General features: G+C 35.8%; 3 protein-coding genes across 8 annotated transcripts; 1 reads left to right on the forward strand and 2 right to left on the reverse strand.

Annotated features, from left to right (window-relative positions):
* Positions 1-22535: 22535 nt before the first annotated feature.
* On the reverse strand, positions 22536-34526 carry LOC143304706 (omega-amidase NIT2-like). Of its 4 annotated transcripts, none has more exons than XM_076627227.1 (7): positions 34396-34526; positions 29552-29736; positions 29051-29159; positions 28583-28716; positions 26236-26485; positions 25953-26081; positions 22536-25703 (listed from the first exon to the last, which is right to left on the reverse strand). In XM_076627227.1, the coding sequence occupies exons 2-4, from the start codon at positions 29633-29635 to the stop codon at positions 28583-28585; spliced, it is 327 nt and encodes a 108-aa protein (XP_076483342.1). In that variant the 5' UTR covers positions 29636-29736; positions 34396-34526; the 3' UTR covers positions 22536-25703; positions 25953-26081; positions 26236-26485. The 4 variants fall into 4 exon arrangements, with proteins under 4 accessions (XP_076483342.1, XP_076483341.1, XP_076483343.1 ...); XM_076627226.1 differs by having other exon boundaries at positions 26236-28330; positions 28443-28716; XM_076627228.1 differs by lacking the exon at positions 28583-28716.
* On the forward strand, positions 31741-34402 carry LOC143304707 (venom protease-like). 3 transcript variants are annotated; one of them, XM_076627230.1, is made up of 5 exons: positions 31741-32120; positions 32505-32556; positions 32628-33091; positions 33163-33317; positions 33646-34402. In XM_076627230.1, exons 4-5 carry the CDS (start codon positions 33186-33188, stop codon positions 33682-33684), a joined length of 171 nt encoding a protein of 56 aa, XP_076483345.1. In that variant the 5' UTR covers positions 31741-32120; positions 32505-32556; positions 32628-33091; positions 33163-33185; the 3' UTR covers positions 33685-34402. The 3 variants fall into 3 exon arrangements, 2 of the variants coding, with proteins under 2 accessions (XP_076483345.1, XP_076483344.1); XR_013061365.1 differs by lacking the exon at positions 33646-34402 and having other exon boundaries at positions 33163-33261; XM_076627229.1 differs by lacking the exon at positions 33646-34402 and having other exon boundaries at positions 32628-33261.
* A 20047-nt stretch (positions 34527-54573) lies between the features above and the next one.
* Positions 54574-56985, reverse strand: LOC143304709 (uncharacterized). The gene is made up of 4 exons (XM_076627235.1): positions 56300-56985; positions 55280-56086; positions 55094-55196; positions 54574-55020 (listed from the first exon to the last, which is right to left on the reverse strand). Exons 1-3 carry the CDS (start codon positions 56744-56746, stop codon positions 55101-55103), a joined length of 1350 nt encoding a protein of 449 aa, XP_076483350.1. The 5' UTR covers positions 56747-56985; the 3' UTR covers positions 54574-55020; positions 55094-55100.
* Positions 56986-72089: the final 15104 nt, after the last annotated feature.

Below are 72089 nucleotides of genomic sequence, written 5' to 3' on the forward strand. Positions count from 1 at the left end.
ACAATGCAATATTCGCAAGGATACCGTTATTGCCTTACGTGTATCGATCGTTTTTCGCGTTGGCCTGAAGCCATACCTATCGCCGATATGGAAGCGTCAACCGTGGCTTCGGCCCTCCTTTCTACCTGGATATCTCGTTTCGGCGTACCCTTGAAAATTACGACTGATCAAGGACGTCAATTCGAATCGCGTTTATTCGAGGAATTATGCCGGTTGCTCGGCGTCAAACATTTGCGTACAACGGCCTACCATCCAGCGTCTAACGGGATGGTAGAACGCCTACACAGACAATTAAAGGCGGCGATCAAATGCCACGACACGAGCAACTGGGTCGGAATTCTCCCGATCGTCTTATTAGGTATAAGAACCGCGATAAAGGAGGACCTAAACGCAACGGCGGCCGAAATGATTTACGGCATCGGCATACGTCTGCCGTCGGAATACTTTTTGCCAACTAGTCAACGGGCCAACTTGGAATACGCGAACCGGCTGAGAGAACGCATGGAGAGGGTCAGACCACACCCGATTACTCGCCACGGCGAAAAGAAAATTTTCGTCTTCAAGGAATTAGAGACGTCGCCATACGTATTCGTGCGCCACGACGCGATTGGAGGACCATTACAGCCACCGTACGATGGACCGTATAAAGTCATACAGAGAGGTGATAAGACATATACGGTAAAAATAAATAAACGCGACGTAACGGTTTCCATAGATCGCTTGAAGCCTGCGTTTGTCATTCCCGAAGACCTCGAACAAAGGTCCGCCGAGACTCGCAACGTGCTAATTCCGGTAGACCAAACGAATGTCCGCGACGAAAGCAGGGCGAACGCCAATAACCAAACGACAAACGGAGAAAATACCCGGAATAGATACGTTACGCGGTCTGGGCGATAAGTCCGATTTCCCGATCGGTTTCAGGCAGGTTTCGGATAAGTGTTAAGAACCGGCCAATGCGCACACTACTTCGTAATATCCATATATTCTTTTATTTACGTAGCGTTATCACTGGTAAGGGGGTACTGTGGCGACAAGGACTATGGAACTTTCCAACGGCTCCGCGATACAAAGCGCTACGCTACGCCGTCGAAACGCGACACGACGCACTCAATCTGTCATCGATATCTTCACGCTCCTTCAGCCGAATTTCTCTGAAGGGCATACAGGCGCCAGCCACGAGGGCACTTATAACGAACGCACGTCAGTGGGGATATCGATGGGCAACGGAAAAAGAATCAGTTCGGTCCAAAAAATAAGCACATTCGACCACGAGCCGTGAGACGCGAAAGACGAAAAGAAACGGGTACGCTTTTATCGAGAAATCAACCGAACGACGCTATTGTTTATCGACGTTAAGAATCAGCCGATGTTATTTGCATTATTGGTTAAATATCACCTAGTGTACTTCAGTACCTATTACACCATTCCACCTCATATTCAAGAGATAAAAACAAAACACCATTAAAAGCTGTAACAGTTATACTTTCAGACCAGAAGAATAAGATGAGAGTATAAGTAAATGAAAAGATATGGAACATTTAAGGACACTAGATATAGCATTGCAAAGAAAGGACAAGATCATACATGATCTATCACAAACGCTATCATACTTTGAGAAAAATATATTTTTCATCTTTCTTAAAAACCTTTTTAAGAAGGAAAAATGATTTGAAACAAGAACAAAAGAAACTTTCAATCATTTTTCTTGCCTTAAATCGCAGTGTAAAAATAAAGATGAAAAAAATGTTATAGCGGATTGTAAAGAAAATACAATGAACGAACATACCTTGTTGTCGCGAATTGAAACGTTGCTTGTCACCGTGCGTGTCTGATTTGACGTGCAAGACATTTCCTTGCGGAAGTTGACCCTCTAGTTGTTGGCGCGAGATTCGCCGCTAACGGTTGCTGCGATGCTGATGATGATGTGATCATGTGGCACTGTATGATTTACTGCTGTATCTCTGTTCACTTGATCGTCCAATGCTCGTGATCCGGCTCGAAGGACCAAATCGAGAACGACCGTTCGCGTAGAGACGCGATCGCGAGGGAAACGTGTGAGCGGGAGACGAAAATTTTTGCTACGATTATGATAATCGACGCCGCGAATTAGTCGTTCCCCTGTTTCGTTTAGAATAACAGAGATAGTTCAAATGATTTTAACTTTGAATTAACACGGTTAATATAAACGTGTATATTTAACGATATTTAAAGTTATAATGAATACGTCACAAATGATTTAACGATGATACAATTAGTTTGTTACAGTAATTTGACCCGATTTTATGATATTTCTCGATGTACTCGTTAGACTAAGCGACTTTGATTTTATTCGTCTGAACCTTTCGATGCATCCCGTTTGAATTCTCATTTGCCACTGACTGCCCTTCCATTTTGTCCTTTGTCTTCTCTGAGATACGACCCCCACTACGCTCGGATCACGCCACCGTTCGCGCCTATGATCACGTATACCAGCTTCTTTCTTTATGCGGATAAAATAACGCACCGAAGGCGAATAGATGTTTCTGGAACTCGCTGCTTGACGACAACTATGCGTTTATCGCTACTTTGTGTATATCTCGACGGTCATGTAAGACGATCTGTTTGCGACGGTTAGGAACACGGCCTACAGTAAGCCTTGGGGCGTAATAAACGGAGAGAATAAAATTTTAATTAAAATTAAATTTTTTATAAATAAAATATATATAATAATATTGTTAATAAGTTTTAAATTAGAATAAAAAATAGATAAAAATAGGATAAAAAATATATAAATATGAATATAAATATATATATATATATATAAATTTTATTAAAAAATTTTAGTTTAAATAAAAATATTTTATTTACAATAGAAAGATTAATTATTAATTAAAATTTTAATAAAGAAAAAATAATTTAATATAAATTAATTATATTTAAATAAATATATATATATGAGTGTGTGTGTATGTATGTATATATATATATATATAAAACACCATTAAAAGCTGTAACAGTTATACTTTCAGACCAGAAGAATAAGATGAGAGTATAAGTAAATGAAAAGATATGGAACATTTAAGGACACTAGATATAGCATTGCAAAGAAAGGACAAGATCATACATGATCTATCACAAACGCTATCATACTTTGAGAAAAATATATTTTTCATCTTTCTTAAAAACCTTTTTAAGAAGGAAAAATGATTTGAAACAAGAACAAAAGAAACTTTCAATCATTTTTCTTGCCTTAAATCGCAGTGTAAAAATAAAGATGAAAAAAATGTTATAGCGGATTGTAAAGAAAATACAATGAACGAACATACCTTGTTGTCGCGAATTGAAACGTTGCTTGTCACCGTGCGTGTCTGATTTGACGTGCAAGACATTTCCTTGCGGAAGTTGACCCTCTAGTTGTTGGCGCGAGATTCGCCGCTAACGGTTGCTGCGATGCTGATGATGATGTGATCATGTGGCACTGTATGATTTACTGCTGTATCTCTGTTCACTTGATCGTCCAATGCTCGTGATCCGGCTCGAAGGACCAAATCGAGAACGACCGTTCGCGTAGAGACGCGATCGCGAGGGAAACGTGTGAGCGGGAGACGTAAATTTTTGCTACGATTATGATAATCGACGCCGCGAATTAGTCGTTCCCCTGTTTCGTTTAGAATAACAGAGATAGTTCAAATGATTTTAACTTTGAATTAACACGGTTAATATAAACGTGTATATTTAACGATATTTAAAGTTATAATGAATACGTCACAAATGATTTAACGATGACACAATTAGTTTGTTACACTAATTTGACCCGACTTTATGATATTTCTCGATGTATTCGTTAGACTAAGCGACTTTGATTTTATTCGTCTGAACCTTTCGATGCATCCCGTTTGAATTCTCATTTGCCACTGACTGCCCTTCCATTTTGTCCTTTGTCTTCTCTGAGATACGACCCCCACTACGCTCGGATCACGCCACCGTTCGCGCCTATGATCACGTATACCAGCTTCTTTCTTTATGCGGATAAAATAACGAACCGAAGGCGAATAGATGTTTCTGGAACTCGCTGCTTGACGACAACTATGCGTTTATCGCTACTTTGTGTATATCTCGACGGTCATGTAAGGACGATCTGTTTGCGACGGTTAGGAACACGGCCTACAGTAAGCCTTGGGGCGTAATAAACGGAGAGAATAAAATTTTAATTAAAATTAAATTTTTTATAAATAAAATATATATAATAATATTGTTAATAAGTTTTAAATTAGAATAAAAAATAGATAAAAATAGGATAAAAAATATATAAATATGAATATAAATATATATATATATATAAATTTTATTAAAAAATTTTAGTTTAAATAAAAATATTTTATTTACAATAGAAAGATTAATTATTAATTAAAATTTTAATAAAGAAAAAATAATTTAATATAAATTAATTATATTTAAATAAATATATATATATGAGTGTGTGTGTATGTATGTATATATATATATATATAAAACACCATTAAAAGCTGTAACAGTTATACTTTCAGACCAGAAGAATAAGATGAGAGTATAAGTAAATGAAAAGATATGGAACATTTAAGGACACTAGATATAGCATTGCAAAGAAAGGACAAGATCATACATGATCTATCACAAACGCTATCATACTTTGAGAAAAATATATTTTTCATCTTTCTTAAAAACCTTTTTAAGAAGGAAAAATGATTTGAAACAAGAACAAAAGAAACTTTCAATCATTTTTCTTGTCTTAAATCGCAGTGTAAAAATAAAGATGAAAAAAATGTTATAGCGGATTGTAAAGAAAATACAATGAACGAACATACCTTGTTGTCGCGAATTGAAACGTTGCTCGTCACCGTGTGTGTCTGATTTGACGTGCAAGACATTTCCTTGCGGAAGTTGACCCTCTAGTTGTTGGCGCGAGGTTCGCCGCTAACGGTTGCTGCGATGCTGATGATGATGTGATCATGTGGCACTGTATGATTTACTGCTGTATCTCTGTTCACTTGATCGTCCAATGCTCGTGATCCGGCTCGAAGGACCAAATCGAGAACGACCGTTCGCGTAGAGACGCGATCGCGAGGGAAACGTGTGAGCGGGAGACGTAAATTTTTGCTACGATTATGATAATCGACGCCGCGAATTAGTCGTTCCCCTGTTCCGTTTAGAATAACAGAGATAGTTCAAATGATTTTAACTTTGAATTAACACGGTTAATATAAACGTGTATATTTAACGATATTTAAAGTTATAATGAATACGTCACAAATGATTTAACGATGATACAATTAGTTTGTTACATTAATTTGACCCAATTTTATGATATTTCTCGATGTGTTCGTTAGACTAAGCGACTTTGATTTTATTCGTCTGAACCTTTCGATGCATCCCGTTTGAATTCTCATTTGCCACTGACTGCCCTTCCATTTTGTCCTTTGTCTTCTCTGAGATACGACCCCCACTACGCTCGGATCACGCCACCGTTCGCGCCTTAATCACGTATACCAGCTTCTTTCTTTATGCGGATAAAATAACGCACCGAAGGCGAATAGATGTTTCTGGAACTCGCTGCTTGACGACAACTATGCGTTTATCGCTACTTTGTGTATATCTCGACGGTCATGTAAGACGATCTGTTTGCGACGGTTAGGAACAGGGCCTACAGTAAGCCTTGGGTCGCAATAAACGGAGAGAATAGAATAATCTATAGGATTATCAACGGTGAAGTATATAAATATACTAACGACTCAGAAAACATAATTGAAGTGAGTTGCTTAGATATGAAATTATTGTTAATAACTAAAAGAATAATAGTACAAGTTAGATTAGCAGAGAGACAAACGTGATTGTGCAGTGTGTCTAGGAAACAGGATAAAATATAAAACAAATAAAAATGGAATATGCAATACGTCCTATCCAAGAAGATTGGATACCAACTAATGCATAATAAAAGAATGTCCGCAATATTTGGAATTAAGAACAAAATTCTTAAAATAAACAACCACCATCTTTATGAACAGAGAAAATTGATTATTGAGACTAAAGAATTTTATTAAGAAACAACATGACGCTCAGAGCATAATAACTGAAGTTATAATAACCTGAGCACAACTCAAAAACTTAGCTATGACCCTTTTGTAATAACTAACAAACAAACATTTCAAACTTAATTAATTATAAACAAGCTACAGATAATTTGAAGTTGGATATGAAGAAGCTTAATAACAAAATTAAATAAATAGAATTTTTCTTATTTAAATGCGACAGTTCGTAGTACAGAACAAATTTTGTTCAGGAATAAGGTTTTCTGAAAATTTCCAGCGAAAATTTTTGCAAAAATTTCCTAAAGGAATTATAACCTATGAGATAAATGAAATAAAAATACAAAAACCAACTGATATTAAAAGAAGAATGATTATTTTACAAGATAATATGAAACTGTGTAAGGGATTACATATGTAACATATTGTCCCGATGTACACATATCTGCGAGGCGACTTATTACCCTGTATATTCCAGAAACTTCTTAGTTTGCCCCAGCCTTAGCAATTTGAGACTATTTTATTAAAATTAAGAATTTTCCACATTAGATCGAACGCACTTCTAATAGGTACCAAACAGTATATATATATATATATATATATATATATATATATATATATATATAGCAAGATTTCACATATCTCTAAATTATTCACAGAAAATTAATACGGCACATAAATTAGACTTCGGATTGTAAATATTAAGAATAAATAACCGATACAGTCTCACAAAAATAGAAGGATAAAGATAGAGATAAGGGATCAAAAACAACAGTTATTTTTCAAATTTGTATGAAAAGCCCTTAAGAAAATAAGTTCCTCCTTAAATTGAAAACAGTTATATGTATAGAAATCAAACTTGCGATAAAAGTAAAAAAGATAGAAAATAAGAAAATTGTATTTGTTTTTATGACTCACTTTTACATGTAGTATAATTTCCACCGCTATTTTAGCATAGAACGCTATTTTCAAACACGAATTGTTCCAACTCGATAGTCCCTTGCTTTACTGTAAACGGAAAATTCTTTCGTGTTCTCAACCAAATTTATCAAATTCCAGCAATGACACATGCTATGTGATTGTCAGTAGAACATGGAGAAATGTTTCCAGTAAAGTTTCGAGCGACTTATCGGCGATTTTCAGGAAACACGACGCGACGATATCGCGTGTACAGTGCTTCTATCGGTGTTGATGCGCTTTAATACATAGTGCAAGAGAACACTAATAAGATTTCCCAGTGGGCCTGTAAATCCTTATAGATCACTCAAAAATATATCATATTGTTTGTTTCAACTACTAGCAATTTAAAACGTCGTCTACATATATTTAGAAAGTTAGCAAAGACATATATTTGTTCCTGAGCATGATTTCTATCAGTTGAGCGTTGTAGCAAAATGTCCGATACAATTTAATGTTGAATTTGTCTTTTTTTTAGGCTAGCTTGATTGGATTACAGGTAGATTTAAACGATCCGTGTGTTGCATCTCCAAGGCATCTTCGACTCATCGATACGCAGTGATACCCGGCAAACTTCTAGTGGACAAGCGACGTTGCTTGCAGGCAGTTTATATACATGTTTTGGCATGTGTTGTCGGCAGGCAATGTCTACAGACGCCTGTAGTCTGCCCGTGCGCGCCTTAAGTTTCACTGACAGACATTGTCCGCCGATTACTACGACATCTGTCTGTGGACAATAGGCCGTCAGTGTGGAGTTATCTTTACCCGAATAATTTAAGAAATATAAAATAAACTTCAACGAAAAGTTGCTAGCTTCGATATCTTACTAATACAATGTTATCGAAATTGAATAACTGTATTTAAAATTGTAATTGTTACTGTATTTAAAAGGAAATTGCATTTATATTTCAAGTTTATAGAGACAACAACAACAACCAAATAAAGAATCGCAACGAAGAAATAAACGGATACAACAAACAGAACACTGGATCGAAGATAGAACAATAAACAAGATAGAACCAAGAAAACAACAGTAACGAAGAACCGGGGCGCAGAAAAAAGCACGAAGCGTGCGAGCTGGAGAGGAAACCTGTGACCGTCGGTGCAAGCGGTAAGCCTACAAAATGGTTGCCGAGCAGGAATAATCGGCTGGAGAGCCAATCTGCTGGGACCGAGCTATATGGTGGCAGGTATCGCGTGGCGCCAGCTAAGCGAGCTGCCGCCCGAAAGGGTAGGTTTAACTTGTCCAATGATCCGCAAGGAGAGGGCAAGTAGCGCGCCGACCATCTATGCGCGCCATTCCCAAGTCGAACGCGAACGTCTAAATGCGAAGCCAGTATGCGTTTTTACTGCAGGTATGGCGCGGTCGACCAAAAGGTCGGGCCCTCAAACGCACACATTACTTGTACAATTCGAGTGCTGCAGATACGGAAAAGCAATTTATAATTTATCGTAATTTATCGTAATGCGAATTTTGGCGCGTCGTCATAAATAGATTTTTATTTAAAACGAAATTGTTAAATATCCTTTTGTATCAATTCACATAACGTTAATAAATCAATATTAGACATATTACTCATAAATTGTACATATCTTTGTGCATATACGCATAGTTTTCGTGCATATATCAATATTTGTATATTTTATGTGTATAACTTTCATATGCTTTTCGCAAATTTTACATTCATAAACATCTGCAATCTACACGTTACGTTTTTCGTTGTATTTACAAGTACGGACATTAGATATTCTATTACATTCTTTTATTATAATCTTTTGATATATTTATAGTTGTTTAATTATTAGGTCATCCCATAAGTTCGTGCCGTTTTTCGAGAGGTTATATATGTTAAGATCGTTTACATACCTTTCAGTTTCATGAAAAAATGTAATCCCCCTCTCGTTGTACAACTTCTTCCCATTTTTCTGGTAGGTTCCGTCTCGATAAAAGTTCTCTTGTTTTTCTTTAAAATAATTTTCTATGCTATTTTTGAGAGTGTCAATATTTTCAAATTTTTTAGCTACTAAAAAGTGTTGTAATGCTCTGAACAGGTGGTAATCAGATGAGGCAATGTCTGGGGAATATGGGGGATGTGGTAAAATTTTTCAATTAAATTCAGACAATTTTTTTGTAACGCTTTTCGCGACATGCGGTTTAGCATTGTCGTGATGGAAGATAACGTTGTTCCTATTCACTAAACCTGGCCGTTTTTCAGCTAGTGCTTCCCTTAATTTTTCTAACTGAGCGCAATATTTGTCTGAATTAATGGTATTACCACTAGATAAAAGTTCAAAATAGAGTATTCCTTTATAATCCCACCATACACACAAAAGAACTTTACGTGGATGTAACCCTGGTTTTGCACAGCGTTCAGGTGGCTGATTTCGTTGGGATCGACTACGTTTCCGTTCAGGGTTTTCGAAAAGTATCCACTTTTCATCACCAGTTACCAGGGGCGTTTAAGGAATGGTTCACGTTTATTACGTGCAATTAATGACATGCACGCTGTCGTTCGTTCAAGACGGTTCCGTTCCGTAAGTTCATGGGGCACCCAAACGTTCAACTTTGACACCATCCCCATTTCTTTTAAACACCTATGAATCGTTGTCTTAGGTATTTTCAGGACATTTGACATCTCTTGAACTGTCAAACTTGGTGATTTTTCAACAAGATCCCGAATTTTATCTCCGTCTGTCTGAGGAGGACGCCCGGAGCGTACCTCCTCTTCTAAACAGAAATTCCCAGCTCTAAAACGTTGGAACCACTTCCTACAGGTGCGAGATGAAAGCGTATTTTCTCCGTAAACAGCACATATGTTTTTCCTGGCAATTGTTACCGAACTTTCTTTCCGAAATTCATATAACATGAGATGTCGAAAATGGATACGCATTTCACTCGTGATTTTTTACTGTTAGAAGTCACTGTGTTCACTATATTACGATCTTATGCCCACGAAGATCTACTCTAGCCTGTTCTCGATCAGCTAAGCTCAAGTGCATTGGTCCCGTATGGCCGTATGTTTAGAAATCGACACATGAAATATATACACAAAAGTGTATAAATATATACACAAAAACTTATGGGATCACCTAATATGTAAACGATTTTGAACTATTTAATTTAATAAAGACCTTAGATCGATGGATTTTAATTGCTGTCACATAATCGTTAATTCATTACTTTTCCTCCAACTGTCACGAATTTTCACAAAGTGTGTATTTCGGATCGTTAATCTCATACGGATGTAAACTTCATTTTCTTAATAATCTTGGTCAATCATGTATCACATTTTCTATAAAATCTATAAGATCAGCAAGTGCTCTAATACTTGTGAACAATCATATATCTTAATTCGTGCCTTTTGTATTAATACAGAAGCTTCATGCGAGAAAGAATTTTCGATATAAATGTTCTCAATGTTGTAAATCGAGTTCTGCCAGAGCAACCGAGCCAAACGGACGTGTAAAACAGTGCTTCAGAAAAAGTGCGGCAAGTGGGGAAGAGAAAGTTACGAACGGCAACGCCCATAGCTAAATGGTGGAAACTCGTGTCTTCTACTAAGAAGACTACAAGCAAAACTAAAATGAAAAAGCACATCCCACCGATAAAAATAATTAACAAAGACGAACAATACTACATAAATAAAACAACAAACATATCAAAACCAAGCCAACCAATAAACGAAGAACAGGAATGCTCAGCTACAAACGAAGTTGATATGGAAACAATACCAAACAATGAAGAGAATATTACCAATAACGAATTAACCCAACAGGATGAAAGCTGGAAGGTGGCAAGTTATAACAAGAAACGAAAAATAACAGGAAATTCAGATACAGAAAAGCAGCGATGGCTGCAAGAATTACCATTAAGAAACTCCTTCAGCTCACTTACGGAAGAAATAGACGACCCAACAACCAAAAACACAACTAAATCAACGCAAACTACAAAACCACCACCAATATTTGTCGACGCCCAGATAATAGGCCCGCTTATTGATCGACTAAACGATATAGTTGGGAAGGAAAACTACACAATAAAACAAACAAAATTAGAACAAGTAAAAATTCAAATAAACACCCCAGAAAATTATAGGAAAGTGATAAAAGAATTAAAAGAAAAAACGCTGTGTACCCCACATACCAGCTGAAAACGGAAAGGAACTACGAAATAGTTATAAGAGGACTACATTCAAAAACTACACAAAAAAAATTAAGTGACGAATTAGTAAAAATTGGTCATCAAACAAGAGCAATAAACAATATGACAAGATACGATACGAAGCATTTAACAACACAGTGTCCATACGTAGGGAAAATAAATGAAGTAAAATGTTACAACTGTAATGGAAACCACCCAGCCAGCTATAAAGGATGCGAAATCAGAAAACAATCACAACGTAAACAGTTTCCACCACTTGGCAATAGATCAATCAACAACTACCAACCACAACAAAGTATAACGGATAATTAAGCAACATTGAAAGCACAAAATGAACCAAAAGCTATAAACGGAAACACCGATCCCCAAGGAAACCGCAGCTACGCGCAAGTAACCCAAAACATTAGACAAACAACGCCCACAAACAAACAGAATCAAAGCAACAACACCGAAGACGATACAGAAATCAAAGAAATGCTCAGACAATCCATTAAAGGTACAGAGATATTAAGAAAAATGGTAAGTGAGAAAAACACAATACTAAGGCAACAAGTACAACAAACAGTCATGTTACAACTACTCACAAACTTGCTAAGTAAAAAATAAAAATGGACATGCTTAAAATAGCAGCTTGGAACTCTAACGTACTACAACAAAGGGCCCTAGAAACTAAAACATTCCTGTATAATAATAATATCGACATACTACTCGTATCGGAAACACACTTCACTATAAAAAGTTACATAAAAATACCGTACTACATAATATATGATACCAAGCATCCCTCAGGAAAATCACACGGAGGGACCGCAGTAATAATAAGAAACGACATTAAACACCACTAAACACAGCCAAGCTAGTAAGGAATATATACAAGCAACCACCGTTACTGTACAAACTAGCAGCAACCATTTACAGTTGTCAGCAGTATATGTACCACCGCGACACAAAATGACATCACAAACGTGGGAAGAGTACTTTCAACACTTAGGTGACAAGTATATCGCAACGGGAGACTACAATGCAAACCACACGCTATGGGGATCAAGAATTACCACACCTCGAGGTAGAACCCTGGAAAAATACATTAACAACAATCTCAATATATTATCCACAGGAAGACATACTGGCCGACAGACCTGAGCAAAATACCTGGCCTACTCGATTTTGCAGTTACAAAGGGACTAAACGCAAATAAACTAAAAATAACACCCAGCCTCATTGCATACAGCCCAATTGCTTACAGAAACAAATTAATACTTTATAGCAATCCAGGGACACTATGCAACAGAACAACCAAATGGCAAATTTTTAAAGAAATAATCGAGAGCAAAACCAGTTGCAGCATCCCATTGGAAACACCCGAACACGTCGAACAGGCAGTAACACCATTGACAGAAACTATCCTAGAAGCATCATGGACAACCACTATACCTGAACCAACCAACAGACAAACAAAAATAATTCCATCAGACATACTTGAAAAAATTAGAGAAAAAAGAAAAGCGAAAGCAAAATGGCAAAAACATAGAACACGAGAAAACAAAAAACACCTAAACAAACTTGCAAAGGAAATAAAAAACAAAATAAAAGTGCACAACAATAACGAATTCACAAAATTCATAGAGTCACTCTCTGCTCACGAGAACTCCAACTACTCCCTATGGAAAGCCACGAAAAAAAAGAAACCAATAAAACTAGTCCCAGCAATCAGGACGGCAGACAACACATGGGCAAGAAGCAACGAAGAGCAAGCTGAAGAATTTTCCAACCACCTTTGAAACACATTTATACCACATAATATCAACAACAGCAACCCCAAATGTCATACGGACGAGGATGCGTTTACCACTAGTACCTCAACTGACAACCACTATACCATACCTAAAACAACAGCACAAGAAATTAGAAACATAATCGAGAAAACAAAAAACAATAAAGCACCACGAATCGACCTAATAAATGGTAAAATCTTGAAAAACCTTTCGCCAAAAGCGATAACACTAATGACAATAATATTCAATGCAATACTAAGAATCCAATACTTTCCTAAACTGTGGAAACTAGCACAGGACATAATGTTACCTAAACCAGGCAAAGAACCACACCAAACTGCATCTTACAGACCAATATCACTACTTCCTGTGTTTTCCAAAATACTAGAGGAAATAATATGCAACCGCATAAAACCAATAATATAGAAGGAAAAATTAATACCAGATCACCAATTTCGATTCAGAAACATACACTCCACTATAGAGCAAATGCACAGGCTCATTAAAGAAATAATACTAGCATTAGAAAACAAACAATACTGTACAGCCCTCTCTATGGACATAGATAAAGCATTTGACAAAATAAACCACGAAAGCCTACTACAAACAATCAGGAAACAATTTCCGGAGCAAATATACCAATTAATAAAATCTTACTTAAGCAGCAGAACCTTCGTAATAAAAATCAAGGACACATACTCTGAAGTTAAAGACATAAAGGCAGGGGTTCCGCGAGGAAGCGTCTTAGGATCAATACTATACACAAAACATACCAACAACTACCAATAGCAAAATACTGACACTCACGGACGACACAGCTGTACTAGTCAGGCACACTAACCCAGAAACAGCAGTCAAATTACTACAAGAACATATCACAAAAATAGAAAAGTGGCTGCAAGATAAACAAATAAAAGCAAACCCCGATAAATGCAACCATATTACACTCACACTGCGAAAACAGACACCATCAAACATCCTACTGAACGGCACGCACATACCGCAAACAAGGCAAGTCAAATACCTAGGACTAGACCACCTAGAAACACAACTCACATAGAAACAGCATACTAAATCAATAATAGACAAAATACAGACAACAAGGAGACAAATGCATTGGCTAACAAGTCGAAAATCCAAATTAAGCATAGAAAATAAATTAAAAATATACAAAACGATCATAAAACCAATCTGGACGTACGGAATACCACTATGGGGGGCAGCGGCAATGAGCCATATAAACAAAATAGAGACAGTACAAGCTAAAATTCTTAGAACAATAGTAAACGCCCCATGGTACGTTAGAAGCGAAGGCATACGGAAGGACCTGGGAATACCAATGGTCAAAGAGAAAATTAGCAGACACGCAGAAAAATACAAAGAAAGAATAGGAACACAGCCAAACTGGCTAGCTGCGGAAACGATCAACACCTCAAACATGGATAGAAGGCTGAAAGGGAAATACCCAGCAGACCTCACAAAGGACACAACCAAACAAACACGAAGATGGTATCCCACTGGGGGTAGCTACCCACATAATAATCTAACAGCTAAAAAATTCTACCAAATGTCCAAACTGGACAAATTGTGAATCTAATCTATAAAATAAAAAAAAACCTGTGATATGAGTTTAGATCTCAGTTTAGAGTGATACATCTCCTAAAAGGATTAAGAGATTTTTTAACAAATTCCCAAAATAACAGTGAATTTTAAAACAAAGATAATGAAAATACATAAACATCTTGTTAATAACGACGTGGGTATACTGATAGGAACTAATATCTGCAGAATATATGAATGTCTTAAACATAAGGTAATGCTAAAAAACGTTCTCTTTGTCCAACGACCTCTTGATTCCTATACAACCTCTCCTGGTTATCTTGCGCACGCGTAACATTCACGTACCGTTACATGCATTGCCATTCCATACTTTTCGTATCCTTTTTATACTGTTACTTGAATATAGAATTATATAAAAAATACAAGAGCACAAAGATATAGAAAATATAAAAATATAAAAATAAAAGATTACAAAACTGTCAAAATTACAGAAAATCAGATTAAACATTAGTACCTATATTCTACATTCTTTTTGTATTACATATACATTTTTTACATTATAAATGTCGGGTTTACATTAGAATTAGGGTTAGGGGCGTGAAACGAATCTTCATTTGGATTACACATTGTCGTTGTGCAATAGGGAAGACATTGACTAGTGCAACTGCGATTATTATAGAATCGGACAAGTAACCGTGGTAATTAGATACTCAAGAAACTAATGACAATGATCCTAAGTGCAATAACGAATCCGCGGTCAACGGGATAGTAGATGTACGGGCCCACAAAATCTAAGTCGGACTCTTTGTTAATAAAACGCGTAATATTCACTGGTCGTATGGGGTTACTCTTTTCGTCGATGAGATCGCAAGAAAGAATGAATTTCCGTCCCGATGATGCCACAGAGAAAAACTATGATGGGGTGTGTCTAAGGACACGAGATCATCGGATTCGTCGAGAAAAGCCTTTGTTCAGAAAGTAAGGGAAATTGGCGTTGCTGCTAATTGGTCAATCTCCATATCGGTGGTTAGAAAAAGATGATAGCCGCCCTCGAGGGAAAGTTGCTAGTGGGAGACGCCGCTCGTTGAAAAATAGGTCTCTCCTATCTTCCCGTAGCTGGGACAAAGACTGTTTGTTTGAAGGACTTTAGTTAACTAAATCCTAAGATTTATAGCGGCTCCTCAGGCTAGCTGAACATGTACTGCGGAGACGCATCGACATCTGGCAATCATCTTACTCGAAGAATAGGGTCTGCGTGTGACGAGCCAGGGGACAGAAACCGTTGGAATGTTTACTGTCGCGTGCCGCCACAAATATTTCTTTTAAGGAGAGCTATAGAATTACTCCATACCTTTGTTAGACAAAGCGTTCATCCCGTGATCGCAGCTACGTTCGGCGACTGGCTGTCGCCTCGAGCCCAAGCTCATTATTACAAATCTCGAACAAATACAATCGGATTAAAAGACGACAATTGTTTAATTATGCCTATGATAGAATCTAGATTACGGTGTTAAGGGATTTCTCCTGAAGTTCCAAAGGGTATGCACCGATGTTCTTTTATCTCCGACATATATATGAACCAAAATAGAACATATAAGATATATTTTATATAACATGTTTCATGCCCCACTCTTTTCTTAATCATCACATTTTATGTCAGACATTTTCCTTTCATAATTTCCTCAGACGTTTCTTCTGAACCTCTACCAAGCTACATATCACTTTTTACTTTCCTCTTTTTCTCTCCCCCCCCCCCCCCGACGTACTGCTTAACCTCGTTCTTGTCTAACACTTTTACCGACACGCGCATTTCCTTTTGTTGTAAGCTTCCTCTAAGAACGGGTATTTCGAAAACGCTCGTTTATTATTTGTAACATTTTCCTCTCAAGCAAACGGCGATTCGAAAATCGTTTCCCATACAGACTCTGATTCAGTGAATGTAGCTTGTATGTTAATGGCTCTATCTATAACACAATGTTTACATGATACTCAAACAACGTAAAAAATTACATGCTACAACAAAAAATAAGCTGCCATTCGAAACCCCAGTTATATTGGGCATATGTTTATATAAACCATTCTCCTCGTTTTATTGTGGTGAATCGGCTTACGTACTTCCCATATCATCTGAATCACTTTATATGTCTATATAGGATGATTTTTAATATATACATCAACGTCAATGATTTCAATATATACGTAAAAGATTTTGATACAGTTTTTTGATACAGATATACATAAAGTCAATGATTTAAATATATTGTAGTATCGTAGACTATTATAATTAGTTTATTAATAATAAATGGATTAAACAGATGTTAATTAACACACACACACACACACGCTCACGCACACGCTCTCCGTTTCTCTATCGCTGTCGTGGAGATATTGTTCTTGCTGTTGAGAAAGCTAAAGACTGCCCGCAGTGCCGAGATAAAATGGGACGACCGTACGCTGCTGAAGCTTAGCGCCGCCCGCCCTCATCTTCCGGGACGCTAACTTCAATCTACGCATACAGCTGCCTTTAAGACTTTTCAAGATGGAGGCAATCCTCCCGACCTCCTCCATCTCTCTGGTAATTTCAGTTCCAATGTCGGCGGTCGTCATATCGATCGTACCAAGTTTGATTTGCGCCATCGACTCCAGCGATCCCGAGCCGGTAGTAGTGACGGTGAATGCGGCATTAGTATTGGTATTGGTATTGATATTGCTGTTGATGCCGACGCCCCTCTTCCTTTTTCCAGGAACTTCCACCATCTGTCCGATACCGCCGCCACCGCTCGTCGTCGCAATATCGTAGTAACCATCAGTGCAAGTAGCAACTTGTGCAAGAGAATAAATATGAACCTAGCGCGGAACGTGATGCGAAGAGTAGCGGTGAGTCGAACGAAGCTCACGGTGCTAATTATTAAAGTTAAAGTAGTGTCGACTATAAAAGGATGAAGAACACGCACTCAGCTTATTTATTATTCATATTAACTCTTCCGAATTTTTCTGTCCCGTGGCTCGCCACACGCAGACCCTATTCTTCAAGCAAGATGATTGCCAGATGTCGATGCGTCTCCGTCTCTTGTCCTTTCTTTGCAATGCTATATCTTAGATATAAAGATATCTCAGATATATATAGTCCTCAAATGTTCCATATCTTTTCATTTACTTATACTCTCATCTTATTCTTCTGGTCTGAAAGTATAACTGTTACAACTTTTAATGGTATTTTGTTTTTATCTTTTGAATATATCCCGCTTCATTTATCACTTTTAATTTATCGTCATCCCTTTGAGTTCATCTACCTTATCTTGTACTTCCAAGTTTTCTTCTTTTTCTATCCATCTTGTTTCCTTATCTCTTGTTATTTTTCTCTAGCTTAACATCTTGTATTAGGTGTAACTAAATATATTATTTGCCTTTCTTATCTTCTTTAATTTGTCTTTCATATTTCTCATTTCCCTAAACATATCTATCTTTTTCAGGATTTCAAATTTCATGCCTTATTCCCTGTGTTCACAACTATATTTCCTTTGTTTATACTTGTTGTTATCTATTCTTTGTCTTTTGTTGCCATTTTGCTGTTTATGATGTGTTTTCTAATTTTCCTCTTGTGTTTCTTTCCTCTGCCATTTTAGTTGTAACTGTCTACTTTCTTGAGCTTTCTTTGTTCCGTTGTAGTTTCCTATTATCTGTTTTATCTTTTTCTGTTTTTTTATTTATTTCACTGTCAGAATTTCTTGTTTCTTACTGTTCGGGAAGTGATACATTTACACTGTACATGAGAGTGTGTGTGTAAGGGTCAGAGGGCGTCAAGGTCTTAGTGGAGACAAAAGACTGTTGCCAGATGTTAGAAGAATCTAGGATAGTCGGTTGGCGACAAGCGTGCGTGCAAGACGTTCTTCAGAGTGTAATATAGATGTATAGCTGTTGTGTGTGAAATATAGTCAATTATTTGTATTTCCAAATCCTCGAATTTCCTTAACACATATATGTGAGTATGAGTGTGTGTGCAAGTATGTGCGTGCGCAGCGTCTCGTAGAACAAAAGAACGGAGAAAATGATTGTGAGACAAAAAGAGTGCTGAGACACGTTTAGTGTGTATCTACGAATATCTTGTAAATCACATATTAAATAAATATGAAACTATTTTAATATCATTTCTATGTGTAATGTGAGTGTTGCTATATGCTTATTTCGGCAACTAAGATCCACAACCCTCAACAATAATAAGACTATTAAACTGTTATAAAAGTAATATAGAAACACGGCTTATTTAAAAATTATTTACAATGTAATGTTTTGTCTATGATGAAGTATTTACTTCTAGAAAAACTCTACTTCTTTTTCTTCTGTATACTCGTGACCTGGACACAGCTGTTACTGTGAAAATAGAACTTAGTGAAGCAAAAAAATTAACGAAAAGGAGAGGTCCATATTATTGTGTCCTTGAATATAAATGTTGTTTTTGGGTCACAAGGTCTAGAAACAAAAGAGCTATAAGTAGATTTTTATTGCTGTTTCTTGTAACTTACAACTAGAGTTACATACCAAGATTAATGTTTTGGTAACGCCCATTGCTGTCAATGTATCAACGTGCTCCCTATTATATTCTATTGTAATGTAACACTGCTAAATTCATCATCTGGATCAGCATATACTATACCTGTACTTAAGCTTACTTCAATATATATTTCTATTAGAAATTTATCCACGCGTTCCTCTATCAGATAACCTCAACAGTCCAGAAGCACTTTTTCGGATGACAATATTATGATATCTACGTTAAACAGAAGATTTCATTACATTATCAATCAGCCCTAATATTTTCATAACTAATAATTCCCTAAATTTTCTATTTGTATTCTTCTTTATCGTAATCTTGTAAACTATTAAAGCGTTTTTCTGTAATTCCCAGAAGAAACTGAATGTCAAGTTTCCAGTATCGTTTGAGCCCTTTTCTAATTGTAGTGGCATAAGAAAACATTTGATCCGCTATACTTTATTGTATGCAAGAGCAGCTAGTAGTTTCAATCTTCCAGATGACTGTTGCCTCGTAAAAGCAGCAACGAATATTTCTTGTACTTGGTACCATGATGGGAGTGAGCTTTGCTGATAAATCTCACGAATCTCTCCATTTGAGTGCGACAATATCATTCTTTAATACATATATTAACTTATAAATTAATATATACATTAAATTCTAAAAAAAAGGCAATAATTTCTTTGGATAATATCTCTCCTGTTTTTTTAATAAATCAGTGTATAGTGTACCTCACAGATTGATAGAAGCAATAAAAAATAAAGGAAAATCCACTAAATATTAAATAAAAGGATAACAAAATTATCATTGAATTGTTTCACAGCCAAGAACACAATTTTAAGAGGAAATTTAAGTTTTTCCAGAGTTCGAAAGGAAACAATTTTTGTTTGTTCTATCTTCAGTTTTGTTTTATATTGTAATACGAAATTATACAAACGATTCTTTCAATTTTTGTTTTAGTATCATAAAAAAACTGAAAATAGGGTTGAGTTTATAATTATTCGCAGCAGTATATGTGGTAATTAATACAAGTGTTAAAAGATGTATAAAGGCGAGAAAAATATAACTAGCAGGAGAGTTTGAAAACGTGTCAACAAGTATCTATGAATCAGAGTTATTTTGTTATGAAATATATTGGCGCACGATAACTCACTTATTATTAGCTTTCCTTATGTTTTGAAATATTAATTTATGCTTAAATATAACAAAATATGCAAAAATATCTACATTACGTACGCTTTGAATATATTTCATGTGTGTTTTACATTCTTGAATACATAAAAATTTAGCTCAATCTAGTCATGCGGAATCGTTGAATTAATTTTTATGTGCAGTACAATGCAGATTCATGATTAGGGTCAGGGGCGTGTAACGAATCTTCACCTGGATTAGACATTGTTGTTATGCAATAGAGAAGATATTTACTAGTACAAATATGATTATTACAGAATTTGACAAGTAATCGTGGTAATTAGATACTCGAGGTGCTAATGACAATGAAATGCGGTAGATGATGCTTGCCTTAGCAGAAATATTTGTTGCATCGCGTATTGTGGTTAGGTTTTCTCCTAGACCTTTAGCTTTTTCAATAAACTAAGAAATGTAAGAAGAAATGTTGCGTTTGAGATACCTTTTCGCTCTAATTATTATTTAGACTTGTTTAAATGTTCACAATGCAATAACAATACGTATCATTTTATTCGGGAGAGTCCACAGAATTTTTTCGTCTCAGCCCTAACTCAATAGCTGCTACTATAATAACGTAAAATATTTCCAAAGTTGAAAATTTGCAATTCTCTTCAAAATTGATTTTTTCGAAAATTGTGAGTTATAAAGAAAAAACGGTTTACAAATTCGAGTGTAGCTTGCAAAAATCTACAAGAATCGCCTATCGAAGGTTGCAAAATTAGATACGTGTCGAACAGTGAACAGATTTTATTCCCATTTTTCACTTATTTTTGCATGTAAAGTAACTTCCGTCTGCCTAGTCGGTAACTAACCGAATTTACATGTTTCAAACATATTTCCAAGATCAATTTTCTTGAAAACAAAGCCTGTTATTCTTTATATTTTTCTTGTTTTTCTTCGTGTAAAATTGTTTATCGTTTGTTGACCGTATTTCACAGGACCTTATGTTTCATATATTCTAACATAACGTATTCATATAAATATTCGCAGTATAATAATCGCTATTTTCGATATTAAAATCATTGTACAAGCGGAAAGGGGGTGATTCTACGCGAAAAAAGAAGTCGAAAAATAGAATAAAAATTTTTCGTTTGAGGCTTTGTTTTCGAGAAAATCGACTTTGAATTTTCGCTCGGTACGCGTGCACTTTATCACGTCTCGTTATAACGAATCTCACTGTAGATCGTTGTCTCGATGGAAAAATTAAAAAAAAAATTAAAAAAGAAAATTTTTATTCTACATTTTCGACTCCTTTTTTCGCGTAGAATCACCACCCTTAAGCTTGTACCACCAGTTACCAACTACCTCGTATATGTCGGAGATGAAAGAACATCGGGGCCTTTCTTTTGGAATTTTTGGGAAGATCCCCAATACTTTAGTCTAAATTATTTATTATAGCTATACTTAAATAATAAAACTTAGAGGTAGTTGTTATGATTCAATCTGTAGCGGCACACGAGTCAGAGGACAATTCAAATCCTGTTGTTGTTTTGCCTCGGAGTATCAAGACCGTTAGGTTACAAGTAATGTAAGAACAAATAAACTCCGGGCAAAATAACGTCGCCGCTACATGCAACCGTCAAACGTAGACGAATTCGAATTTTCCGGTTCTTTCCCGACCAGTATAAATGAACGGACGCGATCGCGAGCGAGAGAGTATCGAACAGTATCGAAGAGCATCAACGAGTATAAACGAGTATCGAAGTGTATCTGCAGAGTTTCTCCGAGTATTTATCGAGTATTTATTCCGCGACTTGTATTTGTACCAACGATTCGCGAATTAGGCTGTAAATAATTTAGTTATTTATTTATTTATTTACTCACAATATTGTATTATCGTAAAGTAATTTGAATTAGAGGTCGGTTGAAATTAGAAAAAACCGTGTACGTCGTCTTTCTGTGGTTCGTTTACATTTAAGAGCGCTTATGTGACTAAAGTCACGTAGTTCTTACAGTGATGTGAGAAAAACAATAAACAACGAGAGGTCAGAGTATGCGAGTTGAAAAGTGAGTGGATTGCGAGAGTCAGAGTTGATCGAGACGTCGGAGAGTAGAGTTGAGAGAATTGATCGAGTTGTCAGAGTTGCTAAAGAGGGAGGGAGGGAGAGAGAGAGAGAGAGAGAGAGAGAGAGAGAGTGTGTGTGTGCGTGTTAGATTCGTTGTGACGAGAGTTGCCAAGTAACTGTAAAGTTATTTGAGATAGATACGAGCATCGCATTTAGTTTCAGTTAAACAAACATCGTTCTCTGTCCAATTAATACCTGTATATTCAATTCATTATTAATAAATTGTAAGTAATCAGGAAAAAATTTATATCTTAATTTCCACGATACTACAATATATTTGACGGACTGAGACAGCAATATTTCGCTCTCGTTATTTCACTCAACCATTCATCGACCAATCCTTCACAAATCCGATTATGTTTGGCCGAGATTTGTGACACTGGCTTGGCCTCGAGGTGACACAACTGGTCGCCGAACGTAGCCACGGTGACGCGATGAACGTTCTTGCCTAACAGAGAACAATATTGTGGGACACATGTTGTATTAACAATCAAACCCCGGGCAGGAGCAATGTCGGCTCTACGCGGGTCTGCCTAGCAACGGCGGCTGGAATTTTGTTGATATCCCCGGCCAATATGCAACGAACAAACGCGATCGTAAGGAGAGGAAAATTTCCATCAGTCTTTTATTCTTGCGATCACCTTGGAGAGTTTGCACATCGTCTTTACGTGCAGTATTATACCAAGCGTCACAGCAAACGTTACTTTGTGCTTCAAAATATATTCTACGTTTAACAAAGAGTTACCCGGTTGACCGTGGATTCGTTATTGAACCTAAGAACATTGTCTTTAATATCTCGAGTGTCTAATCACCACGGTTATTTATCAAACTTTGTAAAAATCAATATTTATACCAGTAAATATAATCTCTATTGTACAACAACGATGGCTAGTCCGAATAAAGATTCGTTACACGCCTCTAAACCTAACGCTTACTCGACATATATGTATATGTAACGAAAGTTAAGAAAGTTGGAAAGAAAACCCACGCTGTCTCGAAGATATCTTGTTTTTCAGATGCTATAAATTGACAAATTACTAGATATTAGTATTGACATTATTTGATGTCATATCTGACCTTAAAGTATAAATAAAATCAATCTAGGAATTAATGAAATTTCAAACATTTTTTCTAAGAAAACAGAAGTTTCGTTCCTCCTAATGAGTATCACATGATGCAATAGGAAAATAATTTGACATTGAAAATCGTGTCAAGATCAATTTCGAAGCTATAAAATCGTCTTAAAAAAACGCCGTGATAAAAAATTTTTTGACACCTTGTACAAAGGTGTATATCAACGTAAGTGTACCTGTATGTCTATATTCGAGGTTATTTATCTATTCAAGATAGCAAAGTAAAAATACTATATAGAGGATTTAATTAATGTGTATATCAACGTATGTATCACTATATATAATACAATAATATTCTCGATATACGTACATGCGTCATAGAAGGTCGTTCGGGGAAAAATGTTCATGACACCGATACAAAAGTACCATATGGAGGATTTAATTAATGTGTGGATCAACGTATATATCATTATATGTAATTATATCATTATTATCAATATTATATATAATTATTATATTGTTATTATCATTATATGTAATTATATCATTATATGTGCATTTGGCAAATATTATTTGACATCTGGAAGCGACATGTTATTTATCTATTCAAGATAGCAAAGTAGAAATAGCATATAGAGGATTTAATTAATGTGTGGATCAACGTATGTATCACTATATGTAACAATAATATTGACTGTATATGTACGTGTGTAATAAAAGATTTCCGGTTTACAATGTTTACGATACTGATACAAAAATACCATATAGAGGATTTAATTAACGTGTATATCTACGTATATATCATTATATGTAACAGTAACATTATGTGCATATGCGTATAATATTGGTTAAATGCGTTAAAGTGAAATGTTATTTACCTATTCAAGATAGCAAAGTAAACATACCATATAGAGGATTTACTACTGTTAACACTCGGTATTCTCGTATTCAAAGTATTTAACCAAATAATTTGGGAATCCAGCGGACGAGCTTGTATTTAATATGATTATATTTAATATAACAACTTTACTCAATATACGCGTAGGATTTTAAATGTCATGAGGGTTGCAGTGGACTCAATTTTAATGTACCACACTTATACGTTAAACGTTTTGCTCATTGGTGACCTTATCTTAATCTTTTTCTTCTGCTATGCGAGTGACAGTAAGTTTGATAGTAATCGGAACACGCGATTTCTTTAAAACACAATCTTATTTTCCGCCCGACGAACACGATACGAGACGAGAGAATGATTTATGAACACGATTTTCGAGTGATTCTTTTCGACAACTATTAAGCTTCATTTATAGCAATAGTCACTACCATAATCATGGTCAATCGTGGATGACGCAGTTACGCATTAATTCACTTTAACAATCCTGAATAATGGTTAATATCATACTGTAAATGTACACGTTAAAATTACGCTAATGACAGTTGTCTCGTACAATTTGTTCATTTACTTTGCAACAAAAAGAACGCATCTGCAAGCGTGTTAATCGGATAACGACGAACTTCATTTCGCAAACACAGTTGAAAAATAGCAGCGTTGTGTCCGTACTCTTTAATATCCCATTATATGGAAGTTAACGACCGGAAAATACACGGCTCGACTACTTGAAGGAAGTAGCTCATGAGCAAGTCTTTTGTATCCTCGCAATGGTATAATTCCTGTAACGTCTCGTTCTCGGAGGATTTATTTCGTTGATTTGTACTTGTTTATTGCTTTTGTGTTTTCATGAATGGAGCATGTCGCATGCGAATCGTAATATGGTTTTAATGGCGTTTTGACTTCAATGATATCAGCGGCTGATTGCGCTTCCCGTAAGAAGCTTCCAATCATTATGTATTTTAGGAACAACAAATAAGGATATTTAGAGAACGAATTAATTATTCAATTGTTCGCGCAAGAAATACCTGTCTCTTTTTCGAAAGTTATAAATGCTGTTTTCAAAGAGTTCCTTAGCTCACCATAAACCAGATAAGAATTTTTGGTTCCGTCTAGAAAAAGAAACCTTCAGATCAAACCGAAAGGGGTTCGGATTATATTTTCTAATCGTATTTGTATATTTCTTTTTACGGTCAGCTTGTCATCCACGTACAATCGAACAGAGAGTCCATTAATTATTTCCCTTCGACTTGTTTCAGGGGGAGCATCTCGGAAGCCATGCCGGCTGACGAGTTCGCTGGAAATCGAAACAGAAGCAAACCAAGACTGCAACCACCTTAACGAACCGCTATTATCACTGGCAAGGTCATCGGGCAGACCGGATCTAATCATGCTCACGCCGACCATGCTTCCTGTGCACTCGTTCCTCTTTCTTAACGACGTCAACCAGAAGATCGGGTGCTAAAAAATTCGAAATCGAGTTGATTGAAAATCTCAAGGAATATTAAAAAAAAAATACGAATAAACAATTTGATATAGAAATCATCCATTTTGGGCAAAGAAAAGAAACAATCAGAAAAAGGAATAACCACAGAAGCTCTGAATTTCATTGCTTCCTAATGGTACTTCCTTGGATATTTTTACATTCTGGAGGCGTGAACGAACTCTGAAAAACAGAAACGACTTCTATCGGATGATCGAAAGAACTACCTGGACACTGAGTATAATTATTCACACGTGCGGATGCCATTTCCGGCTTGTTTCTCCATGAAGAAGGTCAGCTTCAGTTTTTGCCACTTGTAGATAGAAGTTGAAGTGGCGGACGTCTTAACGAGGTTGCTAGAATGTCAAAGAAATAGATGAGGGAAATATTATGAAGATATATTTATGAATATCTAATTGAGCATTTAATTAAGAACTTAATCGAAAGACCAAAATAAGTTGGTTCTTGAGACCAAGTACCTATCTAAGTATAATAGTCTTTTGTACTTACGGTTTAGTAAGAGGACTCGAGTAAAACGATTACTCGTTAAAAGGAACAATAGAATAATCATGCCTCCGCAGACGGTGGTCTCTGCTTTCATGCCTCATCGCGGAGAATCTCAGCGAAAAAAGTGTCCCGAAGCGTGAGCTGAAAGGTGGCTATGTAGGCTGCCTAGTGAATGCCGTCGCCATGGTGGAGCTGGCGTGTAGCAACTCCCTAAGTCCAGGAACCTAATCCCGCGTCAGAAAGACAAAATTCGCTACGGAGAAAAGTAAACAAAAATATATATATAGGAAAGAAGAGACAAAGATTAAAGGTCGTTAAGAATTAAAGGTAATTTAATGATAAAAGGGAGAAAGAATTGTGTAAAAATTCTACTGAGAAAGAAAAGAAAGAAGAAGCCTCCAACGAGAAAGACGTGCTCAGAAGCGAGTCCCGCGTAGCGCCATGTACAGGAGCAGGAAGAAGCGCAGTCCTCCACTTAATTTAATCGTTTTACATAAAACATTTCAATCTTTTTTCTTCTAAATACTTTACCTATATTTCATCTGGCTGAATATTCCATATTTTTAAAGCTTGTTGATAATTACAAATGCGTAATTATCATTCTGAAGCTAGAAATTTGAAATAAAATTGCTCTGCGCGAAAGGAAATAAATCAACGTTTTATATATAGCTGTTAAAATGATATAATAAGTTTCAGTAAAATAGCTTCACTAAAATTTGTGACTTTTTTCCTTTTCTATTTTTTTTTTTTTTTTGATTTTATGTGTTCAAGGGCGAACGTTCCCTCTCATTTCTTGTAAAGGGCTGACGATTCAGTGGATGGTCCGGGTAAATTTAAATTGTAAATGAACGCATTGCTGGTTTCAAGTAAAAGCCTGGATAAGAGCGGATATGGTATGAGAGTCTGTCGTGGAAAGGGGAACAGGCCGCTTTTATTTGTAAAGTTTGAATCTCTTCGATATTGAAGATGTTGAAGCTGCAAGTATGTATTTCATTTTAATCCATTCGAGACCGAGATTTAATTGTAAGACGATACCTAGGTGTCGGTACGATCTGAATGTTTAGTTAGAATGATTCTGTGTTTTACTCTCTCCAGGGTATCCTTTTCATACTTTGATTTTAAATCGATGACAATCTTAAATAGTATGCCTCATATTTTTAAAATATAAAATTATATACTATGTTATTCTATAATGTATTATGTATAGTCATATATATATATATATATATATATATATATATATATATAATAATTCTATATTGAAAAAAATATGAAATTAACATGATATATACATTACTACATAAGTTATATATAAAATATGTATATTATACCCTTGCCTACTGACTGATATGAATTTCTTTCGGTCTCGAATGCGTTAAAAGAGAGCGCAAAGAAGTCGAAATTACTTATTGTAATTAGTAAAACGACCTGAGAGGCAGACAGATACAAGAAAGAAGGAATATTATATTAGCGGCATTATCATGTTTTTGCTCTCTTTAAGTCTTTCATCGAGACAGACAATCTACAGGTATTAATCGACCAATTTCTCCAAGCTGATAACTTCGAATTGATGTTTATATATAAGAAGTGTTATGTGTTAATCTGTCTAAATGTTTAAAAGGTGTTATAAATTAAATGTTGTTAAACGATACGTAATTGCCTTTTGATCGTAAATTTTACTATCAAGGGGTCTTTTATGTATGCGTAATCATTGTGAATTATAACAATTTATGTGATCGATATTAAAGGTGTTTAAAAGCATGTGTGTTTTTCTATATTATTATTTTCCTATATTATTATCCTATATTATTATAGCATTCCTATATTATTATAATATCCAATTACATGTTGATACACAGGATATACAGATTATTATTTATAACGTTTTGGTTTTTTTAATTGAGTCATTCATTTAGTACAAATGATAAGAAATTAGTAATAATTCACAAAAAAAGAATATGGTAGTAGAAATATTATAAAAAAACATTTTCTGTTTTAGTGTAGAGTTACTCCTTCTTACAGACAGTGTCGTACAAATCTGTACGTCTCTGAGAAACTGTAGGTATCTGAGCCCTTACTTCCTCAACAACTTTTAGATCTGATAGAAAAAAAGAAACATACGAAGTAATAAGTAATGCTTACTAATAAATTCAACAAATACAGAGGAAGATGGCTAAATCGATAAATTAACGAGGCTAAAAATTAATTACATCATGGATCTCTCGCTTTTAATTTTAAGCTGTAAATTACAGATATCGGTGACTGCCATATTCTCTTGAGTTTCCAAATCGTAAAGAATCTTTCCCCATGGATTGGTCAACTGTGTATGTCCCCATGCGACGTAACTTACTTAACGAACACGAGCCGGTGATATGCAGGCAACGTATAATTGATTATCATTCGCTCTGGAACGCTGAAGTAATGACCAGTGCAATGGTCCAGTGGTCATATTGAATGCCGCTGGATATATCAGCATTTGGCAACCTAACCCAGAGAAGCAGGAAATATGAAGCCACCGAATACCAATTAACTTCGTAGTTGCACGGTTCACATTCCATCATTTCTGAATATGCGAGGACAGTCCTCTTATTGTGCTTTTAATTCTTTTATTTGTTTCATTTTCAGCAAATATACTGGTTTTTTAAATTAAGCTTCTTTTTATACAGAGTTACAGATTATATTAATTTTATATAGAATATATTTAAGAAAGATATTTAATTTTTTGCTAGTTAAGTATTGATCGATTAAGTTACTGTATCTTTGTTCCGATAAATGCGTGCCATTTCCTCGAATCTAATATCATAGCAAATGCCAATACCTATTTTGCAGCCCTTCACATCGAACGTCGTTAGGGAGTTACCAGGACTGAGTGAATCACTCTCTCGAAAAGTAATCTTATTAGGAATGTCGATGTCGAATAGATGTACCTAATAACATAAAAATGTGGTCGCTAATTCTATTGCTGCAACTTTTGTAATTTAATATCAAAGTTACCAACTCCTAAACTTTAATTATTTTTTATTTAATAACTGACAGCGTTTTTATCACTTTCTTTTATTAAAAAATCTTATCATTTAATAATGTTTAAAAAGGAGAAAAAATAAGTATTTTCGTATGTGAAAAATTTATACAACAACAAACACATTACAACAAAAATGGGCGTTTCCCGTATCATAACGTATTTTATAAACCGTAAATTATAGAATTGGTTATAGTATACGTATGTACATATGTATATTCCTAAATTATTCCTAGATAGAGTCACTTTCTTCACCCCAATATTTTCAAATTCAAAGCCATAAAGGAATATATTACTTACCTTTCGGTGTTTTGCTATCAAAGTTCCATCGGGACCCCAAATAGTACAGGTATTGTACAATTTATCGCCCTCTATTTCAGGCATCGTACCACCAACTACATAGATGTTGTTTTCTTTAGCTGCGTTCGATGAAGCAACGCTCGTTTCACCATCAGGAATACTCTCGGCGTATTTTGGAAAGTACTCTGCATTGCAATATTTCAATTAATGAAAAATAACTGTCTTTTGTTCCAACCATAAATTAAATTGAAATGTTTGTCAGTTTTTTATTTTCTAAATTATCAAAATAACTAAGTTTTATATTTCGACTTAATTAAATATGCAATTACTTAGCTAATAGTATATATAATAAATTGTTTCTACAGGTTCAAAATGAAAAATGAATATTTAGAAATATTTAATTACGACAATGCTATTTGTGTTAGCATCAGTGGCTTGTTACTCAACGACTTTGCTAGTACTTTTTGAAACATAAAGTTAGTTTTCAATTAACACTTATACTAGAGGCGGAATTATAAATGCAAAATAATTGATAATACTAATTTATGACTACCTAATTATTAGTATCTTAAAAAATATATTTATACAAAAATCACGATAATCATGAAAATGGGGAAATCCTATATTCTCGAATCAATTCACAATTTATTTTGTATATTAATTAGATTCCGCGCTCATCAGTACGTACTCACTGGCGACATCGAGAAAATGTATCGGCAATTCCTCGTACGACCAGAGGATCGGAAATATCAAAGGATATTATGGCGCAGCGCGAGTGGAGAAACAGAAACATATGAGCTTAACACCGTAATACTCTTATCATAGAAATAGAAGCAGTCCTCAATTCCCGCCCGCTAACTCCTATCTCCACCGATCCAAATGATCTCCTAGCCCTCACTCCCGGACATTTCCTCATTGGCGATTCATTAATGTGCTTACGTGATCGAGATTTCAGAGACATTTCATCGAACCGACTCTCCAAATGGCAGCATATCCAACAGCTTAAACAACATTTTTGGAACCGCTGGCATAAGGAGTATTTGAACGAGCTAACCAACCGCAATAAATGGAGCAAGGGTGGACACAGCATCCAAAAGGGCACAATCGTCATCCTCAGAGAGGACAACGTTCCCTCCATGCATTGGCCTCTGGGCCGAGTTATCAAGGTTCATCCAGGCGCCGATGGTGTCATCCGGACAGCTACAGTTCAGACGGCAAAGAGCATTTTGGATCGGGGCGTCAAAAGGCTTGTCCCACTGCCAATTCAACCCGATCTCGAGAAACCCGAACAACTAGCCACCGAGACGAAATAAGATGGGAACTTCAACCACACCTCGCTAGTTTGATCGGTACCCTCTCAACGGGGGGAGAATGTTACGCCATGCGGCTTACCATAGGTCATATTCTTAACTATCGATCGCGGCACTATAATGTCGCAGACGGATCGTCGCGTCTGCCCGGCAAACAAACATTATAGTGGCAAGCGCATGGTTCATTAAGCAGGGCGACTTCCAGAAACGTCGACTCGTGGCCCGTATTTTACCTCGCGTAAAAGAATGTGGCGTGATCCGAACGTAGTGGGGGTCGCCTTCCAGAAAACACGAAAAAAATCGAAAGGCGTTCAGAACTTTTCGAGAAGTCGAACCGTCAACACATGTGGTATGTCGCGCATTACTTATCAACCAAAACGCAGTTACATTTTTTTTGTTCCATTTATATCTTTCTAGTTAATAAGTTGTTGAAATAAACATTAATTTATTTGTGTTAATTCTGTGGAATTTCATTGAACTACCCTTATTATCATAATCGAAATAAGGGGATCGATCAGTTCGTGGCGTCGATTATTTAATCGTAACGGGAACTTACAACTCTCGTTGACGTGCTATCCCGCGATCGCGTCTCTCCGCGAACGGTCGAAACAAAATGATTCACTAAAAACTGTCCTGAATTCCTAAGAATTTATTTACCGCAAAACTGACAAAGTGTTTATTTAAAAAATGAGGTTGAAGGTAGTCCTTTTCTTTCATTTCATTCATTTTCATTTTCTTTCTTAAGTATGGCTAACACAATATCTAATCAATTAAAATTTTATATTTTCACGTGAAAAGTTTCTTTAGATAATTATTATCAACATGATGACTAACTCTTACGGATTAATACGTGTCTGTAGGGCAATCCGGTGGACTTGATCGGCTTTTTACTTCGAAAGTTGAGTAATCGGTGTCGCTTTCTTACGCATCTTTGAACTGTATAAATGTTTTAAAATTGTTTGATCCAGAATGTACCACACCGGACAATCAAGAAGGCAGGTGCCTTGACTACAGAAAATGTAAACCTCTGCAAGAAATATAGCAGATACAGTACCGTACAGCCACCGATTTTTATAGACGATTAGTGTGCAGATACCAGGGCAATGTTACGATCGTTTGCTGTCCGGACGATCCAAACAAAGAGAAGAGAGAAATTTTAATAAAAACTGTGTATAAGTATAAGGCTTGGCGACCACCATACTGTGGTTTTAGCAACGTCTCTCATACCAGAGTGGTCGATGGTAAACCAGCTGAACTTGGTACGTTTTATGTCTTTCTTTCCGATTAATAATAAGCCATTTACTGCAAAGAATGAACTTTAAAGGCATTAAACAGCACATCAATGTACATTTCAATTAGACTAAATAATAATGCTATGATTTTATCGGTACTAACTTTACTTATTAACTTGAATTATTTCTTTCTTTTACTTCATGTTAGGAAGAGTATCTTTTTGCTTGAAATAAAAAATTGATATAGGAGTAATAATATGGATAGAGATCAAAAACTGTTAGGGCAGAAATTACACGTTTGAACTTTATAGTTCGGTATAGTTCAAATAGAAATTATATAGAATTATTTAATAATTTGTATTCCACTGAAATAAAAATTTAATTTCTGTCTTTATCAAATCTCTATTTCAGAGTATTTGTACGTATGTACTTATCGTCTGCTGTATGATCGAATATCGAATAGGTAATAATCGTTGTTACTCATTATGTGAGAAAAAATTATGTATATTCACAACTATGACTATTGCATTTTAGGCGCTTGGCCATGGATCGCTGCATTAGGTTTTCGTAATCCCCGAAACCCAGACAAACCACTATGGAAGTGCGGAGGTTCCCTGATATCGGCTAGGCACGTTTTGACCGCAGCACATTGTGCACATATGGATGGAATAGAAAACATACACAATCATAATATTGCCATTCTTAGATTGGTGGAGGAGGTGCCATTTTCGAGTAAGTCCTCAAATATATATATATATATATATGCTATTGAGTATTACTGAAGTATCATATCCTGAAATTTCTTACTGTACACATATATTGTGTCATAAAGCGTGTACAATTCTTTCTCATACTTTTGGTCATTCGTTTCCTGCATTTTCATTTATTTTTTTATTTTTCAGGGTACGTATATCCCATTTGTACGAAAGAGCCCCTACGAAAGAGCAACTTCGTCGGCTATAACCCCCTTGTTGCTGGATGGGGAGCATTAAGATATAGTAAGTGATATCAATTTTATAATAAAATTAAACAGTTCCAGTCTTAAATATCTTTCTTATTTTCTTCGTAGGACGACCACGACGTAATGCATTAATGGAAGTACAAATGCCAGTGATTAAGAACGCCGAATGCAAAATAGCTTATTCCAAATTTCCTAATGCACCTGATATCACTGATGGTATAATATGCGCCGAACATGCTCAGGGTAGAGAGGATTCTTGTACGGTAATTAAGTTACAGAGTTACTACAAACTATACGGTATCTGAAGACACGTCAATTCGAATTAACATCAAATCGACGTCTTAAACATTAGAAATAATAGATAAACACAATTCAATAGTTTTGCCCACTTCTCACACCTCATTATGGTATTTAATCTAATTTCCTTCTAATCTTAGTTTTGCTCAAAATACATATAACATGTACATTATAAATTGGAGTATTTCAATACACAAATCAATAGAAGATTATTACTGTATATAAGTATAATTTCAATACAATTCGATCGATATATTTCAGTATCTTTGATTAAAAATTTAACGATCCTTTCAGGCTGACCGCGGCGGACCACTGCTGATACAACATGAATGAACCTCGTATTTAATAGGTATTGTGTCTTATGCTTATAAGTGCGACACAGCTGGGTATCCCAGCGTTTACACTAGGGTCACATCGTACCTTGACTTCATTCTCCAAGCGATGCAATAATATGATATTACTGTTCCATAAATATCATTGTGTAAAAAACGTAAAGTTGGATTTTCTTATTGTGGAGATAAGAAACAGCTCAAATTTACATTGTTTTGTACGTTACAAATTATAGGCTTAAAATGTACGAAATGTAACTTTGAAAGGACACTAATTTTTTACGCACGATAAACCTCCACGACTTAGGTATGTAAAGATGATAAACGTATATTAATTCTATTAATTTGGTAATAATAAACCAACTTTCTGAGAAGTTCTGTAAATTTCGTTTCTGTTGTATCAAGAGAATAATGGAATATTCCACTTAGATCGTATACTTCTTGCATGTACATACAAAATTTTCCGGCTAATCTAAAACACTTCATAAGATAGAGAGCTTCTGGAAATTCGGACACAGAGAGTACATGAAATACAAGATAAGTCTCGTGTCTTTCAAAATTATTTTTTATTCGCTAAAAACGTCCTGTGTACTCATGCAATCACATGCAACCTCGAAACTTCACTTATTTTTTATCACTTTCCAATTCAATACACTGTTTCTGCATTTTTGACTATATGTAAGAGAAATTTCCATTCAGCCAAAGGTGTACTTACAGATTATAGATTCCTATACGACTCTCGGTAAAAATTTATCCGCACTCCAGATAGTTCAAACTTCTGTCGACCGTATTGATCCATCTGCACTCTTCGTATGACGTCAATATCTGTTCATTGCTGCTGCGTAGGTTTCATTGTGTTACGTCAATTCGTTTGTGACCGTTGCGCGAGTAATGGCGCTTTGCAATGGTGATTTGCAGGAAAACAGTGCAGGATGCTGTGATTCGTTTCTTGTGGTCGAAGGTTATGTTTGATGCCTATATTTATCAAAGATTTAATGCACATTATGGAGAAAGTGTTTTGTCACGAAGTGTGTTTGAATGGGCACAAAAGTTCAAAGAAGATCGCAGAAGTGTTATGAAAAAACAGCTGGACGCCCGTCCACATCCACGATGACAACATTGAACGTGCTCATGAACTTATGCTCTATGGAATAGACGAGTGACACTGGATAATGTGGCAAATCATTTGCAAATCAGCCACGGCTCTGCTTATGCAATAGTGCACGACAGATTTGGGTTTTAAAAAGTTTGTGCGAGATGGATGCCGAAAAAGCTGATGAAAAGGTGAAGACGACGATGCATTCGTGGTTCGCAGCTCAGCCCAAAACATTTTTTAATGAGAAAATACGAAGGTCCTTCAGCAAATGGACAAAGTGTAAATTATAAATCAAATTATATAAAGTAAATTATATATCAACAGAGCGGGTAACTTTTTACTCATCCTCATAAGACACTTAAATTTCCAATCTATTATGATGAATAAAAGAGCTTATACTATTAAATCTAATTGTATTTTGTTGCATGAGAGTACACGTGTATGTGATGTACATTACCTTTATATCCCCTTGAACGCTTCAATATTGCGCATATATACTATATTTTGTACAGATTCTATAAAATTTTGTATGTTTGTTTAGGCTGTTAATCTAGAGGCTGGAGTACAAAGAAGTGGCACAATGATGTGGGCTGATGACATTTATAATTATCAAGGAATCACCCCTACATTCGCTCAGGTATATATCGTTGACTATAATGTATTTAACATATATGATTGTTAGAATATTAATGATTAATTTTTAATTCTATCAGAATTTTAATGAAACTGTCCCTTGGGAAGGAAGAACTGATACCTTGATATCACGGTTTGTACATCCTATATGTACGACAAATTTTAGAACATTATATAATGAAGAACCAGATCGTCGTGGCCATGTGATGTGAATAAAAGGACTTGAATTTGATGATATTTTTATAATGTTAGATAACATAACTAAGTATCTTCACAGTAAGATAGGATGACATGGTTTACATGATCTTAATGTTGTTCGCTTGAGTGATGATATTATAAGGAAAAGTGTAATACCACAGGTAGGGTGATTCATAATTTAGAACTACTAACTCATGTATGTATTAAAAATTAAAGAAATATATTAAATTTTATAGGATATTTATGTTTAGTAACCAGTAATTCAGAGATTGGTATTCATGGTTACTATAACGAGGCTGTAGAAACGCACCCTTTCTTCTTTGCAAATGGTCCTGTATTTATATCTAAGCCGAAACTGGAACCTCTGAATAATTTAGATTTATTCTTGTCATTTTCTAAAATACTTATCTACAGTATACCATAAGGAATGATACCGTATCACACCTAATCAAGTGCCTTAAGAAACATCAACAGGATATCACAGTAATCCCTTATCGACTGATATGTAAGTAAAAGTTATGTGTCATTGTTATACACAGTTATGTGTTAGTGTTATACACAGTTATTTATCATTTTCTATTAATTCAGTTGTAGCCACTACAATATCTATGACACTGGTAGTAATTATAAGAACAATAATGATGTTCTATAAGAGGAAATGATGATTAGGAGCAAAAAGTTACAGGTAAGTCAAAGTATATGTTATTTGCCATTTGAAAAGAAAGTTACTAACTTAGAATTTTTTGATAAATAATAATTGTGCAAAATATATTGGATTTCAAATTTGTCAAAAATTGAAATTTAAGAAGCATTGTAATAATATAACATTAATATTTTGATTTTTCAGGAGATATCATGCGGTGGATGGATAATATGTAAAAAATATTAAGCAGTATATGAATTTTCATATTGCGTAGAGATAACAAAATGAATTTTAAAAAATGTCAACATGGTAATAAGAAATAGCATCATGACAAAGAATATATAAAGACAGTTTCATTTTTTATAAATAAAAATTTGTTGTTCCAGATTTTGAAATATAGTGAAACGTTTAATTAGTATCTTAATATCTTTAAATAATTATTATTTTAGAATCAATTGTAATTGTATCATACGTACTTTTGAATTCGTGCAAGAACATATGTAATTTTGAAGTAGTTATTAGGAAATTGTTAGACGCGAACAGTATGCGAAAAGTTAGTATGCAGTGTAATAATTATCAATCAAAACACAAGAATTAAATTCTTGAGGAAAAAATTTCCGGAATTTCTTACTTACACGATTATAAAGAAATCCATAATAAAAAGGAGCTACTTTCTAATACTTCTTTTCCTTGTAATGCCTATGTTAATGATAACGAGGTTCGACTTTTTGTTTTTAGAGGGATACTGGAAAATTTGAAAGTACAGTACCATTGGGAAGAAAATCACGATATTGAAAACGATATTTGCAAGTAAATTTCCAAAAAATCTGTTTTCAAATTTTCGCTTTCTATTTCACATTAAAAGAAAGGGCTGCCTTCTTTTTCTGCAAGACAAAACAAACATTCTGAATCTCGTATCAATGAATGATGTCAATAAGTTATTTTTCTTTTCAGATTGAACAATATTCCAGATTTATTCATAATTTCATACTACGCGAAGAATAGACTTTCATAGGTATATAAAGGAAATATTAAGTATAGGAAAACTCTTTTTCGTTGTAGGTGACATATGCTTCACGGTTGAACACATGTATTTTTGAACACATATAAATGAAAAAGTACTCTTATGGAGAAAAAGAATTGATACCTTCGATTGACATTAGATAATCTATATAAACTTATGAACAATCACTATCGGTTTGTATTTTAGGTGCACACGCAGATTTGTTGGAGTTCTTATAAAATGTACATCCTGTACGAACGTTTTATTCTTCCAAATTTTACGATACTATGTCTCATATAATAACTATATGGATTAAACGTAATATAAATGATCCGAAAATAGACTCGAACGACATTAATTGTCTTTCTATTTATACCAATATCGAAAATACAAGTAAAGCTGGAGCAATAGTATGCAAGAATGGACTATTTATTATTTTAAACCAAATCATAGCATATTCAGAATGCACAGTATTATCATGAAATGTAAATGAATCAGTTGTAAACGAACGATTTTACTGTAAAATCATTGCCTCCTTTTTTTCATCTGAAATATAGCAGCAATGAGTACATTCTTTTAATATATAATAAAACGAGATATCTTTATAAAGTTACATATGTCATCACTAGTAACTGTTATCTCGTATGACACCAAATATACCGTTAGTATGGAATGATATTTTTATGAAGATATACTTTAATGATAGATTTTATGAATGAAACGTTATATAAGAAAAATTATCTCTTGTTATTCTATGAAGTGTAGTAGCTAATGAAGATTAATTAATAACATTTAAGCCATTAATCTAAAACAATTACATCATTAATTCTTAACAGTTATATCAATAATTTATAACAACATTTTCCCATTAATTCAATGTAATTATGCTCTTAATTTATAACAGTTGTACCCTTAATCGGAAGTAACTCTACATTCATTGATTTTAATCAATACCATAAATTTGTAGTGAGTGAGTTAAAGATTTATTTTGCTTTATTTTATTAACGAAATCTATCAAGTCTTTGAAGTGCTATTTCATTTCCATATAGCATTATATTTTAACTCTGAATACAGTATTCAATTTCCAATTTCACTATTTCGTATAAAATCTGTGGTAACACAGAGTGTCGATGTATGTGTCACGTAAAATAACAAAATAAAAAAGGAATTTGAGGTAAAAAATAAAAAAAGAAAACTTTATTTTTTTTTCTAACATCAATACACTTTACAATCTACTTCCGAACTCTAGGCGTGACTTTCTAAGACTGACTCTTATGATTTTACTTTCGATCGGATCCGATTACTTTCTTTTGTCATCCCTCAACATCCCCACCGTCCATGCATTTGCTAGGCGTCCGCGATCGTTGCCACGTGCTCTTTCTTCTAGAACCTTCGGTGGAAGGACTGTTGGGATGTTGATGGTTCATTAGGCACTTCAGCGATATACATTGTCGCCGAGTGCTTTATCTCTATCGTCAGTCCGTCGGATTTGATGTATGCCGGTCGTGACATATGTAACGATATATGGTATAACGTTATAACGTATTACTTTACATGATATAACTTTATAACGTATTACGTTATATGGTATGACGTTATAACGTATTACGTTATATTTTATAACGTTATAACGTAATACGTTGTGTGCTATGACGTTATAACGTATAACGTTATATGCTATAACTTTATAACGTAATACGTTATATGGTATGACGTTATTACGTATTACGTTATATGGGATGACGTTATAACGTATTACGTTATATGTTATAACGTTATAACGCATTACGTTATATGTTATAACGTTATAACGTAATACGTTATATGGTATGACGTTATAAAGTATTACGTTATATGGGATGACGTTATATCGTAATACATCATATGGTATGCCGTTATAACGTATTAGGTTAAATGGTATGACGTTATAACGTATTACGTTTTATGGGATGACGTTATAACGTATTACGTTATATGGTATAACGTTATAACGTTATAACGTAATACGTTATATGGTATGACGGTATAACGTATTACGTTATATGGGACGACCTGTTTCTGTCTGGAGATTGATTCCTAATACAACGTGTGTCCCATTATATCAGCATCTCTAAAGTACAATTCTATGTGATTTCTAGGGAGAACAATACAATCGATCCACACCTTCGTCAGGCAAAACGTTTATCCCGTGACCGTGGCTACGTTCGGCGACCAGTTGTCACCTCGAACCCAGTTTCGCTTTCACAAATGTCAAACAATTACAAATGACAATTGCTTAATTACAGTTATGATAAAATCTAGGCTAAAGCATTAGAAGGCTTCCTCAAAATTGCAAAGGGAAGGCTCCGGTTTTCCTTTCATCTCCGACATATATAATAACCTGTTAATAGCAGCGTTCTCTTCAAGTTAACTACCCTTATTATCCCAAAAGAAATAAGGGATTGAACGATTCGTGGCGTCGATTAGTCAATCGTAACGGGAATTTACGACTCCCGTTGGCGCACTTCCTCGAGATCGCGTCTCCCCACGAACGTGCGAATTTACATATTTAACAATATATATATGGCGGGTTAATGTTGAAATTTTGGGTGTTTGGGCGTTAATTTTAGTTTCTTTACATTTTCTTCCTTTAGGAATACCTGCACTTTATCATTTATGGAAGTTTTGTTAACAGAAACGAAAAATTTAGAAAAGATATGTATAATCAAGGAATCTCAGGATAGCACACTTAGACTGCAGATTTTTCTGTATGCAAAAGTAAGTCAAAGGAAGAGGATGAAGTTTTCTTGTATAAGGCTTTGTTTCTGCTTGAGCTAGCTTACAATCAAATACGTTCAGTGTGACAGAGTATCGACAACTATTTCAAACTTTAGCTTTAAATACAAAAAGTTTACGCGCAAAAATAAGCTGAAGAAAAGAAAAATGTTTTTTTTCTTGTTTGACGTCTTATCCTGTCTGGCGGTATGGAATTATTCTGGAAAAGCCTGTATATGTACAGAGTATATAAAAAATACACTTATTTGACCGGACCACCCTAATTCTACAACTCTGGATGATACAGTTTTACAAACGTCTACTCATCGCGAGGACCAACTTGCCAACTTTTCAAAATAAGCTATGAGTCGCAATTGAACCGTTTTCTGGAGAAATGACGTTGAAATTCCATTGGGTCTTACATCGAGATTATTCGCAACAAGTTTATATTTCGCAGTCAGGTAGAAAGTAAGCAATGTGACATCAACGAGAAAACAACAAGTTTTCGTTAGCAGGTGGGATAGCCCGTGATAAACAGAATGGAGCAATCAGCGTGATTTCACATTATTACAGAATTATCTACTGTCTGAAAAAAGACTTTCAAACAAAGATTCTGATTTTATTAGCTTTCTTTTAGAATAAATAGAAAATAAAATTTGTAAATAACAATTAATCTCATTATTTTGAATAATATATTTAAACTTGTTGAAATTGCAAATAATTTATTTCTGTCTTTTAACATTTAAACAATTATTTAAATGAAAATTTATTTAATAGTGCCCAGTATTGCGCGCAACACATTTTTGGAACAACGAACAATTCGATAGTCGGTAATAGAGATAGATGGCAAAATAATTGGATTTATTGATAAAATGAGGATTAAATTGATTAAAAAAAGTAAATTGATTAAAATGTATACAAATCCTACATATACAAGAATAATATCTTGCACATCATGGTATCCAAATATACTTTCCCAGTAAAGTTCCATTTGATCCTCGTGCTAAGTGGCATACGGTGCCAGCAAACGTCAATTTTTACAAAATTTTGCATGAATCAATCGATCCAGAGGCTCCGATCCTCCGAAATCACGCTAGTGGACACTTATACGCCCTGACACTTTTTATACATGCTGTACATAAAAATATATGTATCGAAACTGTTGTTATTTCTATACTCAGAGGTAAGATCAGAGTAGTTATTATTTTATTGAATGGATAAATCTATTACACCGTTCTGAGCCAAAAAGAGCCTTTATTGCACACGCTTACAAAAACTAGGGATAAAAACAAAAAAGCATCTTAAGCCTATCGATTAAATCTATCGATTGTAACTAGCATCATCCTCTAGTTACTATTTCTTATCACTAACGTATCTGCATATGGATGGCGAGCACGAACTCACGTTGTCATTTTCAACAGAAACTTTGATACAAAGTACGCAGATTTGTGTATAAATACATTACGGTTGAAAAATTGTTGAATATTTACTACTGTATCTGTTATACTTGATCGTTAACACCTATTTTTTTCGCCTGCCTAACTTACTATCCTCAAAACGTTATCAGATTATACATTTTGTTCGGCTGATAAAATGGAATTTCTTGGAATTTAGAGCTCCCTTTACATTCACTTGTTATTGTACGAGTATTTTGCTCGTTCACCAGCCGTTCACTCATTTTATTTTGCAATCGTGACAATTTGATGCTGCTTCTCCACTCTGTATAACGTGTTACCTACAAACACCGATATGTATATAATCTGATGCATTAATTACTATACGATACACCATGAGGACGTTAATACACGCAAAACGAAATAGATAAACAGTATCTGCTAAAATTATAGCTATAATATATAATATAATATATAATATAATATAATATAGTATATTTTTGTTACAGTCGACTTCTCCAAAAGTCAAAAGCTTGTCTTGTTATTGGCACGTACCGTAAACACTCGACTAATTGCGTATTTCTTAAAGCTATATTTCCCCTCTTTACAACTTTTTTACGAGATTATTTTGAAATCAGCCCAATTGATAAACCATTTCAATTTTCAATCTCTATATCCAAAATTTATTATAATCAATTCTATTTTAGTTTTTGCTATCAAAGGAACATAAATTGGAAGTTGAAACAAAAAACATGGGTTCTAATTAAATATTACTATCTGCTTCTATTCTTAATCGTTACGAATTATTTATACATTATTACCAATTATCAATTGTTTATTATACATTGCTCGTTGCATTCACCCTATTACCCCTACACTTCCGTATCATCAACCATATTGCTATCTTCGAATAATTTTCCTCAAACGCAAAATTTCCCACGTACCTAACCTTTTAATTTCAAAGCTAATTAATTCACGGACATCTTCGATCTTTAACAAGCGTGTATCCTACCAATGATTAGCAGCTACTCTTCATTAATTCATTAATTCATTGATTCAATCTGTAACGTTTCGAGTATGTACATCGCATGTCGTATCATTGTATCGGTATTGTATCTGTTGATTCGAAAGATAGCTGGTTACTCAGGTGGCTAAATTGATCTCGCCATAGACGAAACTTATTTGTGTATCCATCTATGTATATATAAAAGATATACACAAGCAAACAGATAAGGCAATCGAGAATCAATGGATTCAATAGCCGGTAAATATTTACAAAAAAAGGAGATACCGCCGATTTTGACATTTTTTAAATATTTTGTTAATGTTATCAGTTTGAGTAAGATTTTATTCGAGGATTGCCGTTCATTAAAAAGTTAATATCAAAAAAGTTCAATGAGTCATTTGCATTTAAGAGAGTGTACTTAGTCAGATTCTTAGTAAACACTTATCCAACAGCCGATCGTTTAGTAATTTTCGATTCGATTATTCGTGTTCGTTTTTTCGTGTTCGATAACGTTTTGCAGAAGAAGATTCGATTCAATGTTTGTAATATGTCGTGTATACAATTTTGATAATTACATTCGATAATTGCACAAAAATCGGGACTGAAACGTTACAATTATGGAGACGTAGGAACGACTCTATTCCTCAAAATTGACAACGCGAATGAAAGAGAAAGAGAGCCTCGTTAAAGACTGGCGATAAGTTGAAAGATTCTTATTTGCGATTTTTGATCAATGAAATTTTTGCTAATATGTTTCTCGCGTTTTACTGGTTAAAATGACACCAAACACGATAAAATTTGGAACATATTTGCTTACTTAATAATTGATAATTAAATATTATTCATATTATATCATGTTTGATCTTATTTTAGTCGGGGAAATCCTACAAATGCGTTAGTGGAAATTTAATTTTAAAAAGCCTAAAATAAGGCAATTTTCAGTTTTGAATGATTACTCGGATACATTGTCTCAACGATAACTGATAATATTGGATCATGTTACACTGCTCGATCGCAATGGACCGCCAAATTTCCGCGATACCTCAGGGAAATCTGTCCTTCTCAAAGTGGACACGACGGCTGTGTAACTATGTAGAGGACTTTTTCGTGCAATTATCGAATGTTTGTACTAACCGTTTAATTTTTTGTTCCAAAATTCTTATTCTTTATATTAGATGAATAATTCAAATATCTCACTGTGAAGTACCTGTGTTATTATTGATTGGTGTTTTATAATTATATTAAACAACGAATACTGAATAACGAAGTATTTTTCGGTTAAGGATTTCTTTCGTTATTCATAATTAATAATTATTATACATAGCAATTTCGACAAAGTAACGAAGATGTAGAGTCGAATTCGAGTACGATAAGTAGTCACAGAAAATTTATCTTTTCTCCAATTGATTGCGTCTCCTAGTTTAATGGTGTTTTATAAACGGGCCGCTTATCTTGAAAATGGTAAATCCATTTTCCTTTGTTTCGGAATATTGAAACATTACGTTCGATTGGACTATTTTACTACGTTTTATGACCTTGAGTGACCTTAAATGACCGCGATATTTAAATCCGTCTTCAAAAGAGCAACAATGGGACAAATAGGTATTCAAAACTACACGGCTACACTTAAAAAAAAACGAAGCCTATTAAAGTGTTCTTTAAAACTCGTAAACGCGTCCATCTGAGAAAAACTTTTTCCATCGCGTAATAGCCTCCTCGAAACCAAACAACTTTTGTTTCAAACATTTCCCTGCGTCTCAAAAAATTGAAAGAATTATTCAGGTGGTTTGCTGTTGAAGACTCAGCCTGTATATCCCCAAAATTCCATGTAGTTCTGATTGTTAGGCAAACTGATATTGTAATCTAACACGAGTCAACCTCATCAAGGGGCGAGAGGGAGGGGGTGTCAATAGACTAAACACAGAAGTATTCGCCTCTATATGTACCTCTATTCGCTATTTTGAACATGAACAGAAAGATAAGAGTACGGAGTGGGTGAGAAAAGCATTAAGAATTTTGATCCAGCATTTTTTAATCTCTTTATTGTGACATGAAAACTACGGAAAAAGTAATTTAAAAAAGCGACCAGATATCAATGACCTACGAAAAAGATAAAATTCATCCGGACAGAAAGAAGGAAGAAAACTATTTAACGTTTCATCAGAGAAAAAGAATCGAGGAAAAGGCTTGGTTATTGATCTTGTGAGACAGGAACGTCATAAATGCTAGTATAGGTAATCTTGCAGAAGTTGTTAAGAATCTTTATCGTAGTTTGGTATGAAAAATATCGAATAATTTGGATTTCGAATCACATACAAATTAAGATGCAGGGGAGAGTCGCACGGTACCTTGTGCTAGAGTTGATAAAAGTGAGAATTTACAAAGTGACTTTATAGCACAAATGGAACTTGATAAAAGTAGGAAAATTAATTTTATGAAATTCAATAATACGAATTGACGAATTAACAATGTGCAAGAATAGTAATGTCGGAATTTGTAGGAAACGAAAAATTGTCGTCCAGTACCGATCAATTATTTAATTATTTGATCTTTTGCTCTAAATGGTTAATAATGTTTTAAAAAGTCCTCTAGATGTCAGTATACATATTCTTATTCAAATTTGATTATTATGTATATCGTATGGAAAATACTTAATATTTTCTTGATCTGCGCATTCGACGTGTGCCCAGACTTCACATTCGTCGTTTTTGAAACATTGAAAGCTTCAGTGACCTGTCTTTGGGCCATTTTATTTTTGAAGAGTAGCTTCGAAGCCCCATTCATGTTCTCCTCTGACCATTTCTCTCTTTTCTGTTTTGGACTTTCAAACATTTTTCTATGGGAAAAGGTAGAAGAAAAATTAAACGGACACCTTCTAATTTAGTCTCAGTTGCCAAAATATTGAACTTACAGGTAAAAGAAATTCGGTCTATGACTAAATCATCGGTATTGGACGACAAATACGTTGAACAAATACGTTTTAGATTATAATGTATATAATATACAAAGGAAATTATAAAAGTGGGGCAAATAACTGGTAATTACACTTAATAAATTAGATATAGTATACATTAAAAAAAATTTTACTTACCTGAAAAACAACATGTCAACTCTAGAAAATAATTTTTAATTTTCGAAATATCAATGTATATGTTTGACATATCAGATCAATATGGCTCCGAAATATGTTACACGGAATTGTTCATTTTCATTTGTTTGTTCCAATAAAAGCGCTAATATCTGGTGAAAAATCCTATGTATTTAGAAATTAACAGAAATGTTAAGTGAGCTGTTATTTTGCCCGCATTGTATTTCTTACATGTAATGCCTGTTACACGTTTTATCTTTAAAATAGCAAACTCATTATTTACTCGAGATTTATTCCTAGCGCACAAATATTTTTCAATAGAGCGATGCAAAGTTTTACTGTATCTCGGATCATCACAAGTTAATCAAAATCTTGAAGATTCGATTTCACCTGCTCAAAGTGACTTTTGCAGGCAAAAGAAATTGTTCCTCGGATACTTTAATATTTTTTACTAAATTTCATCAAAAATAGAATTTTATTTGCTAATAGAAGATAACTATGTTTTGGTACTCCTACAGAACAATATCACGACATTCGCTAAAATTACAAATATTGTACAGTATATTCACTGCAAGGCTAATTGAAATAGCTTGAAATCCAACATATAAGAATGCTACTTGCAAAGTATCTTTGCTAGTAACAGTTTAAAGTAGAGAGATATTCCTAAAAGATCATATATTTTATACATATATGTACGTAGTATATACAGTGAATATAACTATCTTTCTGAATTTATAAAATAACAGTATACAATAATAAATAATAATAATAATATAATATAATAATAATAAAAAAATAATATAATAATAAATAAAAATAACATAATAATAATAAATTTATAGAATAACAATATTCCAATATTTATATTTTTCCTTGTTGCAATTTTGTAAACCGTCAAAGCGTTTACAACAGAAATTCCCAGAAGGAATTGAATGCCAAGTTTTCTGTACCATTTGATTCCTTTTCTAATTGTGGTGGCATAAGAAACCATTTGATCGGAATAATCTATACCACACTTTCCTTCGTTATATTCGACAACAGCTAGCGGTTTTAATGTAGCGAACAAGCGAAACGAAAGATCATTCTTGAGACCACCACTTGAGCGATTCGCATTACTAAAATATCGATAGGAGCACCTAGCAGAGAACGCTTGGTACTGCTGTACGCGTGGCCTGACGCAGATTTTTTTGAAAACACGCGTGGCAGTCAATGTGTTAATAAACTATTAAACTACATGTCGTGAAGAAGTATCCCCTTTATGAACATTTATTAATAGCTCTAGAGTTGATAATATTAGCTTGAGGAAGTTCTGTATGTACGTGTAATTGATAGTACTCGCGTACACCTGTGCGTGTAAAACGTTTCAAGTTAATAAAGAGAACATGATACACGTGGAATAGGTATGAATAAAAATTACAAGAAGCCGGAGAATATTCTAAAACATATGCCATGATAAAATATAAATTGTAAAGAGTTATAGATCATGTTATTATATATTAAAATTATGCTTAACAAGCAGATATTAGCGTAAATATGACGCTGCGTTAATTAAATCCAACAATATTGAGAAAAGAACAAATTGAACAATACCTAGAAATAATTTAGAAAAACACTGTTAGATCAATTTCAAATTGGGTTTTCTTTACTCGATGTCAAACTTAACTCTTACTCGTCTTTTGCATAAACTCTTTTCGTGATATGAAACTTTAGAGTTGACATGCTGCTGGTATTAATTGCACACGCAGAATAAGATTTTCCAAATTGAACCGAAACGATTTAGACAGAAAAATGTAATACTTTCAATACTCATAACAATTATTTATGCATTCCGCATATAAACCTACCGAATATTTATTACTTACTTTTAGCTCAAAAATATTTGATATACTACTACCAAGCAAATATTAGATTGAAGAGGAAATCATACATGAAAGATGTCACTTTTTTTAATAAAAAGTTCGTTCTCATCAAAGTTTCTGGCAACTTATTACATACCTGTGTACAAAGTGGATTACTTTGTAACACAACTGGAAAGTAACTTTCTTTAGTAATGATTTACGTAATAAATTACGCAAAAAGTAAAAAGAAGATTATATTTTAAATCATATTCTAAGAATAACTGCATTTTAAACGTGATTTCAAAAGAATTTTGAATTTAAAAATTCGTCAAAAGTACATACATACTTACTACTTCGACACGATCTAGGCTAATTATGTGTACTAATGTTTATACATCTTGATAGTAGCTGTATTCAAAGAGCGCGTCGAATCTTTTTATAGTATTTGCCTTTTGATGTATTAAAAGTATTGTAGTAACTGATGGTTTCTTAGAGTAAGGACAAGTGATGATGGTAGAGTTCAAAGTTTAGTGTATTTTAATAAGTGATATTCAATAACAAAAGGACCGACTACAATATCGTCGCACGCCGACTCACACTCCGTATCCGCTCAACTCGCACTCTGCTTCTCGACTGACTCTCTGGCCGTTGTAGCACTCTATTGTCTTTTGCTAGGCCCACCGCACACGTGTTCTGCAGACGCTCGTAGCCAGGGTCACGTAGGTCTTTTCGGCAAGGCTATTTACTTGAAGGACCCGGTAATGCATTGATGGAGCCGACAGCGCCTCTGCTCTCGCGACATTGTCTGTAGTTAGCTCGACGTTTCTTGGGCCCTTCTCCCCGATACTACAGTATCATTAGAGATATTCTTCTTATTATCGCAAATATGTATTGTTCTGCTCATTGCATCGACAAGTGAACGGATTTTAAGCTTCCTATTCTTTTACATTTTCAATATTTCCAGAGTTATTTGTTTTCAGTAGAAAAAATATTAATTCCTGCCACTTTTGAGAGGAATTGTTTAGAAGTGTATCCTGTTTATCTCGAATCGCTCAAATATATCGGGGAAAAAATGAATGACACAAAAATCGAATGACATCGAAAGGGATATACTATTATATTCGTGTGTATTTACTTTGCGTGTATTGTCTTAACATGAAATCTCTTGCGTGTTAAAATATTTCAATGGATATCTCCATTTTTTGTTACATAATCACGCAGCTGACGTTCAGACATCTCTAAAATACTAGAAACTTGCGTCTTTCGCACCATCCGCTATCGTAATAGAAACTTTCAAATTCGACAGAGCAATACAAAGCACGTGTCACGTAAAATAACAAACTAAAAAAGGAATTTGAGGTAAAAAAATAAAAAAAGAAAACTTTATTTTTTTTCTAACATCAATACACTTTACAATCTACTTCCGAACTCTAGGCGTGACTTTCTAAGACTGACTCTTATGATTTTACTTTCGATCGCATCCGATTACTTTCTTTTGTCATCCCTCAACATCCCCACCGTCCATGCATTTGCTAGGCGTCCGCGTTCGTTGCCACGTGCTCTTTCTTCTAGAACCTTCGGTGGAAGGACCGTTGGGATGTTGATGGTTCATTAGGCACTTCAGCGATATACATTGTCGCCGAGTGCCGCCACATCTTTATCTCTATCGTCAGTCCGTCGGATTTGAAGTATGCCGGTCGTGACACACGCGAAAAGTGACTGACCAAAAAAGAACTGAATGTTTTGACGACATTAAGAAACTGCAGCCTTGTATTTCAGCAATATCATACCAGCAATAACAAATTTTGAGAAATATCTTTATGTTCTATTCCTGTGGCGTACTTTGGATAACGCTAATCCCGGCGACACACTAAATTTTGAAATCCATACGACTGATTCTACAGAAGCGGGGATTCTACAGCAGCGATTTCGCTTGCACAGTTGTTCATTTAATTTGTGAATTGTAAGAAACCTCAAGTATGTCAGAGGACATAGTGATATTGCTACAAAAGCGACTAGACAAATAGAGAGCTACATGTGATTTTATCGTATTTTTTTAACCCTTTCGCTTCGGCAATCCAGTCCGCCGAAGTACTGTCACTGAACGGAAACGCGCGCCAGAAATACGCACAGTGTGCGTGGCTACTGTATATACGTTTTCCTAAGTCTTAAATAATAATAATTCTTGTAAGAACCGTATACGAAATATCGTTTCACTGTCAATGGATTTAGTAGATTTTTTAGCACGAAACAATATACGATTTTGATGTTGTTTCAAGAACGAGTAACTTAAAGAAGTGATTAATCCAGTATGTCAATAAAATCAAGGGAAAATGTTCTGTCGATAACGAAAAAATATATTAATGACCACAGATAGCATTTGTATATGCATCATTTTTGTCAAATTTTGTCTTCCAAACACAACTTTTTAATATTCCTATTTTATCTACTTTTGCTAAAATACATTAAACACATTTCAATACTAAACTAAAGATCTTTAAACTTAAAAATGACTTTTGCTTATTCCCATGTCACAAACAATTGGCTTTAATAATTATCGATCAATACTCTCTTATTCGTAAGCACATCAGCATATTCGATCCATGCAAATTCACGTAAAATGTTACTACTTCCTGCCTTTCGTTACATGTATCTTAATAAATTGTATCTTATTAAATCTTAATAAATATGAGTCTTAATAAAAAGAAGTTACTTTTTACGTAGACCAAACCTAGTTCTATTATTAAGCGCGTAAGCAGATAAGATGAAGATCAAATAGAGGCAAAGCTAAAAAATAACGACTATATATTTTCATGTTTCAGCGTTGAAAACTTATGTGGGTGAAACGCTAGAATTGACTGGAGTTCTTCGACAAGAAATGGGCACTTGTCTTTGCATAGACAGCAACAATGTGCCTCCGACAGTCAGCAAACGTTACTCTCTACAAGTTCACTGTATGTATTATTAAGCGCTTATCATAGAGTTATTATACAAATATATTTGCAATTATCATTCTTATATATTATACAAGGTGAATCAGAACACGTGGAAAATATGGCAGAGGTTGATTCTGAATACTGAAATAAGAAGAAAATTTTATATAACATAATATGCCTAATATGCCCATACGTTCCGCTTATAGCTTATTTTGCGATGCTAAACATTACACAGATGAACGATTTCTTGGAAAATAGATAAATCGTGCTGGCCTTATTTCCGGACCAATACGCTCTTCGGATCCGAATCCGTTCGATTATTAAATACGGGGGCGTTTAAAATCTCTTACTTATAAAACGTTAGTTGACGTGACGATCAAAATTTTCGACAAATTCGTGTAAGCTGTTCGAACAAGATGGACGATCTATGACGCGACGCATTCGTTTCCGTAGAAACTGGAACTGGTCGATTCGAGTAATTTTTCTAAAGATAGGTAAGAAAGTACTGTGACACAAAGCAAGCGTCTACTCGAAAACGTTTATACGAAATTTTCTTCTTATTTTAATGCGCTGAATCAGCCCCTGCTTGCCTGGAAGCCGTACTTTCCACATGTCTCGAACTCTATCATACCGATCCACTAGGTAAACAAAATAAAAGCCTGCCAAGCACTGTGGCGGCACGGGCCACGGAACTTTTCAACGGCTCCGGATGCAAAGCGCGACGCCGCCAAAGCGCAACACCGACGTGCCCAATGTACCATCGATATCTTCACACTCTTTCCGCCGAATTCTCGGAAGAGCATACACGTGCCAGCACTGGGCTACGATATCGATGGGCTACGAAGGGAAGAATCTGCGCGATCCGAAACAAAAGCACAGGCAGTCTGCCTTACGCCATTAAATGTGTAACTCCTCGGTATTATTTGCATAGCAACGCGTCGAATGATCTCTCGGTGTCTATCGTTATTTGTAAGTTGTTACCAGTTGTCTGTTAAGTGTAATTGTTAATTGTTAATTGTTAACTCTGATTGTTGATTAGTTCTAAATAAACTATTGTTCGTTAAAAACACCAAGAGTAGTTCCTTACGCACCTATCACCATACCACCTCAGCACGAACGCCGTATAGATTGTTTTCACCTGTTCGATTCGTGCTAGATTTGACTAAAATACTCATGCGAAGTTATTGAAAATATAAAATCCGAATTAACATCCAGTTTTCAACAACCTGTCTAAAGATACCGCTCACAAACAAGCTATCATTTCTTGAAACAAATATATAAGATTTATTTACGTTATCAATTTTGTCGTGTGTCGAAATACAGCCCACTCAAAACATTCTATGGACCAAACGAAAAAATTGTTGACATTGATTGTCAACAAGTCCTACAAACTAGGATCTTTCATATTTCTTTCGCTTTTGATAATTAGACACAACCTCCCGCTAGCCGATGAGTCATTCTGCTATATTTGGCTTATCCTTTGTTATTATACAAATTACTGCCATTGTTCACGGCTGATCTACTAATTCGTTTGGTGACTAGACACTACGTTAGATATTTTAATCAAATAAACTCATAATTGTATCGATAAAATACTTCCTATCAGTACAATACATGATCTAAAATTTAAACATCCTGCTTCAGGGCGACATATCCAGTGAATTAACGGTGCCTGAACAATCCCTTAAAACGGGTAAATCTATAACTTTATTATCTAATTTCAACCGAATATCCACAAACTGATCAACATAATTTCACTATGCCCAAAAAGAATCGCCTTGCAAATGATATCGATATTTACGACATTTCTTTGCTATATTAATATAGTATTATTTGTTATAGATCCAGACCACCGACCTCGACCAGGGCTATCAAAATTCGCCTTCGTCATGGCCAATAACCAATATAATATTAACTACGATAGAAACTGTCATTGTTAATTTAACACTACTAGCTATCGCTGCTATAATACGAATAGCCTGTATACATATTAAATAAACTGTAATAAATAACTTATTATTTTTAAATACACCCTGTCTTATTTATCTACACCTTCCTTTGTCTTACGTCCATCTTGACCTACGCATTGTCACGTAAAATTCGTGATAAAAAAGGATTTTTGCAATCCACTAGCGATAAAAAGTTCGCGTACAAGGTAAATAGCGGGCAAAAGAACGGTATAAAGCATAGAGTGTAGAGTATAGTAGCATCGCAGAAAAAGAAAAATCAACAGCTTGCTCAGTCATTGCGCAGCAACAGATCGAGCAACGATACAAATGATCATGGAAGTGCGTTTCTGCTTCCCGGTCTGTTCGAACTATGACGATTTGTCTTTCTGATCTTTCCGACTCGACCGTTGCACCGTTCACTCGACCATCGACCATAAATTGTTTCGAATTTTCTAGAGAACGGACACTTGAAACTACGTGCTTGCGGTACATTCGATAGCCAGAACAGAGGGATCCTTCGTGAGCCTGTTTTCGTCCTGCGAGACGAGCAAATTATTAGAAATTTCCTGATGCAATTGTACGCGGTTTTATGCAACTTTGATTATACACGTGAACGATATTTGGCACAGAGTAGTAACATTTTCGGGGTAACATTTGCGCACTAATAGGTTCCCACGTAGCTAAAATAAAGCAAAAGTTGCGCGAAATTAACGGATGACAATTGAGAAATTTCTTGGGTGATCTACGTTTATTACGAAATGGTTGCATGCGAGAATCGATATCTGGTAGCATCTAAGTTGTCCGAGAGAGTTTCACGATAAAGGAACAGATCTCTGCCGATACTCTCTATCCGACTATCGTAGCAGATTTGCGTACTTTTGCAAGGTTCTCCAAATTAATACAAATTTCTAACTACCGTAACATCGAGATATTATACATCGTAAGGCAAAGTTAAGGAGAGTGGCGATGACCTCGGAAACGCGAAAAATATCTCAGAAGATAGAATTTTGGTGGCGCGAAGGACAAATGTTCGTGATGGTTTTCCCAATAGCGATTCTGATTCTCCCTTGACGTGTCTGCTCGGCGCCACTTCCGGCATCGTGACAACCACCGTAAGCCCTAGGACGCCCTTACAGCCTCCTTTACATCGCATATGCCCTTCTCGCTGTTGATGAAAATCCAATTTGTGAAATTAGACGTTTGCTCGCTTTGAGACAAAGTAAACCGCGTTTCTCACAGGTGTTCGGCAGATGGCGATGATGAGATATAGTGCAACAAAGTGAAATTTTACGCGCGTAAATCTAACAGGATTATAATGTAACAGAAGCACAACAAAGAGGAAACTTGTGATGAAAAAGGAAGAATATATTACCAACGAAACTCTTTTGCTCCATTTTCTTTCGTAGAATTATATTTCACTTGCGAGTATTATAGCAGGTTTGCCTTTGATACAAAAATCATAAAAGGTTTACGTATCTGCACGTATATTTACGCTGTATGAACGACACTCGAGTATTACACGCATGCATTATCGACAAATAGATCCACGTTCGAGATAAGAGTTCCTCTTTGATACTTTCTTATGGTATAAATAACGAGAAATTATCAGGAAGTATGTTACAGTGAAACTGCTCGTACTTCGTTACTTTTACTCGCATGTATGACACCTACAACGATATTCTTTGTTGAATCAATAAATAAAAGCGCTCCCCAGCGTACGTACAAGACTAGATCTTGAAATATAAGAATCGACGTAACAATAAGACTAAAAAAGTTCGAAATGAAAATAATTCGCCGAAACGGCAAAAAGAAAATACCTGACATAAAAATAACGATACGGTAAATCAGCGTCCCGTTTTAATTTTCATCGATCAGTCGTCCAGCAAGCGAGATGTGTCAAGCAGCAACGGAGACAAGGTAACAGAGACGAAATATTATCGAGTTAACGCACGCGAAGTGGTCGCAGGAATGGCTGACGGGTGCGAGAGTGTAATGCACTTACGTCACGCGAATTTCAGACGAAACAACCGGTGGTGTAACGAAAATTTAGCGTCGCAACCGAATGTGCTAAATATAAAATGGATGGCTGTTGACCGAAAGAAAAATGCTCGACGATACGGTGCCGTTTGTTCTCTTACAAGATTGAACGTCCACGGTCGACCCATTTACCAGACCCTCCTCGTTACATGAAGAGACGAAATCACCAGTGCTATTTAATCGTGCGAATTATATCACGCGTATCTCGCGAATTATTACACGACAGTGATAATAAGGCAAATCTAATAAAATTTACTTCTCATTAAAAAGTCGTACCAAAACAATTATTTATTAATTGGTTTATTTATTAATTCTTAAGAAGATACATATAAATAAGAAAAAATGGTAAAATTTGATTAGTATAATAAAAGTAATATATGCCTATGATCATTCTAAAATATAAAAAGTGAAATAGTCTTACGTTCATTGGTATATTTTAAGAACACATACATCTTTTAACGATAGTTGCAATGTAATATCATTTTTATATTACACGCAAGCTATGGCAAGTATTCCTGCTCTAAGGCACAATTTGAAATCAACAACATTCAGTTTAACAAATTATAACTTCTATTCGTTTTCCATCATGGAATAACGCGGTGGTGTCTTCCATATTGCACTGGACGTGCGTTGTAATCTACTCCTATCTATATTTTCAAACATTTCAGTTAAATCTGGTGTGCACATTCTTCTATCAAAGAATTTATATAACTACTTTCTTCGGAATTTATCGTTGCATTGCAAGTTCATTTTCGCGTATGTATGCTAAAATTGATAAAAATTCGAGTACTCCATGCATTATAATGTTCATTAACTCATTAAGTAAAACAACACTTACATTGCGCCTAATGTGGAATTGTACGCCTTGGTCTGGCTTCATCGTCCGATGTGTCGTCGTCAGGTTTACTGTGAAAAACAGAAGTGGACCTTACTGTTTGGAGCTATATTTTGGATAAAATATCGAATGAATAATAGCTTGTGTTTTTATAACAGAAGAATACTTTGATACTGTTTGTAATGTTACCTGCGATGTCATCATCTGAGTGTCCTTCTTTTGTTTCGCTAATAAGATTTTTTTTGCTTTTTCGACAGATCTTCGTGCCAGTTTTTGAACAATGGCTTTTTCTGAAATTTTTTCTTTTTCAAAGGCCTCGATTCTCCTTCTTACGGGCACATTTTTCTTCATTTCATTTTGAATGTCCTGTTTCGTCATGTTTCTATTAGACATTTCCCTTTCACGGGATGGCTCATCTTCTGCGAATAATTCTTCGAACTCGGTGAGTCCAATAGCTTGATTCAGCTGCTGAACCTCCTGCTGCAGAGTTATTGGCGACCGTGATGTAAATTTAGGTTCATTATTTTTTCCTATACTACTAGCCAAGTTTTTATTAATTACTACCGTTTCGTTTGATTTTATTGGTGATAAAGGTTCTACAATTGCGGTAGCGTCCATCATCTTCTGCGTATAAGTAGAATTGATGTCCATCGTGGAATTCATAAGAGGAGTAAATTTCTCAAGTGCATTCTCGCACATTGAAGGATCTTCAATATCATTTCTTGCTGATGGAATTACTGTATCATCAATAATATTAGAATATTTACCCTTCGTGTTTTCACTCCGTGAAAAAGTTCTCTTTATATTACTATCTCTTGTTGTCATTGAAGACTTTAATGGTTCAATCCTTTCTGGCTGTTTTGCATCTTCTTTTGAAATTGTTTCGCTTAAAACATTCTTTTTTGTTTTACTATGTTTTGTAGGACCTTTTGTGTTTTTTTCATCTGAACTACTTCTAGCACTTTCCTTTTTTTTAGGTCGGCCTCCACGTTTCCTCTAAAAATTTAGAATATATTTAACAACGTTATAGTAGTATTTATATACACAATGTACATACAATTGTATAAGCAATTAAATTTTGACGCATTAATTAACCGATATCAAACATTATTGGATACTACATATAAGGGTTAGTATTGATTAGTAACATAAGATATGTGGTAAGATTGAAAGTATTAAATTTCATCATAATATGACACAAACATTTACATTACTGTCATCATCAAGAGTTAGTCTTCGTAATTTTGTAACAAGTGACATTGACTGCTGCTTTTTAATATTAATTGCAGCTTTTATTGCAGCCTTTCTTTTTGTTCGGTCAATTGTTGTTTCCAGCACATCCCCAGTTTTTACATCTTTATTTTCTGTTTTATCATGTACTGCTGAATCTGTTACTGTATTGTCAGTATTGATAATATCATTTTCTGGGATAGTCTCTTTACGGCGATAACCTTTTTTCTTCAAAACTTTCGGCCTCTTTGTAGTTGAAGGGCCAGGGACTGATTGTGGTATTTCAGCAATTAAACCATGTAAATAATCCAGAGTGTCTTCAAGCTGGTTGTTAATATATTTTTTAACATCCAAGGAATAATTATGTATATTCGATATATCTTTGGTAATCATTTCTTTAATCTCCTTCTTTGATCCAGTATCCATATTTAAAATCTACGAATAAATGATATATATTTAATATATACATTAAACTATACTTTTTAATAATACATACCATAATTTAATATTATGGTTGAAATTATGACGTATATAGCAATTAATACATACACATGTGTTTAGTTCTATTAACTTAGAAGCACATGTAAATTAAAAAAAAATATATATATATGAAACAATAATAAAATAATGAAGTAACATTGAGAATAGAATCTAGTTTAATTACACATATATACCCTTTTAATAATTCCGTTCTTATAAATTTTATTAAATTTACAGTGAAGCTTACAATTACACTAATGCCAATGAATATTAACGTATGCGTTTATTATTACACTAAATAAAAATGAAAGTAATGCAATGAAAAATACAATATACCTTAATGGAAATAAAATAAGTAAATAGCGAAGTATTTATTAATATTATTATATAGCATTATATTATATTATTATAATATTTATTAATATTTACTTACCTTTTACGTTTGCACAAAAACTATAAAATTTTAAATATAAAGAGAGATTTATAACAGAGATAAAGCAAGTCACAGAAATTAGTGTCTTTCAATGGCAAAAATGCGTTAAAGGAAGTGAAACGATAATCTCCGTCTCGCGTCACAAGCGGAACTGTGTCAGTTTTGCTCCTTGAAAGTACACGTAGCGGTACATGAGCTAGAGAACATTTCAAATCATGTTGTTGTTTTTTTGCTTCGGAGTATCAAGATCGTGAGAACATACATAATATATTAATAAATAAACTCCGGGCAAAACAATGTCGCCGTTACGTTACCGTCGAACCGTCGAACAAAGACGAATTTGAATTCTCCGACTCTCCCCCGATCTGTTTATACTATACCAGTTTAAACGGACGCAATCGTAAGGAGTTCACGAGAGTTATGGATCAGTATCTACGAGTATCTACCGTCTTTGCGAACATTATCTATAATTATTTATTTAATCATTTGAAAATATACTTGAAGGTTTCAACAACGAGCAATCTTGTCTAATAAATCTCACGATCAACCATCCTCTACACACAAGTCCTCTGCAAACATAACGACTTTTCAGTTCAATTTGAATCGTTGCGTTCAACGCCATCAGGGTGTCCGCATAACGCGGGCATCCGACTAGGTGCTGATACCACATACAAGAACAAGCCGAATATGTGAAATAAAGCTTTTTAGCTTAAGGTCCCGTTTTGAAAAAAATACAGTTTGAACATGTTCGGTTGGCAATTGGCTTAATACACGCGTATGATAAATAATAAGATTTATTACATGATTTTACAAAATTTGTTAAAATTGATTAAGAAGTTACTTTCAAGAAGTAATATTTACATAATTGTAAATTGAACCCTATGTTTAACAAAATTAGGCATTCTTAAGTATTTGTTATTGTAAATTACTATTATGCTTCGCCAAGTGTGATTGGCTATTTCTGGAACACAGCGTCCATCGATGTCTTCAATGAAAGAACATAAGTTTAATAACCTAACTTATCGACGAAATAAATCCCTGGCCCCCGGGTACCGTGTTAGGAAGCTTCCGTGGTAATTCTTTTAAAAGCAATTAACGAGTGATCTGTTCGCGAATTATTGTATTGTATTATATATTATGTGGCATCATGATATCATAAGAAATACAAGTCACTATGATTTCTTCGTACTATTTCACAGATGGAGTGTGCAAATTTGACTTTACAATGAACAAAGTCAAACGTGACAATGACAAAATTGTATGTGGCAAAACTGGATACCTCAATGTTATACAGTGTGTCAAGAAAGTGTTTGTTGTCATCTTATGTCTTTGGGAGGTAATTCTACACCTTCGGATTTGCGAAGATCGGTTGAAAAAGAGGATCAAAAAGCAAAATTGACCTCGAGCATTCTATTGCACGTATTGCGTGTTTGTGCGCGTATTTATCCATCGATGTATTGCAAAGAACAGTTTGTCCAATAGGGGTTTCACACGCAGCAGTGGGAAAAATAATACTCTCACCCTGAGAGAATTGACCGGCGAGGGCGCGGCAGAGGCCATGGAAGCGCTTCGGTGAGGCGCGCTAGGTCCGCCGCGCCCCCCGGTGGGGTGCAAACTTAGGCGCTGGCAACTCAGCGCCCCGGGGCAGCAAATCAGCCCGGCAGGGGAACCGGACTGTCTGGCACGGCGGCTCCGGCGACGAGGCGCGGTGTGACGTGGCCGTATATCGCTCCATTAGGGGGTGTATTGAGCGCGGGGGGGGGTGTATCCCTCACACCAGTTCCCGGGCCCCTCTAGATCGCTGCCGGGACGGTCATCATGGAGGTTTTAGTCCGTTGGCGTCCGCCACTACCACGCCGCTTTTTCCCAGAAGCGACCTGGTGTCCTCCACGTTAATAAAAAAAAAAAAAAAAAAGTGGGAAAAATAATACGCCAAAAAGGTGTACGTTATAAGGTTCGCCGTGTGCGAAATTATGTCGTTTGACGAATATTCGATGGTTAGCCGCTAAGAAAATTATAACGCAATCCTTGGAAATATCTTGTTTACGGATGAGAGCGATTCTTCCGATAGCAATGTTCTCGATCGTCAGACTGCAAAGATTTAGGCTTGTGAAAGTTCTCACATTATGATACAATGATACAGAGATTCAAGCAGGCTCGAGCAAGTTTGATTTATTCCACAGCTCGCTTTAACGTGTAGATAAAATCAATTTGAAAATGGAATAGATATCATATGTTCGCGAGCAGCCAGAAAACAACACTGACGTTATTTCGTATCGCATCTGACTTTAAAAACGAACATAAAATGAAAATAAACGGTTTTTCATACAAAAATGCATACTTGTTACGATGCATCGTGAGTAGCAGAGTAACGCATATGTTCGTGTATTACAGCATGAACGTATTAATGAATAAATAATGTATATATATTACATTAAAATTTTTAATATTTTTATAATTTAATAATAATAATAATTACTATATTTATATAAGTATTATAAATAAAATATTTATAATAATATTATTAATATCTTTTTATTAGAACTAAAAATATAATTTAAAAATTTTTAATATTTTTATAATTTAATAATTATATTTATTTAAATATTATAAATAAAATATTTATAGTAATATTATTAATATTTTTTTTATTAATATTAAAAATACAATCTTAAAATTTTTAATATTTTTAATTTTATAATATCATTAATATTTTTTATTTATATTAATATATAATTGAAATTTTTGATATTTTATAATTTAATATATATATATCATAAATAAAAAATTATTAAATTATATATTATACAATTTATATTATAGTAATTTCCATTTTTTCAAAATAAAAAAAATTGTATATTAAACAATTTAAAAATAAAGGGTAGAATATTTAAGTATTAATATTTTATAATTTAATTTTATAGATAATTAAATATTTATAGTAATATTATTATTTTTTATTAATATTTTAAAATATTATATATATATATATATATATATATATATATATATATATATGTCGGGTTTACATTAGAATTAGGGTTAGGGGCGTGAAACGAATCTTCGTTTGGGTTACACGTTGTCGTTATGCAATTAGAGAAGACATTGACTAGTGCAAATACGATTATTACAGAACCGGACAAGTAACCGTGGTAGTTAGGTACTCGAGAAACTAATGACAATGATCCTAGGTTCAATAACGAATCCGCGGTCGACGGGATGATAGATGAACGTACTCACAAAATCAAAGTCGGACGCGTAATATTCACTGATCGTAAAGAGTTACTCCTTTCATCAATGAGATCGCGAGCGAGAATGCCTTTCCCGTCCCGATGATGCCACAGAGGAAAACTATAATGGGGTGTGTCTAAGGATACGAGATCATCGGGTTCGTCGAGAAAAGCCTTCGTTCAGAAAGTAAGGGAAATTGGCGTTGCTGCTAATTGGTCAATCTCCATATCGGTGGTTAGAAAAAGATGCTAGCCGCCCTCGAGGGAAAGTTGCTAGTGGGAGACGCCGCTCGTTGAAAAATATGTCTCCCCTATCTTCCCATAGTTGGGACAAAGACTGTTTGTCTGTTTGAAGGACTTTAGTTAACTAAACCTTAAGATTTATAACGGGCCCCCGGGCTAGCCGAACATGTACTGCGGAGACGCATCGACATCTGGCAATCATCTTACTCGAAGAATAGGGTCTGCGTGTGGCGAGCCACGGGACAGAAACCGTTGGAATGTTTACTGTCGCGTGTCGCCACGAATATTTCTTTTAAGGAAAGCTATAGAATTACTCCATACCTTTGTTAAACAAAGCGTTCATCCCGTAACCGCGGCTACGTTCGGCGACTGACTGTGGCCTCGAGCCCAAGCTCATTATCACAACTCTCGAACAATTACAATCGGATTCAATAACTACAATTGTTCAATTACAGACTCCGGTGTTCTTTCATCTCCGACATATATATATTTTTTACATTTGTAGTTGCGCACAGATTTTATTAAAGAAAAGTGTTAACAATGTGTTTTCATGATTTATTTCTCGCGACTGACTTCCATTAATCCCTAATATTCCTGTCGCTATACGCGTGTAAATCTAACATGGCTGCTCATAAATGTCATCAGTAAAGTTATAGTGACGGGTCTTTAGTTTTGTTTAATATCGAAGTAATTTTCCGTCTGCCGCTCGTTTTTCCTTATTCTACCGCAATTAGAACATTTATTTATTAATATTGCTTTAAAGTGACAAAAGTATTGTTCGTGTGAATATACGTATATATATATATATATTTATGCTGTGTGTCATTTTAATATGGCTAATGTTTTGTAATTCTTCGATTGCGTTATTTATTGTTTTGAGTAGTTTATTTTATAGAGTATTCGATAATATAAATATATATATATATATATATATACGTATTCATATGCATATTTCTCTTGGCAGTGTAGTATTCATACGAAATGAAATGTCAATTATTTATTTATCCTTTACCGGAATGTAGGCTAGTTTTAAGTATGTATCTTAGATTATCGGTTTGATAGAATTCGCACACATATATATATTTCTGACAATGTAACCTTCATTTCTTTAATAATACAATATTGTATGTTTTATGTATTCGTTAAACTATTAGTTTTTGACTTCGTATATACTTATATTTCATAAATTGATAATATTGTATTTGTTGCATAGTATTATAAGCACTAACACTAATATTTACTAGTTTATTACATATCTAGCATATATGTTTATACTTATATGTAACTCTCCAAGTTGATTGATTAAAATATATTTATATATACATGTATTTCTGGCGCTTCAATTATTTCCCTTTTTGTAGTTATTCTTATTTCCTGGTTTATTTGTTTGGTTCGTAACTCGTTCAATCCGTTAGCTGGTTTTATTTATTTTATTTTATACTGGTTGGATTTATTAGTCGCCCTCGCTTTGTTAATTCTTCCTTTAGTTTCGTAGCGCCGTGTGTTCGTTTGTGCATTCAAATCTTTATTCGCGCGTTTTGTGTAGAATGGTTTTCTTGTTCTTGTTACGGCGCGTGCGGAGCGCGGGACGTGACATCCCCGCCCTTGGAGTTCAAATTTCCAAAGGAAATTTGACTGATGGTATCTCTGAGTTCGCTCAAGGCGGACGTAGATGTCGTTGGTAGTTGAGTGACTACCGGTGTTATCGATATCCCTTGAGGCTGTGCTGTTTGATCATCGATATTTCGTCTTCTTTTGAGGTATAGTAGCGGGTGGGTGACTGAGCCGCATATTGCTCCTAATATGGCGATTCACATTCGTAAGTTTCACGTAACTGGTATCCGTGTGCGGCTATATCTATTATTGTTTTGATTAGTTTAAATATTGCGAGTATTCCAAATATTGCTGCACTGACAGTTCCAAATTCCATAAAACCAGTCCATAAGCTTGATACGGTATTTTTCGCTATTGTCGTTAATGTGTTTTGTCCATCATTCCCAGGATGTTTACTGTTCCAGGGACGATTGTTTTTCCTGTTGCTCCTCTGGCCAATGCGTTCAAGACTGCAGATTTTCTGCCGGGAACATGACGTGGTCCCGTAGTGCATCGAGGTCTTTTGGGTATATATTCCGCTCGTGGTCAACGACGATGGTGCTGAATATCGCCACGTTTGGCGCACGTCCGGGCGGAGTTCCTGTGGTGCGATTCCTTTGCCAAACGGGTAGTTCCGAGTAGCATTTTGTTGTATGTCGTACCTTTACTTGTACCGGAATTCATTTGACTATATGGACCGCTTCTCCTGCGATCAAAGCCATGTGTCCTGGGTTTTGGTTATGGTGTATGCAAATTCGTCGGGCGGTAAGTTTGCCAAGCTTAAAGCGTTCTCTATTAGTTTCTTCTGTGTGGTGTATCTTTGCGTCAGTGTATCATGGTATAATGTTTTCATTTCTCGAGTTTATCAGAAATAGGAATAACCTTTTATAGAAAAAGAAAATTTTATATTTATATATATTTGTTAAGGAAATTCGAGGATATGGGAATACAAATTATTGCCTACATTTCCCACACAACAGTTATACATCTATATTACTCTCTGAAGAACGTCTTGCACGCACGCTGGTCGCCAACCGACTATCCTAGATTCTTCTAACATCTGGCAACAGTCTTTTGTCTCCACTAAGACCTTGACGCCCTCTGGCCCTTACACACACACTCTCATGTACAGTGTAAATGTATCACTTCCCTAACAATGTTATATTTTTTTTCTTTCCTTTTTTCTTCTTCCCCTTTTTCTTTTTTTTTTTTGTTTTTTTTATTGTTAAAACCTTTGTTTTAGTTTAGGTTTTACGTACTTGTTATCAGTGAAAATAAATATTATGAATACTACTTGGATTGTAATTATATACATATATGCGTACGTATTGGTAAGTAGTATAAATGAGATTTGTTTTATTGTTATAAATATATAAGTATATATCATCAATAGGAATAAATATCACAAATGTACCTTGTTTTCGAGTATATATACATATATGCGCGTGCAATGGTAAATATGACGGCTTATTTTTATGAGTCACTTGCATTATCAATGGAAGTGAATGTTATAAATATCGCCTACTTTACAACATGCGTGTGTATATATATAGTGGTGAACATAAGTGAAAATTATATGCATAGTTATAAATGTTGTTTGTTTACAGGTGGATAGCATCAGTGTTTGGTTTCGTGAGTGGCGTACAAATACTTTACAGTTCCACTGTGTGGATTGCTATTCATTTTCTTCCATCCGTCGTTCAGAAAATGGTTGATGAGTTCGCCATCAGTTCTGTACACACATATAAAAATAGTTAATGTATATATGTAGTATCGTGAGTGAGAGGCCTGGGAGTTGGCGGGTGAACCGCGTGGAATGTCGCGAGAGCCGAGGCGTTTGTTTTTGATCGCGTAGTTTTGGAAAGAGGAGACCTACGTGATCTTGGCTACGAGCGGTTGCCAAGGGACGGGAGAAAAGGAATCAACAAACAGAGTTTGCGAGTGGCGTTGCCGAGAGAGTGTTGATTGCATTTTGTGAAAGTCGAGTCGTTATCTAATTATTTAGTTGTGTTGTTTTCTGTACGTTTGGTGTGAATAGTTCAGGTTGAACAACAATCGTCTTTTTCTGTCCGATTAACATCTGTATCATCCATTCCTTGTAAATATATTATATCACGATATTACATTTTTGGGGGCTCGTCCGGGATTGGACAAGACAGAAAACGAAACGGTTTAACAGAGCTATTCGAGCTAGTTGTGAATTTACCGGTACGCGGTGCGATAAAAGACGATATCGTTGACTGTTTAAGTTTGTGTAGTGTGAAAAATGGCAAACGTTGGGGACGAACGATTGTCGGGTGAAGAGGGTTCGACGCTGGAGGAGCTGAGGAGTAAGCTCGCGCGAATGAACCTCCCTATATCTGGTGCGAGGTCAGTGCTGATTGCAAGGCTGAATCGGGCGTGTAGGGCTGGACAATCGTATCCTAAGGGATCGACGGGCGGTGAAGAGCTAACCGGTCAACGAGATTTAGGAAATGTACAGAGAGCTGAGCGTGATTGTAACGAAGATGAAAATTTTGAGAAAATGAATACGAAGGAGTTGAAGGAGCGCCTCGCTAGTTTGGGTTTAAAAACGACGGGAAGAAAAGTAGAATTACGCGCACGGCTACAAGCGGCCATGGATGGTAATGACATATCGTCGGAAGAAGAAAGCGACGACGAAAGTGAGTATGAAGATGACAAAAGAAAACGCAAGAGGATACAAGAGAGGTACGCGAAGGGTGTATCAGGACCGTGATGAATATTGTCGAAGGGCATGTGTTGGTTCGACACTGAGTTTTAGAGACGTCGAAGATGCATTAGAGTCGTTTAGTGGCAACAAAGGTGAAAATGTCGAACGATGGTTCGAGTCGTTCGAGGAAGTCGCTGATACGTGCATGTGGTCGGATGGGCAGAAGGCAGTCTACGCGAGGAAGCTGCTGAAGGGATCAGCGAAAATATTTGCGAGCTTCGAGTGTCATGCCAGGACTTGGCATGAGTTGAAGAGGGGGCTAGTGAAAGAATTTTCGAGGAAAGTCAACAGTAGGCAAGTACATCAGAAACTTGAAGAAACAAAAAAGGAGAGTGATGAAGCATGTTTGGCTTACATGTACCGCATGCTCGAAATAGCCAACCATGTGGACATAGAGGAGGAAGCAAAGGTGGAATACATCGTGGATGGAATAATAGACGACGAGAACAATAAGGCTATATTGTACGGCGCTACATCAATCAAAGAGTTGAGGAAGAGGTTAGTGATGTACGAAGAGCAGAAGAGTCGCAGAATAAAGTCGATTGTGAAGCCGGCTAAAACCCAGAAGAACGGGAAGCCCAGTCAATCTGTAGATGCAATGAAGAAAAGAAGATGCTTCATTTGCGGTAGTGAGGATCATCTAAGTGTTAAGTGTCCGGAGAGGGGAGAAGGTGTTAGGTGTTCCGAGTGCAGCGGATTTGGACATATTGCAGCGAGGTGTACGGCACGACCGAAAGAGACTTGCGTAGTGTCAAGATCCGAAAAGGGGAAGTATGTGAAGGAAGTGGCGATAGATGATTGTAGGTTTGTGGCACTAGTGGATACGGGTAGTGATCTCACGTTCATTCGATCAGACGAGTATGCAAGGTTAGGGTCACCACCCCTAGGTAAATGCACGCTTAAGTTCGACGGTGTTGGTTCCGCTGGCAATGAGACCTGGGGTGAATTCACCAAGGTAATGACGGTTGATGGGTGTAAACTGCCAATCACTTTGCACGTTGTTTCAAACAAAATATTGACGAAGCACGGCCTGTTGTTAGGCACTGATTTTCTGGATCAGGTATAGTTACGGGTTAAACGAGGCGAAGTGACTTTCTTGCGGCTTGACGAACAGACTAACAAAGACGTGCCGGATGTGTTTAGAGTTAACGTGGTAGAACAGACCGACGAAACAGACCTAACACACGTACGGGAACCGCATTATCGTGAAGCGATTCGCGATATCGTTAGGGGGTATACCCGGAGAAAAAGCGGGACGTTGGGATAACGGCAAAAATCGTTTTAGAGAGTGACAAACCTGTGGTTCGAAGGCCGCGAAGATTGGCACCTTCGGAGAAAAAAGAGGTGGACGAGTTGATGGAATTATGGACAAATGAAGGCACAATAAAACCGTCAAACTCAGAATATGCAAGTCCCATAGTTGTAGTTAGAAAGAAAGATGGTTCTATCAGAGTCTGTGTTGATTTTCGCGAGCTTAATGAACTTATTGAGTGTCCACATTTCCCATTGCCTTTAATTGATGATATTTTAGATGCATTGCAAGGTACTCAGTTTTTCACAACGTTGGATTTAAAGAATGGTTTTTTCACGTGTGTTTAGACAAAGACAGCCGAAAATATACATCTTTCGTTACGCCATCGGGCCAATATGAATTTTTGAAGTTGCCGTTTGGTTTAAAGATTTCACCCATTGTGTTTCAGAAGTATATTTTGATGATCTTTAAGGAACGTAGTAGGTAAAGGTAATGTTATCGTGTATAAGGATGACATTATTATTCTTGCAAAGAATTTAGAGGAGGCGTGGGAACGTTTGCAAATGGTCATAGAGTTAGCTGAGCAGTATGGGCTAATTATAAACTGGGGAAAATGTCGTTTTCTGCAGCAGGAAATTGAATATTTGGGGTATATAGTCTCAAAAAATACCATAAGGCCGTCTACACATAAAACTAGGGCAGTAGCAAACTTTCCCAAGCCAACATCTGTTAAAAAGGTTCAGAGTTTTTTGGGACTTACGGGGTACTTTCGAAAATTTATTAGGGGATACGCGAAGATTGCTAAGCCTTTGACGGATTTGTTGAAAAAGGAGGTAAAATTTCAGTTCGGCGATCGAGAAGTAGAGGCCTTTGAAATCTTGAAAACAGCGCTTGTCAACGAACCAGTGTTAAAGTTGTATAGAATGGGCGCGGAGACTGAGTTGCATACAGACGCGTCCGCAGAGGGTTACGGAGCAATTTTAATGCAACTAGATCTGGACGATGGAAAATTCCATCCGGTCTACTTTGCCAGCGGAAAAACAACTCCCGCCGAGGCAAAGTACACCAGTTACGAACTGGAAGTACTAGCAATTGTAAAAGCGTTGAACAAGTTTAGAATATATCTGTTAGGTATGCCGTTTACTATCGTCACGGATTGCCAAGCGTTTGCTATGACAATGAAAAAGAAAGATTTGTGTGCGCGTGTAGCCAGATGGGCCTTGTTACTAGACGAGTTTAAGTATCAGGTGTGTCATAGGCCAGGTAAAAGCATGCAGCATGTGGATGCTCTGAGTAGAAACCCCCTGCCGAGCACTATGTATGTAACGGAAAGTGAAGACGGGCTGATTGCACGGTTGAGAAGTGCACAGAACAAGGACGTTGAAGTCCGTAGGATTTTAGACGCCGCAACGTGCAATCAGGTCGATGGGTATGTAATAAGGAACAATATTTTGTATAAAGAGTGTAAGGATGATGTGTTAATAGTAGTACCGAAGGCTATGCAGGTTCAGGTAGTCAGGCAGGCGCACGAGCGTGGGCATTTTGGGGTCACCAAAACAGAAGCTATAGTCAAGAAGGACTTTTGGTTTTAAGGGGCTACGTGAAAAGGTCGAGCATGTGGTATCTAACTGTCTCGATTGTATCCTAGCCGAACGAAAATTGGGCAAGCAAGAGGGATATCTAAATCCGTTAGACAAAGGTGACACACCGTTAGACACTTACCATATTGACCATGTGGGCCCTATGACAGCTACAAAGAAAAGATACGCACACATCTTTGTAGTAGTGGATGCGTTCACGAAGTTTACGTGGCTTTATCCTACTAGATCTACTGATACCGCGGATGTTATCGATCGACTGAAGAAGCAAGCGGCTGTTTTTGGGAACCCACGACGAATTATCTCTGATCGGGGAACAGCGTTCACATCCAACGCGTTCCAAGAGTATTGCGAAGAAGAAAATATAAAGCATTTATTAGTCACGACGGGGGCGTCGAGGGGGAACGGGCAGGTAGAGAGGGTAAACAGGACACTCATACCTTTACTAACTAAACTGACTGCCCCTAAACCCGATGATTGGTATAAACATGTCGACCAAGCACAGAAATACCTGAATTTTACATTAAACAGGAGCACGGGAAAAACTCCTTTCCAGCTACTTGTCGGGGTCGAGATGCAAACTAAAGAAGACCCACAGATCCGAAAATTGGTTGAAGAAGAATGGGTGGTGGAATTCGAAGAGCAACGTCGTGAACTGCGTGAGGACGCGAAAAAGAAAATTGCTGCTACTCAAGAGGAAAATTGGAGGCACTACAACAAAAGAAGAAAAGGTGCGAAACAGTACCTAAGTGGAGAGTTGGTGGCCATAAAGAGAACGCAGTTTGGCCCAGGATTAAAACTGGGAGGAAGATTTTTGGGTCCGTACCGGATAGTGCGAGCAATGCGGAATGATCGCTACATTGTGGAGAAGGTAGGAGAGCATGAGGGGCCAAAACGGTCATCAACTACTGCTGATTTTATGAAACCTTGGGTCATAAACGCCGAAAGTGACGCATCTGATGACAGCGAGATAGAAGGCAACATCTGAGGGCAGATGTTATCGCAGGATGGCCGAGTGTAGTATCGTGAGTGAGAGGCCTGGGAGTTGGCGGGTGAACCGCGTGGAATGTCGCGAGAGCCGAGGCGTTTGTTTTTGATCGCGTAGTTTTGGAAAGAGGAGACCTACGTGATCTTGGCCACGAGCGGTTGCCAAGGGACGGGAGAAAAGGAATCAACAAACAGAGTTTGCGAGTGGCGTTGCCGAGAGAGTGTTGATTGCATTTTGTGAAAGTCGAGTCGTTATCTAATTATTTAGTTGTGCTGTTTTCTGTACGTTTGGTGTGAATAGTTCAGGTTGAACAACAATCGTCTTTTTCTGTCCGATTAACATCTGTATCATCCATTCCTTGTAAATATATTATATCACAATATTACATATATATATTATTTATTGTTTTTTTATATATATAATTTTCGTTTGGATCTGTTCCTTTGTACGAATAGTGTATCCCTGCATATAATATAATATATATAATATGTTATAATTATGTTAGTTGTTATTTATTATATATATTTTCCTTAACTCTCTCCCCCTTTTTCTTGTGTTTTTTTTTTTTTATTAGTACCTAACATTGCTATTATGATGCTGTATTGTATTGCATTGGCTGTTATTTGTATGTGCGCGCGACGAATTTTTCAACATGGTCGCTCGCGTGTCTCTTTGGTATGGCGTTGGTTTAATGTCAACAGTAACGTGTTGTTGAAATAACTAATTAATTGTTAATCACTATAATTTTATTTAGTAGTGTTTTGTAATATTGTTTTGTGTTTCATGATATTGTGTGTGTCAATACCGTGTGCTACTTTAATGCGATAGCATGGATTGTATTGTTACCGAATTTCAATAGTCATTGTTTCGATTATACGTGACTTGCATTTATGTAAGTCTCGTTTAATTTAGTTAATGTTTTGTGTATTGTGTTACCAGTTATTTCGTGTAGCATAACTTTATTCCTTTGCACCGAGTTCAGTCATGTCTTGTCGTTAATATTTAGTTAGTCTATCTTGATTAATATATATATTTAACAAATATTTAAGAAACAATGGCGAGTGTAGTGGAATCGTTGGACGAAGAAATGGTTTTGACATTGTCGGAAAAGCTTAAAGCATGGGATGCGAACTTTCGCGATATGAGTGCAAAACTCGCCGAATTACAAAGCGGCTTATTCGAACTTAAAACAAGAACCTAAAACACCCATATCGCCGCCGACAACGCAACAAGAGACGGTCCAGCCGAGTGGACATACCCAGCCAATTAAGCTAAAAGATGCGATCGAATCGGTGCCAGTGTTTGACGGATATCGACCATCGGTATTCCACTTTTTAAGAGCTTGTGAGCGCGCGCGAAATATGATTCCCAGATATCAAGAACCTCAATTGGTAAAATTGTTAGTAAATAAGCTCCGTGGACACGCGCTCCTCGCCATCGAAGACACAGAATTAATGAGTCTAAACGATTTCGGAAACAAATTAAAGGATCTATTCGGCCCAAAGAAATCTCTTAACGAATATAAAGGGGAATTAGGAACGATATTTCAACGACCCGGGGAAGACATATTACATTATATGGATCGCGTTAGAAATCTTAGATTGGCAATAATGGACGGAGAAAGAGGCGACTACGGCATCATATCCCCCGATATCCAAGATACTATAGATTGGGAAACGAAAGAAGCTTTCGTTAAAGGACTTCCGAACGAGGTATATGTGCGAGTAAAAATAGCAGGGTACCATACTTTAGAAGATGCGTATCGTCAAGCCGTCAAAGCAACACACGAATTGAAACAAATAACCGATAGAACGCGACCCCAACGACCGACACCCTCGAACTATTACAGACGCGACAACGCACATCCTTCGAACACTAACAACAATATCAGGAACAACCGCCAAGATCGAAGATCGCTACCTCCATCGCAGAATTTTTTGAATTCTACAAGACAAAATATCACGTGTAACTATTGCAAAAAACCCGGGCATCTAGTGAAAGACTGTTACAAATTTAAAGCCCGAGTAGATGCCGGATTAATCGTACCCTATGCTTCGAGACCATCGGGAAACCAAACACGTCCTTCGGGAGAATGGGGCGAGCCACGAAGGAACGATACGCCGAATCGCCCAAGAGTACAGGCGGCAACCAGGCGACCGGCGCCGACGGCAACAAACACAACAAGGACCGCCACCCCCGCGAGATCGACTCCACCACCCATAACGAGAGACAGAGCGAACGCAATGCCGACCATAAGATCGAACGAACAACCACTAAATATTGTGGGGGAGTCATCCCACAACCAAACGAGGTCACAGACAGAGAATCCAGAATCTCAAGGCAAAAGGAAAAGAGGGAAGCACAAGCAACCGGCGAAGGAAAATCATCAGGAGTTGAATTCAGATTCGGAAGGCGACCTCTCCGAATTATTTCAATAAAATTTAACGATTCCCCAACGACCCCAACTGCACGAATAGTTTCCCCAGATCTAAAGACTAAGACGAGTTTATTATTAGACTCTGGATCGGAAATCAACATTATCAAGAAACCTGCTATACTCGATTCAGCCATCATCGACGAAAAGGAATCAATCGAAGTGCGAGGAATTACGGCAACGAGCCTGGTCTTCTTAGGGCAGACGGTAATACAGGTTGCGGGCCATCCGGTTGTTTTTCATGTAGTCGATGATTCATTGCTAATCGATCAAGACGGAATCCTAGGATCCGAATTTTTTGCAGGTTGTAAGGCTCGTTTAGATTATGAGGGAAAACATATCAGATGGGGAAATATTTATATTCCCTTCGATACTAAAGAAAAAATAATTATACCGAAGCGAAGTTCAATAACGTGTTCGATTAATATCGCTAATCCAGAGATAAAAGAGGGATTTATTCCAAGAATCGAGCCGAACAAGGGAATCTATTTTGGTAATGCAGTTGTGAGGAATCATAAAGGAAAAGGTTACATAAGAGTAATAAATACTGCTTCGAGAGATTACGTATTTACAACACCAACGATGGTAATTAAAGAATTTGAAAATCCCCCCGTCCCCGCTTCCTAGGACAGCGTGCAATACAGTTCTAAGATCGGAGGAAAGTAGATACGATAAAATAAATGAGTTACTACGACTCGAACATTTGAACGAAGAAGAAAAGGAAAATGCTAGAAAATTGATTCGTAATAATCAAGATAGGTTTCATATTCCAGGAGATACATTGGAA

The sequence above is a fragment of the Bombus vancouverensis genome, unplaced genomic scaffold (genome assembly GCF_051014615.1).
Source record: "Bombus vancouverensis nearcticus unplaced genomic scaffold, iyBomVanc1_principal scaffold0050, whole genome shotgun sequence".
In the NCBI taxonomy this organism is placed as follows: Eukaryota; Metazoa; Arthropoda; class Insecta; order Hymenoptera; family Apidae; genus Bombus; species Bombus vancouverensis.

Excerpts from the sequence above, each read along its gene's own strand:
- LOC143304706 (XM_076627227.1), bottom strand. The coding sequence starts at position 29,635 with ATGCCTGAAATAGAGGGCGATAAATTGTACAATACCTGTACTATTTGG. Across the intron at positions 29,160-29,551 it reads TGATAGCAAAACACCGAAAG|GTACATCTATTCGACATCGA; the intron begins GTAAGTAATATA and ends TTATGTTATTAG. Across the intron at positions 28,717-29,050 it reads TGTGAAGGGCTGCAAAATAG|GTTGCCAAATGCTGATATAT; the intron begins GTATTGGCATTT and ends TCTCTGGGTTAG.
- LOC143304707 (XM_076627229.1), top strand. The coding sequence starts at position 32,100 with ATGGTAAACCAGCTGAACTTG. Across the intron at positions 32,121-32,504 it reads TGGTAAACCAGCTGAACTTG|AGTATTTGTACGTATGTACT; the intron begins GTACGTTTTATG and ends TCTCTATTTCAG. Across the intron at positions 32,557-32,627 it reads TATGATCGAATATCGAATAG|GCGCTTGGCCATGGATCGCT; the intron begins GTAATAATCGTT and ends ATTGCATTTTAG.
- LOC143304709 (XM_076627235.1), bottom strand. The coding sequence starts at position 56,746 with ATGGATACTGGATCAAAGAAGGAGATTAAAGAAATGATTACCAAAGAT. Across the intron at positions 56,087-56,299 it reads CTCTTGATGATGACAGTAAT|AGGAAACGTGGAGGCCGACC; the intron begins GTAAATGTTTGT and ends CTAAATTTTTAG. Across the intron at positions 55,197-55,279 it reads CTCAGATGATGACATCGCAG|CTCCAAACAGTAAGGTCCAC; the intron begins GTAACATTACAA and ends TCCAAAATATAG.